The sequence below is a fragment of the Mchenga conophoros genome, linkage group LG14 (genome assembly GCF_057382185.1).
Source record: "Mchenga conophoros isolate Kocher_MC1m ecotype Shallow Benthic linkage group LG14, M_conophoros_male_GT1.1, whole genome shotgun sequence".
Lineage (NCBI taxonomy): Eukaryota > Metazoa > Chordata > Actinopteri > Cichliformes > Cichlidae > Mchenga > Mchenga conophoros.
In genome coordinates, this window is record NC_140539.1 from 23,761,088 (window position 1) to 23,833,176 (window position 72,089).

At 40.3% G+C, this 72,089-nt stretch overlaps 2 protein-coding genes across 2 annotated transcripts in view; both read right to left on the reverse strand.

The window, feature by feature from the left end:
* Positions 1 to 5,473: 5,473 nt before the first annotated feature.
* Positions 5,474 to 28,976, reverse strand: LOC146559756 (uncharacterized). The gene is made up of 14 exons (XM_085243486.1): positions 28,923 to 28,976; positions 28,709 to 28,741; positions 28,361 to 28,406; positions 23,869 to 24,023; positions 22,557 to 22,688; positions 22,076 to 22,276; positions 17,098 to 17,199; positions 16,722 to 16,922; positions 13,388 to 13,464; positions 12,663 to 12,889; positions 10,856 to 11,015; positions 8,795 to 8,957; positions 8,618 to 8,671; positions 5,474 to 8,507 (listed from the first exon to the last, which is right to left on the reverse strand). Exons 1-14 carry the CDS (start codon positions 28,948 to 28,950, stop codon positions 8,254 to 8,256), a joined length of 1,833 nt encoding a protein of 610 aa, XP_085099612.1. The 5' UTR covers positions 28,951 to 28,976; the 3' UTR covers positions 5,474 to 8,253.
* Positions 28,977 to 68,352: 39,376 nt separating this feature from the next.
* Positions 68,353 to 72,089, reverse strand: part of LOC146559757 (uncharacterized) — a 15,688-nt gene continuing 11,951 nt past the window's right edge. The window contains exons 14-17 of the mRNA XM_085244346.1: positions 71,999 to 72,089; positions 71,269 to 71,431; positions 71,091 to 71,144; positions 68,353 to 71,010 (exon numbers count right to left, since the gene is read on the reverse strand). The exon at positions 71,999 to 72,089 is cut by the window's right edge and continues 69 nt beyond it. Of these exons, the coding sequence (XP_085100472.1) occupies positions 70,757 to 71,010; positions 71,091 to 71,144; positions 71,269 to 71,431; positions 71,999 to 72,089 (562 nt within the window). The 3' untranslated portion in view covers positions 68,353 to 70,756. The remainder of the gene's footprint in view (positions 71,011 to 71,090; positions 71,145 to 71,268; positions 71,432 to 71,998) is intronic.

The following is a 72,089-nucleotide window of genomic DNA, read 5'->3' on the forward strand; positions in this document are numbered from 1 at the left end:
ACAAACAAACAAAATACAATTTCTTTTAGGGTACACTTTGTTTTGGCAATTGCAATTTTAGCAATCAGTGTTCATCCTCTGAATTTAAAGCATGTAAAGGGTAAAAAGATTCACACTTGAAAATGTAAATTGTGGTTTTGCATAGTATAAAGTCAATTTAGACCCGACTGTTATATATCATTTGTCATACAGTTTACTTATGACACATGACTTAGTAAATGAAATATGTCTTGGGCCATAGTCAGGTTAGGATTTTATGGTGGAAAGTTAAATATTGATTTTTACTGATTGGACACTTAAGCATTGTCTAATGCAAATGCCATGTAGGACCACATTTTTGTCTTTCATCTGTGAATAGTTGTAAACTCATGCTAGGGTTAGCATCTGAACTAGACCCCTGAGCCCACAATTCGCTTTATGGGGGTACTATATACACCCAATGCATGAAGTTATGTGTTACTTATGAGCCACTTGACCTTGCTCAAGTCACTTCAAAATAGTATTAGCTATGGGCCTCTGTGCCTTGCCAATGTGACAATGAGCTCCCTTAAATAAAGTAAAGATTAACAACATTTACAGAGTGGGACATATTACCCACTCTTAAAATGTTGAATCACATTTGCATCAGATCATTTAGCTGCCTTGATCAGTTAAGAGCCTGTCAGTTTCTTCTCATTACTATGTGTAAGTAATATGAGTTGATATTAAAATATGTAATATGCAATAGTGAAACAGTGGTATTGTTCATTTTTCTCTGAGTAGTTATACCTGTGATTTTAGAATATTTTTCCAAACATTTCTGCTTGCACGTAGATAAAAATCTTCAACACTATTAACCAGTGATGGGAATAATGGTGTTACAAGTAACGGTGTTGTTAACGGCGTTACTTTTTTCAGTAACGAGTAATCTAACTAATTACTATTTCTATTGTTTCAACGCCGTTACCGTTACTAACAAGAAAATGCAATGCGGTCATTTATATAAGTTTATAAATATGTAAACTTATACAAATATAACTTTTTCTACCCTAGAGGGCTAAACATTTTTTTCAAGGTAACTCAATAGTTACTTTTCAAATAATTAGTTACTTTTAGAATCTTGTAACTCAGTTACTTTTTTTGAAGAAGTAACTAGTAACTTTAATTAATTACTTTTTCAAAGTAACTTGCCTGCTAGTAACACTGCTATTAACAAAGAGTGTACTTTCTGTTTTTTCACATAATCATCTTACAGATAACAACATAGTAACATTATCTACAGCTACTTTCAGTATCATTGATATTTATTTTGAGTCTTTTTCTCCAGCTGACTTCAGTAATTATTTATTATATAATTGTATATAATATATAATTATAAGTAATTATATATTATTTTAGACCCCATTCCCACAAGACTCCTCGAGGAAGTCCTACCATTAATTACTGCTTCAGTCTTAAATATGATCAACCTGTCTCTAATAATTGGCTATGTACCACAGACCTTCAAGCTGGCAGTAGGTAAACTCTTGACCTAGCGGTCTTAGCTAATTATAGGCCAACCTTCCTTTCATCTCAAAAGTTTTTGAAAGAGTAGTTGTAAAACAGCTAACAGATCATCTACAGAGGAATGGCTTATATAATGTCACGGTTCTGGGTCAGTTTCCACCCAGTATTTTGAGTCTATTATGTTTTGGTTTAATTTTGCATCAGGGATTGTTTTCTTGTTCTCTTGTTGTGTTAATGATGATGATTATGATGGTTATTATTAGAGTTTCATGTTTCTGTTTGTGTTTAGGATTTGTTCTTCGGTTGTGTCTGCTTAGTATATGTCTAGTTCCATGTGTCATTTTCTGTCTGTCAATGTAGAGTCTGCATCTTAGTGTGATGGCTTCTTGTTCCTGTTTTATTGTGAAGGTCTGCGTCTCATGTGAGTGTGTTCAGTTTTACCTCTCGTCTCGTTAATGACTCCAAGCTGTGTCTCCCACCTGTGTGTAATCTCCCTGTGATTCTCTGAGTGTATTTAAGTCGTGTCTTCTGTGTTTGTAGTTGCTGGTCCGTCTGTGTATCCACCATGTCTCACCCGTGTGGTCTCCCTACTGTCCATCTCCTCTGCTCGTTCTCATTCTTGTCCAGGTTTGTGCTCTGTAGTTTAGTTGTTTCCAGTCTAGTTTAGTTCGTGCTCCATTTGCTGTTTGTCCATATTTATTTCGTGTTCAATAAACCACCTTCACTTCTCCACTACTGCCTGCGATTGGATCCTCATTTATTATTTTCACACGGCTCTCCTCACCCGCCGTGACATATAAGGAGTTTCTCTCAGGTTTTAGAGCTCATCACAGCACAGAAACAGCTTTAGTGAAGGTTACACATTATCTTCTTATGGCCTCTGACAGTGGACTCATCTCTGTGCTTGTCCTGCCAGATCTCAGTACAGCATTCAATAGCCTACTGTTGACCGTAATATTAGCGCGATGAGCACATGCTGTAGGTATTACAGGTACTGGAGTCATTTTTTCTTACCAGGATATGTTCTTCTAGGCTGGACTACTGTAATTCATTATTATCAGGGTGTCTTTCTTTTTCATTCACATTTCTCACTCACTATGTGTTAATAGACCTCTATGCATTGATTCTTACTTGTTATTAATCTCTGTCTCTCTTCCACAGCATGTGGTCATGGCAGATGACTGCCCCTCCCTGAGCCTGTTTCTGCTGGAGGTTTCTTCCTGTTAAAATGGAGTTTTAAGGGTCTATCTTATGATATAAGGTTTGAACAAGTAATAAAAGGCTTTTATGTAAGTGGGTTAGCGCCATTAAAAATACATCAATGCATCTATGACTCCTGAATAGTCAATGCAACACTTTAAAAATCAAGGCTACAAGTCCACTATTTAATCATACCTTGATAGCTCAATTTAAAATACATTATGGTAGTGGAAGACTGTTTGATTTACTTTTCTGTGGTTTTAAAATCTCCAGTTATTTTTTAGTTATTATTTATCAGGAGTTTAACTTCATAAGACCAAGACCTCGTCCGCTATACATTAATTGGTGGTGTGCTAGCCAAACATTACTCGTTTCCCCAACAAATTATATATAGATTTGTACAAAATCTGTGCATTTGTGGTAAATATTATTAGGCACCCAGTCAATGTTTTAGTTGCGTATTATCACTCATTGTACTCATGCTTCCTTGAATTATAACTCGACCTTGATTAAGAAATGCCACAGCATAGGCAGGCCTTCCTCTGTCCTTCCTTTTGTTTGCCTTTAATGACTTAATGATGAGACTGCATTGGAATTTCTGTACTCCCATAGGGAAAGAATACATGTTGATGTTGGAGTCCTTTTAACCTTTTGTCCCACTGACTAACAGCTCTACAGCATCAATCAATTATACAGTTGGTACATTTTTTTTTTTTAATGTAAGATGTGAAATGGATTTTGAACATATTGGTGCTGGTTTAACTCACTGGGCCTAAGGCTAATGCAGAGATCTGGGTTCAAATCCATCCTGAGGGCTTTTACTCTTTCTCATGAGTAATGTGGAGGAAATAAGAAGGAAGCAGGTCTCTTTGCCTAGTCTTCAGTGGAATGTTAAGTATTTAGTTGTGTCCCTAAAAGCTGCCAATTTTTTCTGTAATATGTTTGGTATTTTCCCTCTTGTATAAAATCCATCTCATGTAAATACTGTAACATTTTCCATTGGAAAATCTGGGACTAACTGGAATGTAACAAAATGAGCATGAGTGCCAAAATTAAACATAAAAGGCGCCAGGGTAGAGTCATACCATTGGCTTGGAGCCTTCCTGAATTCTCTTCTACACAGTCACTTACTTGCACCAATAACAATAACCAGAAAAACACCCCCAAACAAACAGAATACAACAAGAGAGAGCAATTTTCATCTTATTCTTTTTAAAAAAAAATTATTTTAGTAATTACTTCATGTCTGTTTGTTCTTGCAAGGCATGCTTTTTTTAAACCCAGCAACAACTATCTTTATATTTTGAATTCTAATTTAAAAACCTTTCCATAAGTGACCCTGAATGCACAAAAATGAAAATATTTAAACCGTTATGCTGTTGTAGCTACTGCACATTTTGTACATCTACTGAGGACTGTTGGCTTCCTCCGACAGTTAAAACATGTGCATGTTAGGTAATTGGTGATGCACATTTTGTACCTCGAGTCTTAATTATTATTGATAATTAATACTGATAACAGTAAAGTTTAGTGATGAGGATTTTTTTTATGATATATTAGTGAATAATTATTGAATAAGCGGAAGAACATGAGTGGATGGCTGTTTGTTTTTGTCAAGGTCCTGGGTCGGTGACCCAGTGTTTAATATTTTGAATTATTATATCTTTGAGTTCATTTATTATTTCTAGTCTCTCAGTTTGTTCCTGTGTTATGTGTTCCTGTTTATCCTGTTATCCTGTTTATCTTTGCCAACCTGTGTCCTACGTTAATCCATTTTGTTTTGCTTCCTCCCTGTCTCGTCAAGTCTATTATGTTCATCTGTGTCTCCCTCCTGTTGTGCATTTCCTTACCTTGTGTGTGTGTATATATAGTGTGTGCTTTCCTCTGCGCCTTGTCAGATTGTCCATTTGTCATCCCCGATGCTTCATCTGCGTACCTCTGCTCTTCATCACGTGCGTATCCTCTCTTGTTCATCATCCACTGCTGTACTTCTTGTGTTTCTCTGGGTTTCAGGTTTCTATAATGTGCTTTCTGTTTATCTCATATGCTTATGTTTAGCTGTCCCCAATTTAAGTTTTTGTTAGTTTTTTTTTCTCAATTCCCTTCAACTACACATTCCAAACATTGCCTGTGACAGTTTTCATGTCTTAGGTGAAATGGGAGATGGTCTTATTTGATAATAGATGTATTTGTTCACAAACAAGTATTGTAAAACCTAAAAAAATCCCCTTCTTTGCTCTCTGAAACACTAATGAAGGATTAATCCTCCATTAATGTCATTTGTTGTTAAGAAGTCAACGTAAACAACATGGACAACATGCAACACCTTAAATGAGAAATTTAGGAACAAAGTTTTGATGAAACACGTCCTCCCCATGAACTAAAAAATACAATAAACTTTGACTTGTCAGTATTATAATGACTCTAACTTAAACAATCCACTGAGTCCACTCAAGTACCTGAAACAAGGGGAATACAGCATGTTCTGTCAGACAGCTGTTACCTGGGGACAAGAGGCCAAAGATTTACAAGAGCATTAATACAGTTATAGCGGGTGAGCACATCTCTGTCATTCAGAGAGGCGACAAATCCAGTGTTAGATTTTTAAGCTCACATACTTTGAAATCTATATTTCAGGGGATTTTTGGCACAAGAGTCACAACTTTGAAAAAGTAGCATATTTCTGTATTCATTTCATCTCCAGCTGGAACTATCTTTTGATCCATGAATAATCGCAAGACCAACCTTAAGACCATCAATTCAATAAGATAAAACACAACATGCTGTTATATTTATTTATTCAAAGCTTTATCCTTAAAAGAACAGTACCTCCTACAATTTCACTCAAACATGCAAAATGTAAAATTGTGTGCCTTCAACGTTTCCAGGGTTTCTCTGGGTTAAAGGTGTGTCTTATATATTGTGAAGAAACATACAGTGAAATACATGCCAAACATATTCCAAATAAAATAAATGTAGCTTAAACCAAGGAGAACAAAAATTTGTAGTTACAAGTAAACAAACACAAGACATTTAAATGTGACCTCTGGGTGGTCTTTTGGGTCCTTAAAGCATATTTCATGATAAATGGCAAGTTGAGTACATCTAGTAGCTTAATCAATAAAAATAAAACAATGCCATTAATAGAACATGTATACATTCAGTTATATGGGTTAATGATGTGCAAACAGTCACCATTTATAATTTAGTTTAGTGCAAGAATCAGAAAATAAAAGCATAAAAATAATAATCCCCAATTTTTAAAAAGATAAACTATATTAGCTAATAGCTGCTTTGAGCACAGAGCTGCATGCTATTCTTGTGTGCTACCTGCTATAATGACTGCTAAGGTGTCAGCTACTGCTGATCACAGACTCGCACAAGCTTTGATATACTGTTTGCTTCTTTAGCTTCATGGGGTGGCTGTAGCTCAGGTGGCAGAGCAGGTCAGCCACTAATCAGAAGGTCGGTGGTTCGATCCCAGACTGCCTCCTGGCTGTATGCCAAATATCCTTGGGCAAGATACTAACCCCATGTTTGCCTACTGGTGGTGGTCAGAGGGCCCGGTGGCGCCGGACACTGGCGCCACCGGGCCCTCTGGCAGCCTCGCCTCTGTCAGTGCGCCCCAGGGCAGCTGTGGCTACAATGTAGCTTGCCATCGCCTGTGTGTGAATGGGTGGATGACTGAATGTAGTGTGAAGTGCTTTGGGGTCCTTAGGGACTAGAAAAGCGCTATACAAATACAGGCCATTTAGCTTTTTCTTTTTGTTTCAGACTTTGGCAGTTGGTGATCATATTTCATTATTGCATATATTACAGATTTAGATTTCAACAACACTGTGTACCAATTGGCTGTGTTACACTCAGTAATTACTTTAAGTTGTGTGACTGACTACAATATGAAGTTCAGTAAATATTACACTTTGAAGTACATTGTTCTTACTTAATGTACTCTAATACTGTAATGTTTTCGGAGATGCCTGTTACCAATTGGCTAATCCACCACCTTTTATTGTTTATACCGTTTTAAAAAAACAAACAAACATAAAAATGAAAAATCACCATCGGCCCACCAGGCAAATGCCCGGTATGCCCAATGGCCAGTCCAGCTATGCGGTCAGCTGGTGGCTATCAGGAATCTCCAAAAACATTAGAGCACTTTTGTAAATATGTGATGTCTTGATGAATCGAGCAGATATTTGAAGTTTACACAGCACCATTCTCGCATGAAAATATCTTAAAAGTTTATTTTGTGACCCAGAAAGAGTAATATTTCAAACTCCGCCACTCTGTGTTCCTCCGCCACAGCCTCGTTTGAGTTTTGGACGAAATGGATTCTGGGATATTGCATTTCGACATTTCAAGCTGATTGGAGACCAAAACAGCCAATCAGATTTCGTTGCATCCAAGTCTGTGATTGGCTGGTTTTGTGGCACAAATATAACGGTGTACAGAAAGAGTTGAATGTGCACGGGCAGAAATGTTGAGAGCACAAGCAACACATTGAGAGCAAGCGCAAATGCAAAAACTGAGCGAGAGGGGCTGCTATAATAGCAAACACTGAAATGCATTTTTTGCATGCAGCAATTAAATTTTTTCACTCAAGTTTAGCTTTTCTCCACTCAAAATAAATTTCTCCTCAAAATGCAACACTTGCACCTGCATTTTTTTTTAACGTGCGCTCAGAATAGTGGCACAAAAATAACCCCATATTTTTGGGTCATCTTACACCAAAGAGGAACATGGTTTGGCTGAATACAGGCAGAGTAAAGTAAAAAGTGAAGCAATATTTGAAAAACAATGTATAATATATTGATAACAATGTATAACTAATATCACTAATAACTGATACTGCTGTTTTGGAAACACAATGTGATTTTCTTAATGAAATAAGTATGCAGTGTGGGTGTGATATAAAAAGTAATGCATTGTATACTTACATCACATTTGTCTGTATTGCAGTAATATTGTGCATCATAGTCTCTAAATAAGGTAAATGGTTGCCTGCTACTGGAAAATTAGCTTTGTTTTTCTTTTTACTCAAGTTACATAATCTGTATAATAGAAAATTTTAAAAGAAACAAACAAAAAACCTCCAACTGTTATTTGTGCAACAATAACTTATCTCACCTTGTAGAAAAAAAAGTGACTGGCCTAAAATTTTTGGCAGTGCAACACTGCTGCAAATGCAAACTCAAACCTATTCAAAAATCTGAAAAGGTAAAATAAAGATCAGTAAAGCTCATGAAGATCCGTGGGATCCAGAGCAATGTTCAAGGTGAGTGCATGCTAATCCAAGCAAACAGGTCATATTTTGAGCCTGAATGAGTAAGAAAAGCAATGATGAACTGAAAAGATCTCTTTGGGTTGGTTTTCACCAACTTTGCTGCTGGTATTGCTGGTAAAACGTCAGGTTAAATTTTTTTATGATGATGAGTACCTTTACGGTTGATTGTTTTAGAGGTAACAGACCGTTATGTGACAACGCATCTCTGTAATAGCTGTTGTGAAAAAATGTAAATCAGTGTGTGAGTAAGAAGTAATATGTATCCATCAGTGACTGGTGATCTAAGCTGAACACTTAGAAAAAATGAAGTGGAGTGACTGAAGAACAGTGTCATGGTTGGAATCGGTGAAAACATTAACTTTGTTAAAGAAGTAGGTCTTCCCAGGAATCAGTTTGGGTGAGCTGCAGTGATCATCTGTTTTCAAGATATAAGGGAAAGGCAACGCTTTCACTTTGGCCTTCTTTCCACGGATCTTCAGCACGCTCTTGAACACAATGCTATGCAGAGAGACACTTTCCACTGTCCCGATGCGCACTAAACAGAGACGCACACAAATACATTGCATTACAAACCCCCATAAATTCCTAAACAGCATTTGCTACAATGTTTTGTTTTTTAAATTTACATATAGACTGATGTCCTACTTTTTTTGCAAAGATCAGTTTTGTTCATATTATTCACTGATTGAAGTCTGGATTCTGTAAAAGAACATTATAGACACAGAACAGGTGAAATACATGATCTAAGCTGTGCTATTAAGTTCAAATGACACAAAATTTAGTTCTACTTTGTGAGAGGACTTTTAAGTAGAGATGACAGACCATTATTCATCTTTCCCCGATCCTGTCCTGGTTCATGGATTGATCTCAGCCGCTCAGCACAGCATGACCACAGGGTGGTGTTGAAGTAGAGGTGACCACAGCATCTGAATCCCGTCTTAGCAGAGTATAGCACTTCTCTGTCCTCACTTGAGCAGCAAATGTCCTGGATTTAAAAAGACAGTGTTCTTTATATACATAATTATACAATTATACATAAACATAATTGTTTGGAGTTTTTGAGGAATGTGTTAGTTAATGTCAAGTTCACCCAGTAATGTTGCTACATAAGCTAAAATCAGCTTTGTTTGTCTGTGTAGATTCACAATTCAGTCCATGTTAGTCTTAAGTGACTTCAATAACAGCAAATATGTGCAAATCTAGCAGTGTCATTATGGTAATTAAAGCCAAAGTGTGAATCTCTTATGAGACACTACCCCACCATGCAATCATGTGAGTTATTAAGATCACATGGTTCAAGGTGTGCTTCAAGTGTGGTTTGAAACACCAGGGAAGGGATTTCAAGACTGTCTGATAGTTGGTGTCATAGACCACCACCTCTATTCAGTGATCGTCATTGGACTGCTTTGCTCCTCTCTTAAACCAACTGTTTTTCTGGTGGGATTTTCAAATGAGTGTCTGTTCTCCTTTAGTTATAAATGTACAGCTGAGTCTTATCCTGATGACTTGGCTCTCCTGTGTTGTACCATGCATCTGGGGGATTTTTAGGTTTCTCCTATGTAACAATCTGAGCACTGTAATGCACAGCACATTTTTTAGCTTTTGTTTGGATGTTTTATCCCTAAACTATGGAGGAAATTCTTGTGAGGGAAGGAAGTCTGGTTGGCATAAAGACTATCACTGGTTTAAAGCCAACCAACGGCAGTGGAGTTGAAAGCAGTTTGGAGTGGGCCAATGAGCGAAGTCAATTTTTTTTTTTTACGTGTGACTCAATAACTCCTTTTCCATTAGTACCTACTCGGATCAACTCTCTACGAATCGAAACAACTTGACTCGGATTGACTGGTTTTCCATTACAACCCACTAGTTCCTTATTTGTGTGCTTGTTGTCATAGCAACATATCTGTGCATTGCACATTGCAATTGATATGCGACACGAATGCTCCAACAGGTGGACTTAGGTGAACTTCGAAGCAGACTATGGATTTTCGCAAACGAGATACTCTCATGACTCATTAAGTGTTGCTACCTACCACCCAATTCGTGGCAACCAGTCTGACGACGTCATATTTTAGTACCTGTTTGGATTGCTTGGAATCTGGGCTGAGCAGCTACTAAAAAAGCACCTGGACCTAATGGAAAATCCTGGAAACTGTGACAAACCATGCCAAGTCAATTAAAGTAGGTACTAATGGTAAAGGGGCTTATGGGTCCAGCTCACTGACACCATGAAACTTCTTGTTTGAAAGCTTTGGTTTATTATGGTCCATGTGTACTAGGAACATCTGCAGACAATGTACTGACTCATCATATACCCAGATGGGAGACATCAAGCGGACTTCAAAGATGTGTAAGAGGAATGACCACTATTAGGTCTCCAGGTATCCATGTCCATCTTTGTAACATATTATAATCAAGGCTTAAACCTGCAACAGCAACCACCCTTTCATCTCTCCCTCTCCTTCCTCACAGCAGCCAAGCCTCCTGTGAAAGTATTTTGCACATTTCCTCCCCCAAAGTGTCCTTGGATCATTGTCCACATGTCACAACATAGGAAAGACAGTACATCAGAACAAGACTCAGCGGTGCATTGGCACGCGCCTTCAAGGATGTTAATAGTTACATTTTTAGCTAAGAAGATAGATGGGTTGAGGACTGCATGGGAGCACATTTGCACTGGTTGGAAGCCCCTCTCCATATTTTGCATACCTCCTCCCACAGAGTGTGCTTGGATCATTGCATGTTGTAGGAGAGACAATAAAGTTGAATTCTATTCTATTCCATTCTCTTCTACTCTAAGATCTTATGACCTAATAAGGTGTAAGACATGATTACATAAACAAAGAGTAGATCTTGAGATAGCATCAGTAATATTAACTCTACCTGTTGCTTTTGCAGAAGGGATCCGCAACACTGTGCGTCCTGTCCATGCTCATCTAACAGTGTCAGATTGTACAGTGTTCCTGCACAGCACTTCATCTGCGGGTCTTTAATGTTGTAGGCTTTAATCCCACAGCAGTGAATATTTTCCAATCTGGAATGTCTGGGTGGAAAACAGAGGTAACCGTTATGATTCAATAAGGACAGTGATAAAGATGTATGCCAAAAAGATTCTGAATTAGATGACTCTTGTCTTATGTATTAACTGGATCTCACTCTGGAAGATACCTTCTTAACTTCTTCAACAGAGTGTTGGCAGGAAAAAAAAGATTTTCATCTATACTTAACTCAGATGAAAATACTGAAAATTTATAATGAATTATAATTTTATCTCCAACAATATCGATACCAAAAGTGCTGTCTGTGCCTCCTCCAGTGAACGTGCAACTTCAGACAGCACTGCTAAAGATAGGCTTACATAGATGCTCCCCTCATTAGCAGCTGAACATAAACTGTTGATAATGTTCACATCATGGAACATCAATTTATTTTGTGACATCAGTAATGCTTCCGTTTCATAAACATTAACATGCTATGGAGTTATCATATTAATGTCAGCCATTTAACTCTTAGCAGTTACCCTGCAGCTACATTAGCTGCTTGCTTAGTTATAATTAAGGTAGTGGCTGCTGGCTATGGCTATGTGTAATGCTGCCGCTGTTAGTAAGTAAAAGTAAAATGTACTTATTAAGCAATTTTACAGATGAAAATCAATTTATAATAAAACACAAAAAACAGACATAACAATGTAACAATCTAATGGATAATAGAATAAAACATAAAACCAGAAAATAACATAAAGGTGTTGTCACTTTGACAGCTACTCCAACTGGAAATAAGCTTGATTAGAGCAGCCAAGACTCAACCAGTTCATCTTGTAAAGAGCAAACTATAAAAAGAAAAAAACTGAAATCTTAATGCTATTTGCTGCTGAGTAGGGCGATAATTTAAATAATAACCTCTAAAAAGAAAGCCAAAGAACATAATTATGAAAAGACATGCACACATGAACATAGCCCTTAACAATAAACTTTAACTAAAACAGGGCCAAACCCAGTCAGAGACTACACAGACTGAGACAGAAATTCTCTGGCACAGTAGCTCAGTGCATTTTAAAGTCACCACACTGAAAACAAAGTGGGGATAGGGTTTGTGCACAGCTGGAGCATTTGCGTATCGCAGACACATATACATTCCATGAAAAGTAATTTTCCCATGCCACTCCTGTCTGAGTTTTCCTCCACCCTCTCTCAGAAAACATTAAATTAAGTGGTTCCCTTTAGCACAGCTGTCCTGAGAGACAAAATGCAATCCAGCGATACATACCAACTAATTAAAAAAAAAGAAAGAAGTTTGTTTCACCAGATTTCATCAGCAATACAATACAACTCGAAACAGATTTCTTCTTTCAGCTGATCCCTTTAGAAGTTCCCACACTGGATATTCCTTACCATCCTCTTTTTTTTTTTTTTTGCACCAAATCATTGCATGTCCTCTTTAGTACATACATAAATCTTCATGTGAGAGTAATGTCTTTCTCTTGCCTGGCAGTTCCAGATTTAACATTCTTTGTCCAGTATATCGACAATCCCTCCTATGCACATGCCTAAACAGCCTCACCTCTCTAACTTTGTCTCAAAAATGCTTGACTTGAGTTGAGCTGTCCCTCAGGATACACACACACACACACACACACACACACACACACACACACACACACACACACACACACACACACACACACAATCACCTGTGTCCGTTACAGCAGATCTCAGCATCAGGCTGGTAAATTTCTGTCCCACAGCAGTGTTGTCCCGGGCTGCCATGAAACTGAGAGCAACATATGGTCCCTTTAGTTGGGTCATAAGGAATACCCGTCTCTGAACATTCCTCTCCATCATTTCTGTTCTCGTACAAGGTGTTATTACAACAGAGAACTCCACGTTGTGCTGAGCCAAACGGTGTGTCCCCACAGCACTTGAAGAATCAGAAATAAAACAGTAATGTGTGCAGCAATGCAGAAACATCCTATATATCAGATAGAAAACACCCTGAGTAACCATGTAAAAGGAGCGGGGTGGAGCTCCGAGCTTTCTCATCAAAGTGGTACAAAAACAGCTCTTTTTTTTCACTGGGATCACTGGGTTCGACTGCCGTTAACTCTACATTGTATTGTTCTTTGCAGCAATTGAATCCTGCTCAAATTTACCTTTAATTCTGGACCTGTGCTATCCAGAATGCTTTCTAATCAATTATCTCATTAAAAATCTTGCCAGAATGGACTTATTATATTCTTCCTTTTTCTGTAAGCAAAAGAAAAAGAGCTGAAAGCTGAAAACAGTGCTTATAGCTCATAGCCTTCACTGGAAACAATTAGATTTTTCTAGAGATTAAGCATTTTGACTTGCATTAATAGAAAAAAGTCAGCCAGCTGGGCAGGCCTGGGAAAAGCAAACAATGTATTGAGTGCATTACTTGATTGATCCAAGGCTTCTGCACAGATGAACAGCCATCACAGCAGACTTGGTTTCCCACCTTGGAATTGCTTTGACCTAAGGAGGGGTGTGAGGGTGGAAAGGGTAGATGGGAACATTTGGGGATGAATTATCTATGGAAAAGATGACTCAGAGGATTTGCGGTCTTTTGTTCTGTTTTTAAATTTGTTTTTGCCAAAATAACATAATAAACACATCCATCTTTGCCATTCTTGTGCACTGCATGTAGGAATTCAGTATAAATGAATCTGAAACCAAACCCAGCAAGAAACCACTGTGACTTCCCATCCCTAGTTTACACTATACACCCTTTGGATGGGTACCAGAAATTTTGACTGGGCCTTGTAAGTTAATGTTGGAATGCTACTGCTTCTATTTAAGTGGCTACATGCACATTTATAAATTAAGAAAACAGTATATGCCATATTATTGTTTTTACTGTGGTTTGTGAGGCCCAGTAAAGCCTATAGTAATAAAGACTATAAAACAATCAAATAAATCACATAAATGCTGTTATTTGGATGATTACTGTCACATAGATGACAAGGAAAGAGAAAGACTCTTGGATGAGGAATAATGACTCTCATAAACAGAAAAAGAAAGAGGTGCACTACACAGTAAATTCATTAACTTATCTCGATATAAAAAAAAAAAACACCTGTGCTATCAAGAAGAAAACAAATAAAGCTGAATTTTTCAGCTCTAACTCCCATCTTGACTATTGATCTATAAGATTTTCTGAGATAATGTATTTGGACCATTAAGTGACTTCAGCCTTATTCACTCTGGTGGTACGAATGTATTTTTTTTTTTAAAAAACAGTTTTTTCAAACATTACATTTGCTACTAAAAAGTTGAGTAAGCACAATTTTTTGACAGAACTAATTTTTAAGTTTTTAAAATGCAAGACCCATTTAGCTTTAGGTCTAAAACAGATTTCAAAGATTTAACTTTGTAAAATGCCTTCTCATCTGGTTTGTAACATTTTTTTTTCTTTTCTCCTGAATGCAACTTTTGTTTTAAATGAAGTGAGGAATGTCTTTCATTGACATGACACCCACTCCATCCTGCCTAACATCTGTTTTCCAGGACATAACTCCAAGTCTCCAGCCTCTTTTCCTCACTCTCTCACTACAGAGCACATATTTCACAGCACTGCCTGAACTCAGGCTGACCTGTTGTCCTGTCTATAACCATGGCCAGCAAGAAGGAGCTAAGAGCGGATCCCTGCTTTTTTTGGCACGAAGCAATAACTGCAGCTCACTGATCATCACCTCTCCTCTTAACCTCTTTTCCACAGCTAGATGATATAGCTCATCAACTTTATCCTTCTGTAGTTGCTATTTAATGGTTGTGGTTTACCTTTGTTCTTGAAAATTAGTGCCTATCCACTTCTTATCCTTTCCTCAGGCCTCCAATCACTCTCTAGGATCATACTGTCAGTCTGTTTAAAAAAACAAAACGCTGCCCTCTACCCTAGACACCTCCATACATCTAAAGGAGTTATGGCTCTGGGATGGTGGCCCAGTGTTCTGTGTTTTGTATTATTCTTGTTAATCTTTGATTTCCTCATGATTTATCATTGCTAGTCTCTCAGTTTCTGTGTTTCTAGTTCCTTAAGTCTCCCTGTCTCACCACGTCTAATTAGGTTCAGCTGTGTCTCCTATCTGTTGTGCATTTCCCTCATTACCTTGTGTGTATATTTAGGGTGTGCTTCCTTCAGTTCCTTTTCAGACTATCTGCTTGTCATCCTTTGTTTTACCTGAGCTCCCCTTCTTCATCCTCTTCATAGCTATCTTCACTTCCTCCTTACCAGTCTGCATTCCCTGGTTCACTAACTGCCCTCCATTCATCTTTATCTCTCATTTTCCATTTTAATCCTTAATACACTACTACCATTTAATCATTAGTAATTATTAAACTCTGGCTTTCTCTCTTCTCTATCCCCTCACCCCAACCAGTTGTGGCGGATGGGTGCCTCCCATGAGTCTGGCTCTGCTACAGAGCTCTTCCTGGTAAAAGTACCACTGTTGCCAAGTGCTTGCTTATAGGATAATGTGTAATTGTTTGGGGTTCTTTCTAATATTATAGGTTCTTTACCTTGCAATATAGCAACCTGATAACCCCAACCGATTGGACAGGCAAACCGCGAGTGGACATGGTGGACCCAATGTCACATTTTGCCATGATGGTGGGTTAAACATAACATGCCTTGAAACAAAGGTTGATATGAATTGATGCTATATAGAACACTGAACTGAATTGATGACCAAACCATTTTTCTGGTCATTGTAGACTGGTGGCAGTGACCACATCAAGAACCTGGAAAGACTCATCCTTGATCAGCTCCATATATGAACCTCTTTCAATTCGCTTACCAGCCCCGTCTTGGAGCTGATAACGCCGTCATCTACCTGCTCAACCATGTCTATGCCCATCTGAATCAGCCAGCAAGGACTGTGAAGGTCATGTTTTTTTTTTTACTTCCTCAGTGCATTCAGTACCATCAGGCTGACCATCCTGTGTGAGAAGCTGACAGCAATGCAGGTAGATGCCTCTCTTGTGTCCTGGATTGCTGATTACCTGGCTGAAGGTTCATGTGTGTCTTCAAAACTGTGTCTGACGAGATGATCAACAACACTGGGGCTATTCACCCTCTACACCACTGATGGGAGACACTGCACAGAGACCTTTAGAAGTTTTCTGATGAGTCTCCGGTGGTTGAATGCATCAGTGAAGGTGATACATTGACGTAGAGTACCAGGTACTCGACCACACATGGACTCCTTTGTTATGTGGTGCAAGCAGAATTATCTGGAGCTCAACATTACAAAGACCAATGAATTGATTGTGGACTTTAGGAGGATTATGAAACCTGTGACCCCTGTTTCAATCCAGGGACTCCATGTGGACATAGTATGTATAAATACGTTAGAGTACACATTGACAATAAACTAGACTGGGCTAAACACCACTGCACTCTTCAGGAAGAGACAGAGGTGGCTGAAGTCTGTTAATAATTGCTGAACAATGCTCAGGATTTTTTATTGTTCTGGTTACTAGTTAATGACTTGGATCAACTGTGACCACATCATTTCCTCGAGCCGTCATAAAGTATTGTGATTCTGATTATTGGATTTAGCAGTCCATGCTGCCATCCCAAAATCACAACAACAGCTCCATATCATGGAGTAAATGTAGCCTTTTTCCACCAACTAGAATTTTGCAAAGATACAAAATGCCAACTGAAATTCAGTTGAATATCAAATGTAATTTCTAAGATGTGCATGAAATTGTATTAGACAAGTTCTGACCTTCAAGCACAGCTGACTCCTCTGAACAGCAAGATGAATTCTTCAATTGTACTTCAGCACTTTCCTTTTTCCAACAGCAGCACTCGGTCTTTGTGTTGAACTGGTCATGATAACAGCACTGGTGATCTGTAGAGTTCCTTTCAAGGATCTTCTTATCATTAATTGGACCACAACACAGCTGCTTTTCCACATCATATGTCTCTGTGGAAAAAGAACCAGATACTAGAAAATGAAATGCATATAGTGTACTTTATGCATAATTAAGTTAATGTTAAACTTTTTTAAGGAAACGGGTTTTATATGTTCCTCATACAACAGATCATTTAAATACTTTTTTTTATAGTGAAATACTTGTATTTTGATTAGCTCTGCTTACCTTTATCACAACATCTGTGTTGTGGTGAAGATTTGGCAACAACAGTTGACTGACAACATAAATGCTTATGTATGTTGAAGGTTGTATTTCCACATAAAGGAGCTGTAGAGTCAAAGACCAGGTCAAAATACACACATCATTCATAGTAACCAGTATAAATTTCCTTTAGAAGAAGAACAATAGGAGGCAGAGCCTTCAGCTTTCAGGACCCTCATATGTGGGGGACAGATTTGGGAGACAGACACCCTCCCTGCTTTCAAAGATTAGGTTGAAAACTTCGTTTTTGATAAAGCATATAGTTAGGGCTGGATCAGTTGACCTTGAATCTTGCCTTGAGTAGTTCTTCTTCAGTCACATTTTCCACTACAGGGAGTGCAGAATTATTAGGCAAATGAGTATTTTGTCCACATCATCCTCTTCATGCATGTTGTCTTACTCCAAGCTGTATAGGCTCGAAAGCCTACTACCAATTAAGCATATTAGGTGATGTGCATCTCTGTAATGAGAAGGGGTGTGGTCTAATGACATCAACACCCTATATCAGGTGTGCATAATTATTAGGCAACGTCCTTTCCTTTGGCAAAATGGGTCAAAAGAAGGACTTGACAGGCTCAGAAAAGTCAAAAATAGTGAGATATCTTGGGGATGCAGCAGTCTCAACATTGCAAAGCTTCTGAAGCGTGATCATCGAACAATCAAGCGTTTCATTCAAAATAGTCAACAGGGTCGCAAGAAGCGTGTGGAAAAACCAAGGCGCAAAATAACTGCCCATGAACTGAGAAAAGTCAAGCGTGCAGCTGCCAAGATGCCACTTGCCACCAGTTTGGCCATATTTCAGAGCTGCAACATCACTGGAGTGCCCAAAAGCACAAGGTGTGCAATACTCAGAGACATGGCCAAGGTAAGAAAGGCTGAAAGACGACCACCACTGAACAAGACACACAAGCTGAAACGTCAAGACTGGGCCAAGAAATATCTCAAGACTGATTTTCTAAGGTTTTATGGACTGATGAAATGAGAGTGAGTCTTGATGGGCCAGATGGATGGGCCCGTGGCTGGATCGGTAAAGGGCAGAGAGCTCCAGTCCGACTCAGACGCCAGCAAGGTGGAGGTGGAGTACTGGTTTGGGCTGGTATCATCAAAGATGAGCTTGTGGGGCCTTTTCAGGTTGAGGATGGAGTCAAGCTCAACTCCCAGTCCTACTGCCAGTTTCTGGAAGACACCTTCTTCAAGCAGTGGTACAGGAAGAAGTCTGCATCCTTCAAGAAAAACATGATTTTCATGCAGGACAATGCTCCGTCACACGCGTCCAAGTACTCCACAGCGTGGCTGGCAAGAAAGGGTATAAAAGAAGAAAAACTAATGACATGGCCTCCTTGTTCACCTGATCTGAACCCCATTGAGAACCTGTGGTCCATCATCAAATGTGAGATTTACAAGGAAGGAAAACAGTACACCTCTCTGAACAGTGTCTGGGAGGCTGTGGTTGCTGCTGCACGCAATGTTGATGGTGAACAGATCAAAATACTGACAGAATCCATGGATGGCAGGCTTTTGAGTGTCCTTGCAAAGAAAGGTGGCTATATTGGTTGCTGATTTGTTTTTGTTTTGTTTTTGAATGTCAGAAATGTATATTTGTGAATGTGGAGATGTTATATTGGTGTCACTGGTAAAAATAAATAATTGAAATGGGTATATATTTGTTTTTTGTTAAGTTGCCTAATAATTATGCACAGTAATAGTCACCTGCACACACAGATATCCCCCTAAAATAGCTAAAACTAAAAACAAACTGAAAACTACTTCCAAAAACATTCAGCTTTGATATTAATGAGTTTTTTGGGTTCATTGAGAACATGGTTGTTGTTCAATAATAAAATTATTCCTCAAAAATACAACTTGCCTAATAATTCTGCACTCCCTGTAATGTATTTATATTCTACTCTGCTTTCGTTATTATTAACGGCTCTTTTCCACATCATGTTGTTACGATTCGGTGTTGTCAGTGTTTTGTTTTAGACGTGACGGTTGTGTTTCCTGCTTTACTTTGAAAGTCTGTCTTATCTCAGTGTGTTCAGTTTATGCTTCCTTGTCTCGTCAGTTCTGATTTGCCCCAGCTGTGTTTCCCTCCTGTTGTCCATTCCCTGATTGCTCCCTCTATGTATTTAAGCCCTGTGTTTCAGTTTGTCATGTTTGCGATCTCCCCCCCCCCCCCGGTTGTAAATAGTTTGGTGGTTTGATGTAAATAAATGTCTTATTTTGCTTTGATGTAAGTAGTTGTTGATACTTTCGTTTTGGGACTTTTTTTGTGGAGACCCGTAGTAGTTTGTTTGTTTTGTTTTTTTTCCTTATTTTTATTTTTCGTGTGTTGCACGCCGGTTGCCTAGGCCGGGGTGTAACAATGTGTTTTGTCCTGTCTTTCTCTCCTCACCCCATATGGTCACGCCAGATGGCCACCCTTCCCTGAACCTGGCTCTTATGGACGTTTCTTCCTGTTAAAGCAAAGTTTTTAATTCCCAGTGTTGCCAAAGCACTTGCTCATAGGGGGTTATATGACTGTTAGGGTTCTCTCTGTTTTCTTTTAATTATTTTAGGGTTTCACCTAACAATTTAAGCACCTTGAGGAAACTGTTGTTGTGATTTAGTGCTAAATAAATAAAACCTAATTTAAAATTAAATCGAATGAGTCCGAATAGAATAAAACACAGACCCTCTAAAAATTTGGTTAAAAACTTTTCTTTTTAAATGAAGCATATAATTAGGGCTGGATCAGGTGACCTGAATTCTTTTGTTGTGCTGTTATCTGCCTCTTAAGTCTGATGTCATTAGCCATTTCCTTGTCCATCCATCCATCCATTTTCATCCGCTTTGTCCGGGGCCGGGTCGCGGGGGCAGCAGCCTAAGCAAAGAGGCCCAGACCTCCCTCTCCCCAGCCACCTCCTCCAGCTTATCCGGGGGAATACCAAGGCGTTCCCAGGCCAGCCGAGAGATATAATCTCTCCAGCGTGTCCTGGGTCTGCCCCGGGGCCTCCTCCCGGTGGGACATGCCTGGAACACCTCACCCAGGAGGCGCCCAGGGGGCATCCTTGTCAGATGCCCGAACCACCTCAGCTGGCTCCTTTCGATGTGGAGCAGCAGCTGCTCTACTCTGAGCCCCTCCCGGATGGCCGAACTTCTCACCCTATCTCTAAGGGAGAGGCCAGCCACCCTTCGGAGGAAGCTCATTTCTGCCGCTTGTATCCGCGATCTCGTTCTTTCGGTCACTACCCACAGCTCGTGGCCATAGGTGAGGGTAGGGACGTAGATCGACCGGTAAATTGAGAGCTTCGCTTTTACACTCAGCTCCCTCTTCACCACGACGGACCGGTGCAGCATCCGCATTACTGCAGCTGCAGCCCCAATCCGTCTGTCGATCTCCGGCTCCCTTCTCCCATCACTCGCGAACAAGACCCCGAGATACTTGAACTCCTCCACTTGGGGCAGGAACTCATCCCCGACCCGGAGTGGGCACTCCACCCTTTTCCGGCTGAGAACCATGGCCTCAGATTTGGAGGTGCTGATCCTCATTCCCGCTGCTTCACACTCGGCTGCGAACCGCTCCAGTGCGAGCTGGAGGCCCTCACCCGATGAAGCCAACAGAACCACATCATCTGCAAAAATCAGAGATGAGATTCTGAGGCCACCAAAGCGAAAGCCCTCCGCCACTTTGCTGCGCCTAGAAATCCTGTCCATAAAAATTATGAACAGAACCGGAGACAAAGGGCAGCCCTGGCGGAGCCCATCACCCACCGGGCCACTTTTTAAACCGTGTGAAACACTGCTAAAATCACAGCGAATGTCACAGTCTGACGAGGGCAGACTGTAGGGGTTGACAAAAGGACCCAAAACGCAGACTCCAAGGAACAGGGAACAGAACTTGAAATGTTAACAAAAAGCGAGCCGTTTAATATGGCTGGTAAAAAAGGTACAAACAAAGGGCAAGGCAAACTGAAGCAAAATTAACACAAACCTAAACTGGGAAATCTAAACAAACAATAAGAAAAACCTAGAGAAGAAACTTGGAAGCGAAGCATGGCATAGGAAACATGGCGTGGACAACAGACGACCTGACAATGACACACTGAAAACGGAGGACTTAAATACACACAGGAGGATAATGAGGGAAGTGGGAACACATGAAGAAACAGCTGACACATATGAACATAACGACGTCACAAGGAGAGAGTAACACTAAAAACATTGAATATAGGAACACAGGACCCCTTCAAAATAAAACAGGAAATATAATGAGACGCAGACATGACAACATAAGACACACAGACATGAAACACACGAAGGGCAAGGGAGACTTCACAGGGGTTGAAAACACAAGGGGGAACTAATAAGCAAATGAACATAGGAAACCTAATAAGCATAAACATACTATAAACATCAAAAGAACTAAAACTCAAAACACTGGGTCATAAGACCCAGGATCGTGACAGCGAACTTTTACACTTTGTATTTTAGTCATAGTTTACTACAATCTCGTGATGTTTAGTTGACTAAAAATAGGCTTCCAAATTCTTTTACTTTTAGTCTAACTTATAACTAAATGTAAATGACAAGACAACAGACTGATTAAAACAAAGTCAAGATTTGCTGTCAAAATTAACACTGGACTTCCAGTGTTAATGACCCATAGAGCTTTTGGTTTAACATAACTACTGTATAATAACTTGCATGAGGGAAAACAGAAAATAACACATTGCTCAGGAAACGGTTCTGTTTGTTTGTTTGTTCTTGAATTGCAAGTTAGGTTGGGGCAGGTTTACTAATTTGTCTTTGCTTGCATACTTTCTAGTCAATCATCCCCCCCCCCCCCCCCCCCCCCCAAGACTGCCCCCCTTAAGATTGATTTGTACAGTGACTCAAACTGCATCAACTTTCATTAGACTGGTCCCACACAGTGTTACATGCAGTTAAGTCCTGAACTGACCTGCAGATACACCAAAGTCCTTGAAACAACAGGATGAATCCTTCGATTGTATCTCCACGCTTTCCTCATTTGAACAGCAGCACTGAGTCTCTGTGTCATACTGGTTGTGACCACAGCACTGGTGGTGACTGGAATTCCTCATCAGAATCATCTTGCTCTCATTCGGACCACAGCACAACTGCTTGTCCTTATCATAAGCCTCTGTGGAAAAGACCATGGTGATTCATTATATTTCTACCTCCTACAAATGTTGTACTACTGAATTATTCTACTGAATAAGCAATTGCACTACATTAAAAGAAAATTTTTCTGCTGTTTTCCAGAAAATTCTGTGATAAAACCACATTTATTATATATTATATTTAAGCTTCTCCAAAACAATTTGTATATTTTCATAGGTTTCTTTTAACTGGACAGTTAACTTTCCTTGGTATAGGGTTATAATGTGATGTTTTTCATCAATGTGTTCAGTTCTGCTCACCTTTACCACAGCATTCAGCCATTGGTCCAGGTTTTGTTACGATGGTTGATTGACAGCATATTTCATTGACTGGGTTGTACGCCTTCAGGTCACAGCACTTGGACACCTTTTCACTTAGACCCTGTGTAACAGCTGGAAGTGTGTCATGGTAAGTGCATTAACTCAGTACTAGAAGGTTCACAAGTTCCATGAGTCACAAAGCTCAATCTAAAAATAGCTAGGGGGTGTTTCACTTTTACGTAAACCAACCACAACAAACACAACCACAACTCTTGAGGGTTTAAAATATGTTTTTGATGAAGACTGTGGTGGTTTTGCACCAGTGTTTTTCGCAGTGTTTAGTCATGCACTGGAGCCATTAACTCTTGGGAGAAGTGAATGACTCAGAGAAAATTTACTCACTGACATTTTTTAAAAGCCCTTCATCTGCTTACTGCGCAGAATGTCAGTGTGAGTGACGTACACAGAGCAGTAAAAAAGGACTGTTGCAGCAGCTTTGAATAAATGAAAATACCTAACTTAGTTTAAGTGCTAACAGATGAATCCATGGACGAATCATATTTATTAGCATGGTCTTTTTAAAAGCTCTTTTTTAAAGTTTTGTTTTAATCTTTTGTATGTGGCTGTTTCTAATCTCCATGAGGCACTTTGTAACCCCAAGGAAATTCAAAGCATGATCATTGCACATGGTTTATTTATGTTAGAAGGAGAGTAGCTGCAATAATTTTTAAGTTTCCAGTTTATTCGGTTAAGTATTAAGTTTTCTAGTCCAATACAGTTCAAATGTTCCACAAACTGCAGTTCCAACATTGGAGTAATATCTTGTTCCATAAATGGTAAATGGCCTGTATTTGTATAGCGCTTTACTAGTCCCTAAGGACCCCAGTCATCCATCCATTCACACACTGGTGATGGCAAGCTACATTGTAGCCATAGCTGCCCGGGGGTGCACTGACAGAGGCGAGGCTGCCAAACACTGGCGCCACCGGGCCCTCTGACCACCACCAGTAGGCAACGGGTGAAGTGTCTTGCTCAAGGACACAATGACCAAGACAGAGACTGTCGAAGCCGGGGTTCCAACCGGCAACCTTCCGATTACAAGGCGAACTCCCAACTCTTGAGCCACATCGCCCCATAAGTGAAGCTGCTGCTTTAAACCTTTTTATGCTCATCACACCATTAACTAATACTTACATTATTAAATTCTCATTTTCACCTTGTTAAGGTGCCCAATTTCTTGCAAGATCACAAAGTCAAATTTCCACTTTGAATTTTAATTATTCTTTTGTTAGTTGTTTTACAAGTTGATTACCTGTGGTGCTGTGTCCATGTTGTATTTTACAACAAGTGGCTGTTCCAGGATTGTAAGGCTCCTTTCCACAGCAAAATAGACTTACACCAGGGTGAAGCTTATTTTCACAGCAAACAGCCTCTTGGATGTCATACTGTATTCCATTGCAGTCTCTTCTGAAAAGCATAGAAGACAAAATCCAGGACATTATCCCTGACACTCATTTGTATTCATCTGACATAAAAGTACATAAATTACGTATAAATATGAAAAACATTTTACAGCTAGACCTATGCGTTCCTTCATAGTCCCATGCAATACTGATCGCTGATGGACTGATATGAAAACACTGTAGTTGGACAGAACAGTTGGGTCCAGGTTTTGTTTTTTAAGAAGAGGCTGAACTACAGCTTGTTTAAAACATGATGGGACGCAGCCTGTAGCAAGGGACGTATTAATTAATCTCAGGATAAAAGGCCCAACAGTATTAAAAGTGCTTTTAAGCAAGCTCGGGGGGAGTGTGATGATCTTAGGTTACTAACTACCGCGGTCAAGTCCTTAAGGGAGACGGGATCAAACTGCTCTAAGACAGCTGAGCACACAGGAGAAGGACTCTGATCTGAGGCAGCAGACAACGAGACAAGGGCCCTAATCTATAGGATCTTGTCATTAAAAAATGCTAAAAAATCATCGCACATACTTGGTGAAGAAGTGACTCCAGAATTATCACATAAACTAAGAAAGCGATTAAGAACATTAAAAAGTACCTGAGGCCTGTGACTGTTTACTGACACTAAGTTTGAGACAAACTGTGTCTTTGCAGTTTTTACAGCTTCTTGGTAAGCAGAAAGACGAGTCCTTAAAATCTGTAGGGAAACATGCAATCTGTCCTTTTTCCATCTCCTTTCAGCGCGTCTGTAGTCACGTCTGAGGGAGCGTGTATGTTCATTCAACCACGGCTCTGATAAATGCTTAGCGCGCACAGTCCTGAGCGGAGCAATAGAGTCTAAGATATCAGTGCAGGTAGAATGAAGAATGTCCGAAAGGTCCTCAACACTTTTACAGTTGGAGTTCATTATTCCAGAGTCCATAAAGGCAGCAGAAAAAGCGGGCGCTGTTAGTGCATTAAGCGCTCGCTTTTTGCGCGCTGGGACGTATGGCTTATCCACCGAGCAGCGCAGGATTAGAGTGAACAACACAGGAAGATGATGAGATGCGCAACTCGGATATTTCCGTGATGCACACCTCCAACCCGTGGGAGCGCACCAAGTCCAGTGTGTGACCTTTTTCATGCGTGGGACCAGTAACCCACTGGGTCAAGTTAAAAGAGTCAATAATATTTAAAAAGTCCTTAACCAAAGGTTTAGAGTCACAGCAGACATGGATGTTAAAATCACCAAGGATTAAAAAACTGTCAAATTTAAGAACGATTCCAGCCATAAAACCTGAAAACTCTTTGATAAAATCCTTGTTAAACTTGGGAGGGCGATATATGAGGGCACACAGCAAAGGCGCAGCAGAATTCAGGTGTAACTCAAACAGCTGGAGTTCAAAACTAGAAAATGAGTCGTGCTGTAATGTTTGATGGCAATGAAATCGAATGTTGAACACGGTGGCTAAGCCCCCCCCCCCCACCAGAGGACCGAGGGAGGCTGAAGAATGAGAAATTAGGAGGGACCAGTTCCGAAAAAGCTACAGACTCACCGGGTTGAAGCCATGTTTCTGTCAGAAACAGAAAGTCCAACTGTTGTGACTTTAGGAAGTCGTTTAATACAAACGTCTTGTTTGCTAATGATCTTACATTTAGTAAAGCCATTTGGAGTGTGTAGATCCTAACATCAGATGTTCCAGCTCGGTTAAGTGTGCGAAGATTTCCGTGGTCCACACCACATCCACGGTCCGAGGCCGCTTAGGGAAATAAAATGCTGAGAGCGGGGGATCAAGTGTCGTGGGAGCTCCAGGGACAACAGGCAGGATCCATCTAAAGATGCACTCTGCTGGTCCAGTAGTTCCACGAGAAGCACGGAGAAGAGATCGGACTTTGATGAGTGTACCAGCCCGCTTTCCTCGTTTCCTCGGGCGCTTCTTCCAGGAAGTGGTGTAGGAGTGTTGGCACAGATAAACCAGGATACAGGGCTCAAAAAGTGGTGGAGGAGGCCCATAATCATCTCCTGTCTCAGTTTGCTTAAGAGCCAGGTCATACGATGCTTTGATTTCTAAGAGTAACTGGCGATTGTACACACGCATGTTAAGATGTTGTTAAAATGAACGTCTTACCAAAATGTTTCTTTTTATTTCAGTCAATTCCCTTATTTTTGCCAAAACATTTTTTGTTATATTTTTTGTTACAAACATTATTTGTTCTTTCATTTGGGGAGGGAAGCCACCTAGGGTTTCTAAAACTTTGCTGCAGCGATGCAGATTTAGTGGAGGACTTGCATTACCTAATTTTCTAGCCTACTACTGGGCCGCTCACATCCATAAACTTTGCTACTGGCTAAAATCTTCTGGTTCCTCGTGGTGTAAATTGGAGCTATCATCATGTAAGGGCTCTTCTTTACCAGCTTTGCTCTATTCCTCTTTACCCGTAAAACCCTCTCTGTATACTGATAATCAGGTGGTTCTTAACACACTCAAAATCTGGTTTCAGTTTAGACGTCACTTTAAATTTGTAATGCCATCTTCCTCGGGTCCTATAAGCGACAACCATTTGTTTCCCCCATCACTTTTTGACTCAACATTCTCAGTGTGGTGTGACAAGGGTATAAAACAGTTCAAACATTTATATGTGGATGGTGTTTTCGATAGTTTTCCCAATTTGTCTTCTCATCTCTTACCCATTTGTTTCGCTATTTTCAAATTCGAAATTTTGTTGCCAAGTGTTTCCCAAATTTCCCCTCTTTACCTCCAGAACAGCAGTGGGAAACTACATTATCATTTGGTCCTCATCACAGAGGAACCATTTCGAAACTCTATGATACTATCCTGTCTTTTAGTAACCACTCTAATGTTAAGCTTAAGTGTACATGGGAAGGAGAACTAGGAATTCAAATACATGAGGAGTCTTGGGAACAGGCTATAGCGAGGGTACGATCTTCCACCTCCTGTGCTCGTCTTGGATTTATTCAATTTAAGGTCATACACAGGGTGCATTTCTCTAAGTCTAGACTTTCTGAATTGTATCCAGAAAATAAATGTGATAAATGCCACGGTTCTCCTTGTCACCTTAGCCACATGTTCTTTCTGTGTCCTGAGCTAGAAGGTTTCTGGACAGGGTATTTTGCTATTATGTCAACTGTTCTTGGGGTAACTCTTCATCCTTGTCTTCTGATTGCTGTATTCGGGATTCCTGATTGCTCACTTACACTTGATTCTACACAAAAGGATATTATAGCCGTCTAATATTGTTGCATTGGAAGTCTGTTAAGTATCCTACTATTTCCCGGTGGCTTAAAGATGTCATGTTTTTTTTAAACTTGAAAAAATTAAATACACGTTGAGAGGTTGCACAGCCAAGGAAAGGTCAATTGTATTTCAGTAACTGCAAGTACTGTGTTGTTTTCATTTTTCAATAAAAATATTTGCAAAAAAATAAAAAATTTGTTTCAATGTCCAAATATATATGGACCTATTTGTATCATTGGAAATGTGCACTGTAGCAGCAAACAGTTTGCAACCACGTGACATTGCGATATGATAGCTTTGTTGTATGTACAAGTCAGAAATAAACCAGGACAGATCACATTAACAAGTGGAAGAAATATTTTTTTCAAATCTTGGGAGACAAATTTGCCACTACAGGTTTATTTGGAGCAGCGGTTTTGTCTTTGGAGCTCCACCATGGATGCCACTTTTTCACCCAATTTCTTTTTTATTGTTGGATCATGAGCACCAAACTTAAGCGAGTCAAGTGAATCCTGTGGGTCTTTAAATGTTGTCTTTTATTTGTTGTGACCACCAGATATGCTCTAGGAATCATTTTGGTAGGCCAGCCACTCCTGGGAAGGTACACCACTGTTTTGTCCTTTTGTTCATAATGGCTCTCACCATAGTTTGGCGGAGTCCCAAAACCTGAGAAATTGCTTTTTAACCCTCTCCAGACTGATAGACTACTCAGTTGCTTTATTTTGCCTCTGTTCTTGAGTTTCTTTAAGTCTGACATTAAACAGGTTGTGTGTGGCTAGTGAAACTGAATTGAGCATTCTAAAAAAGAAAAAAATATCTTACTGAGAACCAGCCTAATTTATGTCCTATGTAATGGACATTTGTTTTTAGTCAATGTCTTTTGATTTATTTGAGCTACCCTACTAAGTCCTGTTGTACTAAATAGAGGACATCCTGGGCTTTCCATTGATATACTGTGTGTCTGGGTGGATTTCCAAAAAGGCAGGAAATCCCAAAACACTTTCAATGGGAAGTTCCTTTTTTCCTCGGGGCTCAGGCATTTTTTCCCCATTATAAAAGGAGAACACCTCTGCACATGCACACAGTGAGTGAAGAGGGAGTGACCTACCGATTACAGTCCCTTCTGGAGGTTGCATTAGCTCCCACTGCAGGCTCTGTCAGCAAGCACAAGATCAAAAGTGTGAGTCACTGGAAATTTAATTAGAGTAAACTCTGTTCACATTTCAACAATCATATTTCATATTTCAACAATCATCTAGATTGATAGTAATTTTGTTAATCTGAAAGTAACACTGGGATTGCTTAAATATTGTATAGTTCATTGGTTACAGATGATTCACTCTCTCTCTCTCTCTCTCTCACTCACACACACACACACACACACACACACACACACACACACACACACACACACACACACACACGAAAAACAAGAGAAAAAGAAAGAAAAACTCACCAGAATTAGTGGTTAAGCCAAAAATCAGCCAGGCTGAAATGGACATATAAGCATTATTAAAAGTATATATATATATATATATATATATATATATATATATATATATATATATATATATATATATATATATATATATATGTAAGTAGAGAATCAAATAAATTAAGAATTTATCTCAAATAATCCTAAAGTCATTTTGTAAACGATTTCAACCTACCAAATCCTAGACCCCAAAGAGGAAACATTTGGAAGCCTTTTAGTAGAATCTGAATGCCTGAATATGAGAATGAAATTCAAGCAGGGAAAAAACGGAAGAATTTAAGCTGTTTTAAAGCCACACCCCCACGTGATATAGTCTAAAAATATGACATGTATAAAGACACAATCAGCGTGCTTGCCCAACACGTTTAGACCCAACAAGCGCTTCGTCAGCAAGAGGTGTACGATAGACACGCCATCGTGACTTTAATATTTTTGCTCAGGTGAAACTTAAAAAGAATTTAAAACTGGATCACCAGATTTCAAAACTGGTTCCAGCACTGACTTTTCCCTTACCTGAAATAGTTGACGATGTTTTTCACCGACTCTGATTAGTGGCTGACCTGCTCTGCCACCTGAGCTACAGCCACCCCGATATATGTTATTTATTTATATATTATTCTTGATGTTGCCCTTAAGTGGGAGTTAGCTTGACATTTTTTGGAAAGTGTTTGTGAAGGACATCTCTTATAGTTAACATGCCATACAAATATGGTCCATATTTTGCCGACAAGAGCTTGTTCCCACCTGCAGTCCTCCGACCGCTCTGCCTCTCCTAAGAGAATATATTAAATAGCTTAAAAACAAACGAACAGCATAAACACATCGTTAAAAGAAACAGAATCTCCATTCCACATTGTCCAGTTTCAGTTAATATCTTTGTCGACAGATTTGTGCTTTTCTCGTTTTGCTCGTCCTCAGGGCACAATTGAAAATTAGTTTGTTAAAAATTTTAGTGAAGCAAATTTTCTAGTACTTATGGGACTTTGAAGTGGTTTTCTGGTGAAGATATCGTCATCGTTAACACCATTTAGAAATCAAACTACCATATCTTATTTCGTGGGTGCTTAGTTAAAGAGCCTCAAAAACCTCTATAGCAAATTGCAAACAAGTGGAAGTACACATAAAAAGTGCAAGAAACGCAGTCTATCTATCTATCTATCTATCTATCTATCTATCTATCTATCTATCTATCTATCTATCTATCTATCTATCTATCTATCTATCTATCTATCTATCCATCCAACCTGTGAAGACACAATGAAGAACGAGGCTTCAAAACGCCCAATATCATTATCAATAGCGTAAAATAAATTTTAAAGAGTTACAACGATTTTTCATGATGATTATCCGAGCTGGATAAGCAGAAATGATGTCTGCAGAGATAAACTGGGCATGGGGGGTACGCCGAAATTTCCCGGTGGCTTGCGGGTCGTTTTGGCGTGTTATGATCTGTCACATTGACCAGCAAACACATTCAGAACCACGGAGAATTCAAGCTGCAGGTACGGCTCTCACAGCCAGATTTACCAAGTGGTAGTAAGTTAGATACATTTGCATGAGGCAGCAATCACAAAAATGCTAAATGGGAGGGTAAAGTTATTCAGTTGATCTACAAACAATGCGCTACTTTATGTGTTACAGCCAGGGTATAACTTGTTTTAATGCTTTATGCTGTCTTTCATTGGTTTGGTTTTATGGATCTTTGTATATAGTTTGCATGCTTTTATTTTGAAGTTATTGTTTTTTTTTACTTCCTTCCCACACCTTGATCAAAGCAACTCTCCACAATTGCTCACACACTCACACATAAAAGATGGGAGGTGAGGGCAGTCAGAGGGAGAAGAGTCACAGAGCATGTACAGAAGTGAAGCATGCATTAAGACTGCATAGTGCATAGAGCAACAGGATAGAAAAGCCACACAGATTCCAAGGACACTGGCCCTTGAACAGGCAGACATGAGCAACCATCAACCTACCAAAAAAAAACCAACCCCACTCTGGTTTTACCCATGTATTTTCCTCCCAAAGCAGCTATATATATGGTAATATTAGCAATTAGTAATTATGAATTACTCTGGGCTTTTTGGCTTTGAAGAACACACAACACTCTTTATTCCATATCCTGAAGAGTTCTCGTGTTACTAAAGATGATTGGGTACCAACCGAAAATAATAACATCATCACATTAATATGTGCATTTTTAAAAAAGAGATAAGAAGATAAGATAAGATAGAACTTTATTAATCCCTCGGGTGGGTTCCTCTGGGAAATTCGGTTTCCAAACAGCACAGCACCAATAGAAGTTACAGAATGTGAGCAGAATACCATATATACACATATAAAAATACAGAGACATATATAAATAAAGCGTATACAAAAGGGATAAATAGAATAAATAGGAATAAGAATACAAGGGAATTGCACATTTCAAGTATTGAAGTCTATTGCACCGTTGGTTATTAACAAAAAGTATTGCACAGTGAAAAGGCACTACAGCTTAGTTGTTCCCCCCTCCTTTGTCCTCCTGTTTCTCCTCCCTCTCTCCTCCAGAGAGGAGTTAAACAGTTTGATGGCGTGTGGGACAAAGGAGTTTTTAAGTCTGTTAGTTCTTGTCTTTGGGAGAAGCAACCTGTCACTGAACAGACTCCTCTGGTTGTTTATGGCCGTGTGCAGAGGATGCCCAGCATTGTCCATAAAAGTATATATCAGCCAACATGACATGTGGCAGCACAGTAGAAAAAAACAAGCCCTCCATACAAAGCCCTACATTAAATTCAGTCAAGGACATTCCATGGCTGGCCTCTAGCGAGGTTGGCTGCTTGGTCCTCTGGGACTCTACCCTCTGGGCAGATGTCACCAAGATGTGTGGTTATGTGCACCCTTAGGAGTTGCAGATGGTCCGGTTCTCCTGGATCCTTTTCTGTCTTCATACAAGAATGTTTCAACATTTCTCTCCCAAAAGAAATCAAAATGATCTTTTTTTTTTGTTTTAAAATATTTTCTATGTTGTATTGTGGAGAAAATATGAGCTTATAACATTTGGAAATAACTGAATTCTGTTTTTCTTCTGTCTGCACCTTATGTGTGTACTTTGTGTCTGCATGGGAATCTTTGTACCACAGATATTGCAGGTATTCATTTTGCTGCTACTACAGCTGTGATGAAAAGTTGATTTTAAGTCCTGCACAGGAGTAACTGCCGTTTGTGTTGGACTTGGTTGCACCACATTGACAGCCATTTAAGTGACGGGTTCCTTGGACAAGAGGACCATTCAATTCAGTTCAATTCAATTTTGTTTATACAGCACCTAATCACAACAACAGTTACCTCAAGGTGCTGTATATTGTAAGGTGGACCTTACAATAATACATACAGAGAAAAACCAAGCAATCATATGATGTGATCATATGATGTTCCAGTTTGTAAAGCCCATTATAAATGAGGACTGTTTGGAGGAGAGCCTGTTTGAGCCAGGTGACAGGTAGCTCAAAAGACTGACAGAAACATTTTTCCTCCTGTGTACCCAGCAGTGCAATTAGCTGATGCGATCAGCACTATTTTAATCAATAAAATAATCTTTCCCTTCACAAGCACATTCAGACAACATAACAGCCCACTCCATGCACATCACACCACAAACGGAACTAAGTTTCTTACTGAAGCACGCTCAGGAATACCATCAGGAAGTCTGCAGGAAGAAGAGTGTAGGGTTTTTTAAGAGAGACAAGACAAATATGCTCAAATTATAAGTTTTCCCAATTTATTATCAAAATAGTTCGAATTTCAGATGAGTTTTACATGGCACCATGGACCTCCTCTCTGCCTCAGACAAAAAGGCTGCTGCACCCAGCCAGTAAACGCTTTTTATTATATGTGATAATAAACAGGATACTAAGGTGATTGGTCAAAAGTTGGAGAAAAGCCACTCCTTATTTGACTGGAATCCAATACTTGCATTTCTTCTTCTGATGCTTTCTGGGCATCTCCTTATTTGGCGACACCACTTCACACATCACCATGGCAACGACCGCATCTCTGCCCTCAGGCATGTCAGACCTGCTTAAAGAGATAGGGATGTGATCTGCTTGTAGTAACCTGTGATGCTGTAAACGTTTTAGTTGTGTTTGGGAAATGAGAGAACATTTTATTACATAAAATAGTGCTGATCGCATCTTGCCAACATCTGCTTTGCCTGCTGATGGCACATTTTCACCTCACCCTGGCCTGGTGAGGAAAAGCTGGAAACCAGCTTATCTGTCTGGTGACTCAAACTGGTTCTCCTCCCTAAGGTGCTATACAAACCTGAACACTATGGCTAACAGCTGGATTTTGAATGCAGTTAGCCAATCGGTGAACAGCCACTTGCTACTAAAGAGACAGACAGTGAAAGTGAAGTATATCCTCAGTTTCTTAACATAAAACTCATTGTTGCAGCCAGGGGCAGCAGAGACGTTATCCCCTTACATTTTTAGTTTTAGTGTTGTTATTTTCCTCTGAGTTATCAAGTATGCGACTACTTAGCTAACATAAATTAATATAAGTCTTTCATATCAATAAGGCAACCAAATCTTGAAACTGATAAGCTTCTACACGCCGCTTGACATATGCTGATAATGAAAGTACTTTGATTTTTCCATGTTCTCTATGCAAATAGTTTTTGGGTTGCAAGGGCATGTGTAAAAGCCCCATGCTAGGTACATCCCTTGACAGTGTATACAGTGAACAAACTGTTTACTGCTTTTAGTCTTCTGTTTTTTTTCTTTACTTCCATCCTATCCAAAACTTAAACACTATTTCTGAAATTTCTCAATTTTCTTTCTTTATTTGTGAAGCTCAATTTCAATTTTGATGAGCCTGTTATGGAATTTGTTGACTGGTTTTGCTTGGCACAATGGGGCTTGTGTCCAACCAATAAGATGATCCAAGATCAGGTACTAGTGGTTTTAAGACTGTCCACTTTCTAACTGACTACACCCAAAGGTTATGCTTGCATCTGAATCTTGATAATCCTTGTGGGACTCTGGCATGTAGTTCTCCCCTGTGATCATCTTTTCATCCAATATTTGAGTTCTGAATGTGATAAACCGTTCTTCTTAAAACATTACATTTACATAGTGATCAATACTTTAGGCTGGTTAAAAGGAAAGGTCTATTCGAGCCCTGCAGTAGTTTTCAATACTCAAACACAACTTTCCACACTTTAGATTGGAGATAATTTATCTGAATTTCTGGAGCCACTGCCACTCCAATTTGAGGCCTTCTCCAGAATGCAGCCTAAATTCATGCTCATGCTCTCCACTATTTTCTAGTAGAAACCTTGTTGAATCTAAATGAGGATGTGGTCCTAGCTGGTGCAATGTCTTTAACTTACTGCTCAAGTGTTACTGAATTGAGAAAAATCCTAAGCATATTTTTGCAAGTTTCTTTAGCATCAATGAGGGGAAAAATAAAAGACTAAGCAATATGGCGCGATCTCTCACTGAACGAAATAAGCAGTGTTAAACTTTATTTGGTCATCTTTTTTACTGTACTGAGACATTAGATGTCTCACCTTTGCATTCATGGCCAAGCCACTTGAGGGAGGATATAGGTCCCACACACTGCACTTATCCAAACAGTACATTGTTGTGCACACCAGATGATTATTTTTCCACCATCAGCAAAATGTTGTAATATTTATTTGTGTTGAAAAGGCTACTTATAATCCCCTTAATTCCAGGATCAAAGTTGAATGCAATTTATCTTTTAATGTTTTCAGCTGGGCTCATCTTAAGTGGGACTTTAAAAGAGCTTTTTGTGGTTATGTAGTTGTCTTTCAGCATTTCTTGAAACTATTAAAACAATAATAAATAAACAACTTTTAAAATTCTTTAATGAATATCCATGTACACTTGGTGTATTTAAGCTCTGTTTGCTTGGATTTTTGGGCTTCCCTGTATTTTCTATTTGTTCAATGAAGTTTGTTTTATTTGTTTATTCTACTCAGTATCCCTATCTCAAATTATTCCCGAAAACTTTTAATTGACAAAATACAAATGCAGAGCAGCAGAACTGATCATTTTAAAAAATTTAAATGAACTCACTATCAGTGGACCAAGAATACGAAGGAAGTGAATTATTTCATCTTGGCAGTGGGAAACAACTTCCCACACTGTCATTTAAGCATATTTTCTGAACGGCTGACCATGCTCTTTCCCCTCAAGGATGCCTGAGGATGTGTTATCATTTGCTTGGAAATGGAAAAGGCATCCGACTGGTTGTGGTCTGTGAGATATCTTCAAGAGTATGTCACGATCCGCAGTGGCTAATGTTAAGGTTCAAAATATTGGGGATGGAGACAAGAGAAAAAACCACAATAACAACACTGGTCCGGCCGGGTTGAGTCAAACGATGATTTAATGATCACACACGTGGGAGATGGACACTGATGCAGACAGCCTCAAAATCTCAAAATGGTGGAGCATTGCTCAAACTTTTATAACCTCTGGTGCCTCCACCTTATCATAAAAAGCCTAAACATTCACATGCTTTCTCTCACACAGCGCCTAAGCTACGACCTTGGCTCCCTGTTTATCTGCTCCTGCTGAAATGGGGCAGAAAACTCCAGCACACTCTGTCCTCTTCTACTCAGACAAATTAGACAATAACCTTCTGCGAACAGTATTTCTTATAACTCAGCAATATAATGCATCATAAAACAATATCATTCATTCACAACAAGTCAGCAATTTAATGTAATGCAAATCAGTTTAACTAATGCAATAGTTATCAGCTTCTTCTAATTCAGGAGAATAATGCAAACTAAAACTACATAATAATTCACAATCTTTAATTAGGGGTATAACATGGCATAAAATAATATCATAATTTTACAATTCCCCCTGATGAGGTCATTAGAATAATGACCTCACAAACACCCTGTAGCCCAGTGTGGCCGGGTTCATCTCTTCTCACTCCTGAGGTCCTTTGTCCCCCTGAGGGGCAAACCATATGTAAGATGACCTCTCTGTTTACGCAAGTCAGGTGCAAGAAAAACTAGGATTCCAACAGTAGCAGGTCCAGATGACAATGTCCTTGTCTCCCACTGCTTTATTTGGTGTTCCCTTATACCATTCAGACGTAGACTAGAACCTCTGTCCGAAGAGCTCTTAACCTTTATTTTATTGCTGCAGCTACCAGTGTCGTCCAGTTGGGTGATCCTCTGCTCTTAATTCTCCAACCTTAGGGGTTAGACAACCCTTCAGTCGTAACACAGATCAGGGGATTATTCTGCTCCGATTTCAAACAACGATCTGTGTATTCTCCAGAAAAAGGAACAGGAAGGTGTCCCCTTTTTGCCCAAAAGCCTCTCGAACTTCGTTGGTCTGGTGTTCCCGGATTTCCGCCAACCCCTTCATGGTTATTGCTGTGTTTATGGGATCCATCCTTTTGTGGTGACTAGCTGGAGCCCAAACGCCATGACCCTTGGACCCAGTTGATGTCTCGGCAGTCACTGTGTCTGACTCTGCTACGGAGGATCCTCGCATCTCTGTGACCTCGTCTGGTGTCTGTTCCTTGCTCTGTAAGAGACAGAAAACCAAAACACCTCTCTTCCTAACCCTAATAATCTAATGTTGTCATCTACTGACCTTCTAGTGATTCAGAATTGGTCTAAAACATTCAGAATGTCCCAGGGACTTATTCTAATCATATCTTATGTGTGTGTAAGCAGTGTTTGCATTTAGCCCTCCGCACTCAAGGCATTTCTTACACTTTATCAGTCCGGACAGTCACGCCGAACGAAGCTTCTGACCTTCAAAAGGCCGAGTGCCAACTCGTTATAAGCACATTTGCAAGGTGTGTCTGAAAATTATTGAAACCCCTCTTTTTAACAAAAGACAAAAAATTAACAAATCTTCTAAACGCTATTCAGTTCATTTCAATGAGTAATGATTAAACATGAAAGTGATAGTTTATGCTTTTTCACTGATTCTCTAAAAGGTCCGTCTTCTCGGACCGCTATTAGCTTAAGCTTTACCATTCCTAAATTATTAAAGACACAAATGAAGTTATAAAATGTTCAAATAATCCTTGTTTGATGTTAAAGCTCAACCTTCCCCCCCCTTTTTTGACACATTCCAATGTGTCAAATCAACGGAGCTAGAACATTCAAAAAAGTTAGGCAGCTACAAAGTTTCCCAGACTCTTAAGGTGATCCGCGTGTAACGTTCTGACTCAGGTATTTAATATTTTAATAAATCTCGTTTAATTAACTGCCACTATTTAAACTAACCTTAAAGACATAATTTAAGAAAAGATCACAAAGAATAACATGATATCAGTGTTTTGTAAGCGCGTGCGGCCTTCTATGCTCGAAGCCTTTCCCCTCAATAGATCAGTCAGACATTCGCGCTGACTGTAGCTTTTAACCCTTATTAACTTGAGCACAACTCTACAATGAGCAACAAGTTGCAATATGTATAAAAATGATCATGGTTACACCTGCAATGAAAAATTATATCATTATCCTAACACCTGTAAATGGAAGATTCATCAGAAGTTATAACAATCACAGGAACACAGATGTTAGTATAAGGTCAAAAGCTTCAATAAATGATCATCGATGCAATGCTTGTTGCATGATTCTCATACAATAATAATGCTGACATTAAAATAACAGTAAAACACCCCCTTTTGTCCCGTTGCACTTGACACCTAAACGATTATAAATGGCTCTTTAATTCTTGATTTTATTTCCCCGTTTTCTCCCCTTACTGACCACAGCAGGGGGATCTTAGTTTTGAATCAGCCATGAATCCAGCTCACCTGATTCATCAGTGAGCTCCACCATCACTGGCGTCTGACAGGGTGGCGCTGCATACTCTTCCTTTAATATCACTATTTTCAACCTGTTAATGAGAGTGTTTAAACCTGAAGTCGACTACGTCCACAACAAGTCAATACAGCTGTAAATTAGGCCAATTATCAATCTATTACCAATCAATAACAACAGATAACTTCTATTTTATGCATGCTTTTAATCAACCACTCACCCAGAGGATCTCCAATCCCAGGAAATGCCTTCTCCTCCTTTAATGAGTCTGTCCTCCTTCCATGCCCTGGTAACTGGTCCATCCAGAGCCATATGATCTCAAATATACATACAACAAGCCAAACCACACCTTGGTCACACCAACCCCTTTCCACCCCCAAGATGTCCAATGCCATCCTAGTATGGACTGTCAAAAGTGGCTTTAACGCTGACTGTTCTGACAATCCATTTTATAACGTTCCTGGTCAGATTTGCCAATCTCTGCACCAGAGTTTTAAACGTTTCGCCATTTTCATTAAGTTTTATCTTTTATTTAGTTTCGACTCCAGATTTTCAATTTTTTGCCAGTTGTAATTAGTTTTTACCAATTCTTTGCTAGTTTAGTCTAGTTTATATTTTCTGAAAATCCTTAGTTTCAATTTAGTTTTATTTGTGTTTTGCAAAAGTTAAGTGTAACAAAATCTCAGTTGCATCATATCAGTCATGCTCTTCTAATTATCCTTGGGTGTTGAGACTAATAACTATTAACTCTTACCGCACCGAGTGTTCCTAATTTTGGTTAAAGTTAATTGATAACCTTTTGAAGGCGATTGTTTCACACCTTTATTTAAATGTCCCTCAAGACCCCCTGATGACCCAGTAATTCATTTTTGCGCACTGTAGTACACATTTAGTTTTGCTTGTAGCTCTCATACTCTACTTGCCACTCCTCTAAGTCCTGATGTTTCTTAGAGAGGACAACAGAACCTTTAAAATTATATCCCATATGTGGGGGTGTGGCCTTGCCAATTGTTTTTCCCACCTTTTCAAAATGGCTGGCGTGCCCACAAGCACATTTTATGGAAGAAAGAAAGGTAAGCTTGATATTTACAATTAAAATGTTTTGTTAAACTCAGATTTTTATTTTATTCAAAAAATAAACATCTGGTAAATAATTTCAGGGGTCTTTAAGAATTAGGCTCATTTACTTTCACAGGGAACATGACTAATTTATTAATGTGTGCTCTACACATTGGGACTTTATATTTATATTTATTTCACTTTTTCCTAATACCCAACTTTTGACAAAGGCGGAGAGAATTCTTAACACAATTATTAAGGGAGATTCAAACATAGATTTTTCAAAATATGAGAGGGTCAGGACCCACTAAAAGCCACACAAAGATTATCGAGATGCAGTGGCAGATGTAATAGAGAAAGACACAGGGCCACCTGAAATCTGTCGTCCTATCTTTTGAGTTAAAAATAAAATATGGGTAAAATGCAGAAATGTTTTCCAGTAAAGTAAAAAATAAGAGTCGCAATTATAGTTGAATCCATAACACCTAATTGTTTCTACGAGATCACGTCGTTGCTGAGAGTTATCAGTGATCTCAACGTGTGAAAAGAACTCACAGTATCTGGGGTTTAAGCTCCTCTTGGCTGAGAAACCTGGGACAAACATGTGAACAAGACCTGAATAATATCAGTAATGAAGACTTCTCTCCAAAGATCAATAAAAGGAAGCCCCAATCTGATGAGAGTCTAGCAAAATATGGTTCACTCCACTTGCCTGAAATGGTTAGCAGTCCAAGGCATTTCAGTTGTAGAATGATTGGGTACAACAATGAAACAGATGTGAGATGAGGGAAGTGCCAAATGTTCCTTTGTGTCTCCAAATAAATCAGTACTTACTCAGATATCCTAAATAAATTGACTTTTGTGAAATAGAAAGGTCAGTGCCATCACTTATTCCTAAACCAATAGTTTACAGTTAGTGAAGTGTCAGTGACTTCTGGGTTGGTCCCTGATCTTCATCTTATGAGATTGTTATTTTAATAACACTTGATTCATTTAAAAAAAAAAGAAAAAAAAGAAAAAAGAAAAAACGAAAATATTTTCTCCCTGTTTTTTCTTATTCTCTGGGTCTCAGGAGGACATTACGTCCCTCTCCACTACAAGACTCTTGTTATGTCTACAAAACAATCATATTAAAATCATCCTCAATTCTATTCTGGCGCTGTCTCCCGACTTTTCCTGACCAGATTCTGCGGGTGAACGGAGCAGCAACCCAGACGACTCGACTAACGTACTCCCTTAATTTCACTATAGCAGGGCACGCACACATCAATGCAACCAAACACATTTTGCTATAAATCTAGTTAATTTTAGTTAGTTTTGTGAACATTCAGTACAGTTTTAGTTAGTATTTCTTTTTTTTTTGATTTTATTACCGTTAACGCAAATTCTTTCCACTTCTACTTTTCGTTATTTCATTTGTTGTCTTTAATAATAATAATCTCCTCTGCACCCTTGAATAAACACCATTAACATGATCAACCTTTTGCTGCTTGTTACTTCACCATCTTATTGAATCAAATACTTCATGCTTATGTGGTTTACGACATTATATTTATCTAAATCTCCACTTTGTGTCTAAATGTTTGAAGAATTTTTGAGGGTCAAATTTTGAGAATTTGACCATAGTGAAAGTTATGGCATTATCACCCCCTTTGGGGATTACCTGTTTCCAGTTTTGATGATATTCCTCCCCGTTCTTTATTTTTTTTTCAAGTACCCCTCTTCAGTGGCGAGAAACTGTTGGTGTGATCAAGCGGGTGCTGTAAAAACAAAAGCTCAGGACAGAACAGTCACCAGTCATGTACTTCATTCAAAATTAACAAATATTAAGCTTCATATTGATCCTCTGAGTGTAATGGTACATTTTAATTTGCACTTCTAAAAACAATATTTTCTTTATTTTACTCTTGTTCTTGTGCAGCACCACCCCTCAGCACATGCCCCTGTTATTTTATCTTACTTTTAAAATGTTGACTACTTCAAGAGAGCGCCCAAAAGACGGGGACCAGTGTTTATCATTACATATCTCCATTTTGAGTGTGGCTGTCTATCATTCCCCTCTTATTCATAGACCTCGGTGGAGGGTTTTTTGTTTGTTTGTTTTTTTTTTTCTAAAATTAATTGACTCTCTATAGTGACCCACTATGGTTAATAATAACATGCTCAGTCATGAGTGGGATCAAACCTTTTCTTCACTTTAGCATTTAATATTCCCAACAATATAATGTAATACCTTAATTAAAACACAGCTACTAAAACACAATTTCCTTAATGCAAACCTCAGTAGCTCAAAATTAGCAACCAAAGGGTTCAGTCTGCAGTTCACACTGCTGTGAAGCTACAGCTCTTTAGTCTCTGTCATTCTTCTGTTCTTGCAGACAAAACAAAGCAAAACAAAACATCCACCCTTCTTTTACAGGCTGGGTGAATTGTCTGTGGACATTCAATAATCCTAAAGTCAGCACCGTTTTTGTCTCAGTATCAAGTCAGTTAAACTTTTAGTCGTCAGTCCATGACTTTTAGTCGTCAGTCATATGCATACATCCACACACATTCATACCAAAAGTTGCTGATAATGGAGTCTCACGCGCAGCCTATTCGAGGCTCCATCACCAGCAAGATGACGTCATCATTTTAAAGGAAACAGCTCCTTGTTTGTTTTTCCTTCTTTGGACTGGATTGACTCGCTGCAATCCTTTTAGGCTTCAGGATCAGTGTCCCATATAAGTCAATTTTCTCCCAAGCCCATTATAATCATGGAGAAAAAATACTTTGCGACTGTTTTCAATAAGAATATTTTATAGCGCTTTAAAGTTCAATCTCTCAGGCCTGGATTAAAGAGCTGATTTGTTAAATCAGGAACTCACAAAATACCAAAATATCACCACCGGTGGATCACACCTCTCAGATGTTCTTATCTCAGTGCACTGTAACAAAAGCAAACACAGACGTAACCAATTAAACACTCATATAATAACAGATACTGGGGCCCATTGCAAACATGTCCAAAATTCAAACCATCTTTCTCTCTCTTAGAGAAAGAGAACAATCCAAACCTCACTGATAGAATCAACCTAGTGTCAAACAAAACCCAAAGATCAACCAAAACTCCTTTTTGCACCAACAAAACATGTTGGATTTACTTGACTCAATAGTGGACACTAGTTACACACCAACTCTTTACCTTGGCAAAAACGTAAACAACTAAGTTGAATCAACACAACCTTTTCATAATCTCTTCGAAATAAAACTCACACCATTCATTCATCATTTTCGCTCTGTACCACTGCTCCTTGTTAGACTGTGTGAAGCACAGTAAACAATTCAGTGGAGGCTTTGAGCCATAAACAGACATCACGCACAGACATTGTTTTCATTATCAAAGTGCTTCAGACCATGTCCTCTAAATCTACACAAATGCCCTCTGCGTGGCATGAAATACATTTAAGCAATAAATGATCAATCAGTTCTTGCTGTTGTAACCAACTCCGTATTTGGATGTTTGTGTGCAGCATTTGTTAGTAAAGCATTCTTCATTGCATCAGCGTGTGTGTGTGTGTGTGGATCACTTCTCAGTTCATTGAATCAACATTTTAATTTGTGTGTGTGTGTGTGTCATTTCTCCCTCAATCAACGAGTGCATATGTTCATATGTATGTTTCTTTTCACTCTGAGTCGGTGCATGTAGATGTGTGTGTTTGTGTGGGTGTTTGTGTTCATCACTTTCCTGTTGTAGTGTTCTGGGTAAACCACGGCCTGAAGCGTGCCCTGGGTCCTGCCCTCCTCCTTTTCAGTCTGTTTGCATCCATTGGTGCTGCTGCTCAGAGTTCTGTCCATACTGGTTCTGGCCCCAATTGAGGCAGTCCTTTTCTCCAGTGTCCAGCATCTTCTCCTTATTTCGCTCCTCCTTAACTTGACCCTTTTGCTTCGGTCTTCCTTCAGGGTTTTGATACGCAGCTCAATTGTCTGGATGTCCGTTTGTTGCTTGCAGAAGTACGACTGCTGTCCGTTTGTTTGCAGGTGGAACGGCTGACATCCAGAAGGTGTATAGGAGAGTCTGCAGCTTCCACCTCCCCAGTGGAAGACCTCAATCTTTGTTCTGTTAGTTTTACACAGGCCTCAAGGCTCTCTGGGATCCCTTCTTGCACTCTCAAGCCCACGGCTGAGGTCGTAGTCGTGGTCCCATTCCAGGGGAATGGAGTCCATGGTTGTTTGGGTGTCTCGGCCCGAGCGTTCAGTCCAGAGCTGGGCAGCCCAGGACGCTGAGCGATCGGAGGACGGCAGAGGCGACAGGAAGCCATCCCCCTAACGTTCGCTCCATAGCAGACCGGACAAATCACACTGCTCATCTAGCTCCAGGATGCTCCGGCCTGATTTCAAGTCCGGTGTCTAGGACTCCAAGCCTGATGGGTTCGATTTTCAGCTAGCTCCTCCTGGGCCATGCTCAGTTTCTGCTCTGATGCCTCGAGGTCTTATTGAGGGCAGAAACCTCAGAGTCTTTTCCGTAGAAATCAGATTTAAGTCCATTGATGTTTTCCTTGCTTTGCTCCACGGCCTTTTGCGGCTCTGCTGTTCGGCTCTTCTCAGAGGTCAGCTCCTGGCCGAGCCCCGACACCTGTGCCTTCAGCTTATTTTCTCCTGGTGTTTTGTCCATTCTGAGGTGACCTCAGTTACTCCTCCTGTCCCTGGCACGCCCTTTTTGCTGCCCGATGGTCATTGTTGGTCCGTCACTGTCCTGCACAGTTTTAATGCAGAGTGGTTAAGGTCAGCATGGTTTTGCTCGGCCTCACTTTTCATCTGGGCTTGATGGGCGTCTCGTCACAGCTCTGTCAGCTGAAGCTGTCTTTTTCCATATGGCAAGAATGTAAAGAGTGTGTGAGAGGGGTGTGTCCAATCAGGCACAATGCTGGTGGCTTTGCGAGTGCCTCGTTTTCCAAATCCAGATGTTTATTTGTCACGTACACAGCAACAGAGAGAACAGTCTGTTGTTGGGATGGCTGAGGTCCTTCACTATCTTCCTGGTCTTGGTCCAGCACCGCCTGCTGTAGGTTGAGTGCAGGTCAGGGTGCACCGAGCGGATGGTGCGCTCAGCTGATTGCACAACCCTCTGTAGTGCTTGTCTGTCCGGCATGGTGCTGTTCCCGAACCAGACAGTGATATAGCTGCTCAGGATGCTCTCAATAGTTCCTTTATATAAGGTGGTCAGAATCGGTGGTGGGAGCCGGGCCTTTCTCAATCTTCTCATAAAGAAAACACGCTGACAGAAATCTCCCCGTGTAGTGAAACGGGCCTTGGATTACCGCTCTCCGTCTCTGCTGCATGAGATCATTTTCCTGCAGCACTGTTGACATTTTCAAGTTGTTGTTGCGGGTTCAGCTGCTTTAGCATTTAGTCAGGGTCACATCAAAGATGGTGGAGGAGAGAGCAAAGATGGTAGAGGGGAGAGCAGGAGTCCAGGGTCAGCCTCGGCTTTTCCGGGCCGACAAAGCAGCCTGTAATCAAGCATAAAGAGAAAAAACAAAACAAAACAAAAACAAAAACAAACGAACAGGAAAATCATGTTGTATTGGCTGTGTTACTCAGAGAGGGGAAAAACAACGGGACCAGGCCCTGTGTCAGCCTTCTCTCCCCCTTTTTTTTTTTTTTTTTTTTCACCATATAATCCTCTCATAACCCACCAAGCTGACAGGACAACACAGGTACATGTTAAAATTCTTAAGATCATGTTTAAAGCACAAAAATGGAATTTTCTTTCATTCAGTAATCACTTGTATTAATCAATCAGAAGAAAACATGTCACAATTTGACTTTTATTAACCACTAAATTTGTCGTGTAATCACTGGTTGTGATTTTTTTTTTTTTTTTTTTTGAAGTTAAGTTGTTGTCCTGCAACCCAGAGGGTTTATTTGTTAGTAGTGGATAAACTTTATTGTGTAACGGCGGGTGTATGTTAAGTTTCACTGCTTTAAACTTGCTGGAAAATCTTCACGTGTTCATGGGTGTAAGCTGTTTCTTCATTGCGTGTATGTGCGTTTGTACATGGGCTAATTTAACGTTTTTTCTCAAACGAGGCATTTCTCTAGCACGTGCCTCTCTCTCACATTTCTCTGCTTGTGTGTGTTTTTGTTTCACCTTCTTGTTGTGATGCTCCAGGCGCCTTCCCAACCTCCACAAGTGTGTTGGCCGCAATTTTATGTGTAAAACTTCTCTTAATTTCTCCTTTAATTCTCTGCTAGCTGCTGTCTTTTCCACAGCTGCTGATTCTTGCTGATTTTGTGTCCATTACTATAATTTTGCTTCGGCCGCCGTGCTTGTGGGGGCAGTTGGTCCAGCCCCATAGCCACCTGTATCAACACACTGAGAGATTTATTTAATATCATTTTCATTACTGTTAAATAGACTAGCAGGCAAGACGCCCACCTTTGCACTGCAGACTACATGCCAGTCTCCCAACACACTCCTCTCTGAGTTTCAGCTTTAAACTCCAACATCATTCACACCCCAGTCATTCAACACCTTATTTGTAGTATCATAATCAGCAAAATCAGCGTTTTACTTACAGGCATGTATCATTGTTTGCAAATCAAAATTATAAAACTCAAAAACACGCTAAACAGGAAGCAAAGTCCTCTGTGCGCGTCACAGCTCATTTGCATGTTCACACACCGTCTAAAAATAGCTCGCAGCGCTGCAGTGCGCTGTCGTCACACACAGGGTCACACAAAGCTCAGACAAAACTCTTTTATTTTATATTACAAAGACGTCTTATATTTACAATTACTGACAGGCCTGACAGATTCAGCACCTAACAAATTTCGACAAATTTAAGTTAACGGGTCCAACCGAAGAAAGCTTCACTTTTTTGTAATCAATTAACCAGTATCTGTTTCCTCCAGAACAGCCTATGGCCTGATTTCTAAAGAACCTAAACAATTTCGACAAATTTATCATAACGGGTCCAACCGAAGAAAGCTTCACTTTTTTGTAATCAATTAAACAGTATCTGTTACTTCTGGGAACAGTTTCTGACCTAACTTCTAAATCCCTAACTCAATTTAACTTTGTCCAAACAAGCACATGACACCGTTTCAAACGATGAGGAGTCTCGGTAACTCCTAGCTTATTTCGGGATGCCCTGTACCCCACAGTTAAACCAAAACTGAACTACCCCTGTTCGCCGACAGGTCAAGACCGCGCGTCCACGGCCAGGAGGGAGCGTAACCTCCGGGCTATGTGCTTCTTAGCATCTTCCAGTGCCGTCCTATAATAATTTTAACCTAACCGATTTTGAAAAATTTTACCATAACGGGTCCCACCGAAGAAAGATAACTTTTTTACGACCAATTAAACAGTCTCTGTTACTTCTGGGAACAGTTTCTGTCCTAATTTGTAAAACTATTAAACAGTATCTGTTACTTCTGGAACAGTTTCTGTCCTAATTTCCCTACCAAACTACCTGAGCCTTCAGCTCAATATCCAGGGACTCAAACCCAACATTATTACTTTCATATCTCTTCAACTTCATTAAACATTCTTAAGCAACTTTAACTGCATACCACACGGTGATTCTCATCAAAATCAAAACAGACACTCTACCAGTAATTTCAGTGAGTAGACTTTAATTTAGTCATATCCAATTTGGCACATTTTGGAAATAATTCAACAGGTAGTGCCTTACCTTTAGATAAGCCGGCTTTTGTCCACTCACATCAGACCACTGGCTCGTGCCTGTCCGTTCGACAACCTCGGACCGTCCAAACTTTTAAATTCCACCCCAATACCACAGGACGAGCCCCCAAGCTGTTAAGGTTCAAAATATTGGGGATGGAGACAAGAGAAAAAACCACAATAACAACACTGGTCCGGCCGGGTTGAGTCAAACGATGATTTAATGATCACACACGTGGGAGATGGACACTGATGCAGACAGCCTCAAAATCTCAAAATGGTGGAGCATTGCTCAAACTTTTATAACCTCTGGTGCCTCCACCTTATCATAAAAAGCCTAAACATTCACATGCTTTCTCTCACACAGCGCCTAAGCTACGACCTTGGCTCCCTGTTTATCTGCTCCTGCTGAAATGGGGCAGAAAACTCCAGCACACTCTGTCCTCTTCTACTCAGACAAATTAGACAATAACCTTCTGCGAACAGTATTTCTTATAACTCAGCAATATAATGCATCATAAAACAATATCATTCATTCACAACAAGTCAGCAATTTAATGTAATGCAAATCAGTTTAACTAATGCAATAGTTATCAGCTTCTTCTAATTCAGGAGAATAATGCAAACTAAAACTACATAATAATTCACAATCTTTAATTAGGGGTATAACATGGCATAAAATAATATCATAATTTTACACTAACCATGGTTATTATGGCTGAGAACATTGAGTTCAAACAAGGCAGAAGCACAGTGTCAAACACTAAACTCTAACTAAACCGGGAAACTAATACTATGATAAACTATGAAGACACAGAAAGCTATGACTACACTGTCATGGTGCTGGTCTGTGACCCAGTGTTTTGAGTTTTGCTCTGATTTGATGTTTAAATTCTTCTTGGTTATCTTTATTAATCAGTAATTTTCATTCTCAGGGTTTCCAGTTCTTAGGTTTTCTTCCTGTGCCTCCTTTGTTTAAGGCCTAGTTATCCCTGTCTGTGTGCTCTCTCTGTGCCCTGTTTTGTGTCCCTGAGTTTGTGTTGGTAAGTTCAGTCTGTGGGTTTCCTGTTTTACTTTGAAGGTCTTGTCTCATGTTAGTGTATTTTGTTTTACTTCCTTGTCTTGTCTTGCCTAATTAGTTCCACCTGTTCCTCATTCCCTCATGTTTCTGCCTGTGTCGAAGGCTGTCCCAATTCGAAGGCTGCTCGAAATGCGGCCCTCAAATGCGTCCTTCATTTCCCTGAATTTTAAGGACGTGGCGGTGTAGACTTCGTGGCCCAACATATCCCAGAATGCATAGTGCGGAGGTGGGTGTGGATAATTTTGCCGAAAAAAACGGCGGATGAGGGGCGCCCGAAGAGTAAACTTTAAGTACTGAATATTATGTCACTTATTTATGTGCAAATGTTTAATAACGAAGAACATTAAAACATTACTGTTGGCCACATGTCGGCAAAATTATGTAACATTAGTGACGTTTGGACTAACTTGGTTTTAAAGCCTTTACTTTAAAATATACACCGTTCAATAGCTGAGCTTAATCTTACAGAGAATGATCAAAGCTCATGTAGAAACAAACAAACAAATGAACAAAAGATTTTCTCCTTCATTTCTGTCAAACAAAGCTGTATGAAACGTTTCCAGCTGTTAGTATCATGGTTGCTAGGCAACCTGGGCAGCGCAACGGAGGCTAGACCGTCCCATTTCACAAGTTTCGCACTTCTGGCCTTAGCGGTCTTTAAGTACGCGGCCCTTGAGGATCATTGAGGCTGCGTACTTTAAGGCTGCAGACCCTGAATTGGGATACAGCCATAGTGATTCATGTTCAGGGCCTAAAAACACATTTACATCTACGGATTACTTCCAAACAGCTCTCATGCCTCCAAGCACGTAAAATGCTAACAATTTGTCACATAGCGTCGGTATGTGATTAGTTGGGTTGAGAATGTGTTGTGATAGTTAGGTGATGAGCTATATGAAGAATTCCTGAAATCAATTCTTTATATGTCTTTTGTTTTTGGCACATTGAATGAAAGGAAGGACTCATCACATCAAACCACAAAATCTTATACACCCTGCCCATAGCCTGTCCCGTCACCCAGAAGAAGACTAACGATCACTGTGTCACCAGCAAACTTCAGGATGTATCATTGAAATTACTGCGACACTCATTCGTATACAGAATGAACAGAAGGGGTGAGAGGCAGCAACCCTGAGGAGATCAAGTAGAAAAGGAGAGCATTTCAGAAAGTACACCGTTCACCTTTACACATATGACCTACTAGTCAAAAAGTCTAGCACCCATCTGATCAGACTAGGATCATTCTTAAAGTGATTATAACGCCTACGAGGAAGTAAGGAGGGCTATATTGTATTGCAGATGAACAGTCAAGAAATAATAATAAGTGTTAGGGCCCTCAAGATGCTTATACAGCATCCTCCACACCTATTCCTGCCCTATAGGCAAACTGGAAGGGGTCAAGATGATGTTCAACATGCATTAAAATCGCCTTTTTAATTAGCTTCTCAAAGGACTTCATCACTAAAGAAGTCAGAGCCACAGGTCTAAAATCATTCAGTATGTTAGGGGAACTGCCCTTGGCAGCTGGAACAGTGACAACAAGTTTCCAAATATTAGGTACTGTCAATATTAGGCACTGTCAATGGAAACCTCAAGGCCACTGGATATTTGAAATTGCTACATGATGATGTGTTTTGCTCTTTATGCACTGAAGCTGGCACGTTCCCTGAGTTTTTCCAGTAAGATGGTGCACCACCACATTATGGGTGCCAGGCCCGAGCATTCCTAGATGAACAGGTTCCTGGAAAGTGGATTGGTCGTCGTGGGCTAGTTGAATGGCCCCCAAGGTCTCCTGATCTGACCATCTTAGACTTTTATCTTTGGGGTCATCTGAAGGCAATTGTCTATGGTGTGAAGATACGAGATGTGCAGCACCTGAAACTACGGATACTGGATGCCTGTGCTGGCATTTCTCCTGCGGTGTTGCTATCAGTGTGTGAAGAGTGGGAGAAGAGGGTTGCATTGACAATCCAACACAATGGGCAGCACATTGAACACATTTTATAAGTGGTCAGTAACTTGTAAATAACTCATGAAAGAATAAAGTAACGTTGAAACCAAGCACACCATTGTTTTTCTTGTGACATTAAGTTTGATGTGTCACATGGCCCTCTTCCTATTGAAAAAAACAAAAGTTGTATCCAAGATGGCCGACTTCTAAATCGCCACCATGGTCACCACCCATCTTGAGGAGTTTGCCCCCTCACATATACTAATGTGCCACAAACAGGACTTTAATATCACCAACCATTCCCATGTTATTACGGTGTATCCATATAAATGGCCCACCCTGTAGGATGGGAGGGAGAGCCTTCAGTTTTCAGGCCCCTCTTCTATGGAACCAGCTTCCAGTTTGGATTTGGGAGACAGACACTATCTCTATTTTCAAGATTAGGCTTAAAACGTTCCTTCTGCTAAAGCATATAGTTAGGGCTGGACCGGATGATCCTGGATCCTCCCTTAGTTATGCTGCAATAGACGTAGGCTGCCGGGGGTTCCCATGACACATTGAGTTTTTCCTTTCCAGTCACCTTTCTCACTCACTATGTGTTAATAGACCTCTCTGCATTGAATCATATGTTATTAATCTCTGTCTCTCTTCCACAGCATGTCTTTCATCCTGTTTTCCTTCTCTAACCCCAACCGGTCGCAGCAGATGGCCGCCCCTCCCTGAGCCAGGTTCTGCCGGAGATTTCTTCCTGTTAAAAGGGAGTTTTTCCTTCCCACTGTCGCCAAAGTGCTTGTTCTACAGGAACCAGGTTTTTCCTAGTATCTACTGTACAATATAAAGCGCCTTGAGGCGACTTTGTTGTGATTTGGCACTATATAAAAAAAAATTTGAATTGAATTGAACAGTACTATGAACCAAAAAATGAAAAAACAACAACAAAAAAAAAAGGTAAAAAAAGAATAGTGCCCATTAGAGTGAGGAACAGGAAAAAAGAAGCTCTAAATTTAAGAATAAAATATTATAAGAAACACCTCGGCAGAAAATGATATGGTCAGTAAACTGGTTGTCAGGTAAATTAAAATAAATATAACAAAGTACTGGGGAAGTAGGACAGAAGTGAATGAGAGAAAGGCATAAGACATAACAGTAGAGAAGTAGTGGAAAGAATTGAGAATAATATAATTCAGTGAGTAAACAAAAAGCTTAAATATAATAATAACTGATTAGAGTGTAATGTTAATAAATAATAAAACAGTAATTAGAAGGATGTAATAAATAATGCCATTAAGTGTAATAGTAAAGTAACAGGAAGAGTGGGAATGAATGCAAAGTGATTACACCTGAGCACTTAAGAGGAAAAATAAGAAGTTTAAATCTAAAGAAAAAGAATATCTGTCTGGGAAAAGAAATAACAGAAACAAAAGTTGTAGGATGCATGGCTGGTTAACCTGCAGCTGTGGATCATTAGAAATGCTGATCAAAAAAGAAAAAGCATGATTAGATATTGTATGAAGGGAAAGGATTAATAAAGGGATCTTTGGTATCTAAAACACTTGCCTTGATGCTGGTCAGACTCTGTGTAATCCTTCTTCTATAGCTATAAGAGAAATAACATTCACTTCAGAGGCACGTGACATAAGAGGGCCTTAACCCTTTAATGCCTCGAGTGTCAGACTCGAATCAGGAAGTATTTATGTTTTAAGAGACCCAAAACATCAGAGTGATTTTTACTGACCAAGAAAGTAAATCAATAAATAAATTGCACTTTATAAGTTTAAGGAATAACTTGCAAAATGCTGTCTTTAGCAAATGCAATATGGTAACTCTTACATATGCAAAATTACTATTGCTTTTGATTTGTCAAGTTTAATAGGTATTGTGGCAATCTGGGGGCAATTATTTCAGGAATCAGGGTTTTGAGTATGGACAGGGTTGATCCCACAGCTGCATCTTGTCACTTTACAGGAAAGTTGAGGAGATCCCACAGCTGCATCTTGTCACTTTACAGGAAAGTTGAGGAGAAAAACATCTTATAATCATAAATAGAAGTATGATAATAAAACCCCTATGATCTTGTTTTAATCTTACAAGAAAAATAAAAAAAGCAAATATAGATAAATCTGTGCTGCCAGTAAGAAACACAACGCTCCCTGTATAAGCAGTGTGCATCGTGCAGGGGGTTGATGCATGAGAGCAGGGTCTGGAGGTGATGACATAGCCTTTGTTCCAGCAAAAGCTGGTAATTAGAAAGAAAACACACTGATCTAAAATGCAATAAGGAAAAAATCAAAAGTTGGGCCTTTGTATTTAAAAAATAATAGAAAAGTGATTATGGCTTGGAGGAGGAGAAGTAAACATGAGAAAGTCTGAGATGTAGGAAGTCGGGTAAAGGAGCTGAAGAGTGTGGAGGTGATTAGACAGGTGGGACAAAGAAAGCTGTGAGTGAGACGGAAAGAAGCTCAATAGGAGAATTCAAAGAACGGGAGTAAGATGAGGTCGAGCTCAAAGGTAATCAAAGCCAAATCACAACAACAGTTGCCTCAAGGGGCTTTATATTTTACAGTATATAAAAAAGTGGAGCAAATGAAAACACTTACTCACTAACTGATGTATGCACATACTCAAAACAACAACTCTCCTGCTATGAAAAAAAAAGAGAAATAACTCCTTACACATGAAGGAGCTCACCAGCTGAAGGGGAGAAACACAGATCACTACTGAAAGACACTAGGCCAAGAGCCTGTGGAGGTCCAAGGGAAGATCCACAACTCATGAAACTGTGATGGAGGCTACTCTATCTCCACAAGTCTAATGAAAGACTATATCTACAGAGGGCTGGAAACGTGTATTAAAACACACTTTTTAGTCAGCTGACATGTTCATCAATCTGCTGAGGACCGACAATCGGTGGCCTCGAAGAGCCAATATTGTTTGCATCTGGGAATGCGTTCTGTGTGGATGTTCCTGGAGAACTCTGAGAGGAATGTGGGCAGCACCATAACAACAAGGAATTTACCGCCAAGTGAAATCTTCAGTACATGGACTGTGACGGATACCAGAGTACCTAACTATCCATGATATCTGCAGTGAACATGAAGCCGCTGCATCAGTAATGCTCCCAACAAACTGATAAGTTTAAAGCCCTGGGCTCCACCCCTTGTGTTACTCTCCCAGTAGAAAAAGATCACAAATAATAAGAACTAGGCGACATGAAAGCATTAGGTAGGAGATTATTAAACCTCAAAGGTGAACTAAAGCAAAGCTAGAATAGCACAAAACAGAACATTTGTTGTTTGGGGTTTTTTTTACTGTACAAACTGAAAAGATATAATATTATTTTACTCTGTGTTTTTGGCTTGAAATGTTCACATCTAAATGGTAATTGCAGCTAAAAACAAGTAAGAAGAACGAACAAGGCCAATTGTTTAGACAAGACAAATAACTTCAGAAATATGACTGACAAAAACAGAGCTCAGGATCGTGGCATCACCAATGCAATGCATTTGAGGACTGTTGTACACCCAAGTCCAAGCTGATATTGAATTATTCAATTCAGTTCAGTTCCTTCAATATGGTAAAATGGTAAATGGCCTGCATTTGTATAGCACTTTACTAGTCCCTAAGGACCCCAAAGCGCTTTACACTACATTCAGTCATTAATACAAAGAAAACAGAAAACCCTAGTAGTCATATGACCCCTATAAGCAAGCGCTTTGGTGAGAGTGGGAAGGAAAAACTCCCTTTCAACAGGAAGAAACTTCTAGCAGAACCAGGCTCAGGGAGGGGCGGCCATCTGCTGTGACTAGTTGGGCGAGAGAGCCGGAGATGAATAAGTAATGATTAAATGCAGAGAGGTGTAGAATAAACACTCAATGCATCGTGGCAATCCCCCTGCAGCCTAAACTTATTGCAGCATAATTAAGGGAGGATTCAGGGTGACCTGATACAGATCCAGTCCTAACTATCCAGTCGTTAAGTGATCCAGTCGGAATCCTACTTCCGGGCTGTGATATTATTCTGTTATCATATGTTACCTTATATATGTAATCAAAGTAGTTGGAGTATGATACTGCTGTAGATCATATTATACCCTTTAATATAGAGTGTGTGATCTGTATGTAGTTTAGTTCTCGTTATACTTTTGAGTTAAAAGAACATATTCACTTATTAGTTTATTAGATAAGTGTGCATCACTCTGTATCCTTGATCTGCTGGGAATGTATTACATGCTTAATTGTTGAATCATGAAGAGAAGGTTGCAAGCAGGAGACTCTGTGTCTAAGACAGGGGAGATAGACAGACCACATTCCACACCCCCGCCTTACAGAAAGCAGAGAAACAACTGCCGAGGTCATAACTTAGGCGCTGTAACAGAGAAAAAATGTTAATGTTTGGTCTTTTACGACTAGGTGGGGGCCGCTAGGAGCTATAAAAGGCTGAGAAACCCGTCACCATTTTGAGACTTGCTGTGACCCTCTTCAGGCATGTCTCCCCATCATGATGGTTCAAATGCTCTTTGTGTTGAATTGTATGGAAATAAATGATTGTTGATTGAGCATTTATACACCGAGTATTGTCCTTCCTTCAGCCCAAAGATTCAAAGAATTGGGAGATTTCAACAGGGCCTAAAGTAGTCTGCGTTTAATATGGCTTTTGTGTTGTTAACATGTTTAATGTTTTGTATTTTCTTCTATTTAATCTCAAAAAGCTCCTAAAACAGTCAGTGATCACTGTTGACCTCCCTCGGCTTTTATTACCGCTAATCATTTATTTAAGCTCAGTTTTTAAAACCTTAGGATGTAACTACAGCCCAGCCCATGCAGCAGTGTATGAATGACTAACCTTGTATTGTGGATGGATTATGTCAGTTGTTCTCCTGGCTGAAGTTTGGTCCTTTTACAGCATCCTGCCATGCGACATTACATTTGTTCCTGACCACCGAGAAAACTCATGTTAACCTTTATCGAGTGGAAAAAAAGTTAGCTTGTTTATATTATGCTAACATAGCTGTGTCGCTAGCGGTCACGTAGTACATCATTACATACCAGTTAGCCAAACTTCAGTAACCCTACAAATGTAAGTAAGTAAGTAAGTAAGTAAAATTTTATTTATATAGCACATTTCTATGCTCTATGATCATTTTATTAAAGATGAAAGACTTTAGCTCCTCCTTGAATCGCTACCTTATCGTGGTGGAGGGGTTTGTGTGTCCCAGGGATCCCAGGGGCTATGTTGTCTGGGGGCTTTTGCCCCCTGGTAGGGTCTCCCATGGCAAATTGGTCCTGGGTGAGGGACCAGACAAAGAGCGATTCAGAAGACCCTTATGAAAAGAACATCGAGGGAACAGTTTACCCTGCCCGGGATAGGGTTACCGGGGCCCCGCCCTGGAGCCAGGCCCGGGGAGGGTGCCCGAGGGCGAGCGTCTGGTGGCCGGGCCTTAGTCCACGGGGCCCGGCCGGGCACAGTCCGAAGAGGAGACATGGGCTCATCCTCCCGCAGGCCCACCACCCGCAGGAGGCGCCATAGGGGTCGGGTGCATTGTGTGCCGGGTGGCGGCCAGGAGCGGAGGCCCTGACGGACTGACCCCTGGCTGCCAAGACTGGCAATAGGGACATGGAATGTCACCACTCTGGTGGGGAAGGAGCCTGAGTTAGTGCGTGAGGTTGACAGGTACCGGCTAGATATAGTCGGGCTCACCTCTACGCATGGCTTGGGCTCTGGAACCAGTCTCCTGGAGAGGGGCTGGACTCTGTCTCAGTCTGGAGTTGCCCCTGGTGAGAGGCGGCGGGCTGGGGTGGGTATTCTAATATCCCCTCGGCTTGCTGCCAGTACGTTGGGGTTTTTCCGGGTGGATTGGATGAGAGGGTTTGTTCCCCGACTGTCATCTGCGCTTATGCGCCGAGTGGCAGTTTGGAGTACCCAGCCTTCTTAGAGTCCCTGGGGGGGGGGGGGGGGGGGGGGGTGCTCCACCTGGAGGCTCTGTTGTCCTGCTGGGAAACTTCAATGCTCACGTGGGTAACGACAGCGAGACCTGGAGGAGCGTGATTGGGAGGAACGGCCTCCCTGATCTGAACCCGAGCGGTGCTTTGTTATTGGCCATAACAAACACCTTGTTCGAACATAAGAGTGTCCATAAGTGCACGTGGCACCAGGACGCTCTAGGCCGTAGGTCGATGATCGATTTTGTAATCGTATCACCAGACCTGCAACCATATGTTCTGGACACTCAGGTAAAGAGAGGGGCTGAGCTGTCAACTGATCGATCAAGGTGGCGGGGGAGGACGCTGGACAGACCTGGTGCACCTAAACGCGTAGTGAGGGTGTGCTGGGAACGTCTAGCAGAGGCCCCAGTCCGCGAGATCTTCAACGCACACCTCCGGCAGAGCTTCAACAGCATTCCGAGGGAGACTGGGGACATTGAGTCCAAATGGACCATGTTCAGCGTCTCCATTGCCGAAGCTGCTGCATTGAGCTGCGGCCGCAAGGTGGTTGGTGCCTGCCGTGGTGGTAATCCCCGAACCAAATGGTGGACACCAGAGGTGAAGGGAGCCACCAGGCTGAAGAAGGAGTCCTATCGGGCTTGGTTAGCCTGTGGGACTCCGGAGGCAGCCGACATATCGACAGGCCAAGCGGAATGCGGCTCGGGCAGTGGCTGAAGCAAAAACTCGGGTGTGGGAGGAGTTCGGAGAGGCCATGGAAAAAGACTTTCGGACTGCCTCGAAGAGATTCTGGCAAACCGTCAGGCGTCTCAGGAGGGGAAAGCGGTGCTCTACCTGCACTGTGTATAGTGCTGGCGGAGCGCTGCTGACGTTGACTGAGAAAATTGTCAGACGGTGGAAGGAATACTTCGAGGACCTCCTTAATCCCACTGACACGTCTTCCGAGGAGGAAGCAGAGTCTGGGGATGAGGGGAATGACCCGCCAATTTCCGGGGGCGAGGTCACTGAGGCAGTTAAACAACTCCTTGGTGGCAGAGCCCCTGGTGTTGATGAGGTCCGCCCCGAGTTCCTGAAGGCTCTGGACGTTGTAGGGCTGTCCTGGTTGACACGCCTCTGCAATGTTGCGTGGAGATCAGGGGCAGTACCCGTGGACTGGCAGACCGGGGTGGTGGTCCCCATCTTTAAGAAGGGGGACCGGAGGGTGTGTTCCAACTACAGGGGGATCACACTCCTCAGCCTCCCTGGGAAAGTCTATGCCAGGGTGCTGGAAAGGAGAGTTCGTCCGTTAGTCGAACCTCGGATACAGGAGGAACAATGCGGTTTTCGTCCTGGTCGCGGAACACTGGACCAGCTCTTTATCCTCTCGAGGATACTTGAGGGTGCATGGGAGTTTGCTCAACCAGTCTACATGTGTTTTGTGGACTTGGAGAAGGCATTCGACCGTGTCCCTCGGGGTGTCTTGTGGGAGGTGTTGCGGGAGTATGGGGTGTCTGGCCCATTGCTAAGGGCCATTCGATCCCTATACAACCGTTGCAAGAGCTTGGTTCGCATTGCCGGCAATAAGTCGGACTCATTCCCAGTGGGTGATGGGCTCCGCAAGGGCTGCCCTTTGTCACCGGTTCTGTTCATAATTTTTATGGACAGGATTTCTAGGCGCAGCCAAGTGGCGGAGGGCTTTCTCTTTGGTGGCCTCAGAATCTCATCTCTGATTTTTGCTGATGATGTGGTTCTGTTGGCTTCATCGGGTGAGGGCCTCCAGCTCGCACTGGAACGGTTCGCAGCCGAGTGTGAAGCAGCGGGAATGAGGATCAGCACCTCCAAATCTGAGGCCATGGTTCTCAGCCGGAAAAGGGTGGAGTGCCCACTCCGGGTCGGGGATGAGTTCCTGCCCCAAGTGGAGGAGTTCAAGTATCTCGGGGTCTTGTTCGCGAGTGATGGGAGAAGGGAGCCGGAGATCGACAGACGGATTGGGGCTGCAGCTGCAGTAATGCGGACGCTGCACCGGTCCGTCGTGGTGAAGAGGGAGCTGAGTGTAAAAGCAAAGCTCTCAATTTACCGGTCGATCTACGTCCCTACCCTCACCTATGGCCACGAGCTGTGGGTAGTGACCGAAAGAACGAGATCGCGGATACAAGCGGCAGAAATGAGCTTCCTCCGAAGGGTGGCTGGCCTCTCCCTTAGAGATAGGGTGAGAAGTTCGGCCATCCGGGAGGGGCTCAGAGTAGAGCAGCTGCTGCTCCACATCGAAAGGAGCCAGCTGAGGTGGTTCGGGCATCTGACAAGGATGCCCCCTGGGCGCCTCCTGGGTGAGGTGTTCCAGGCATGTCCCACCAGGAGGAGGCCCCGGGGCAGACACAGGACACGCTGGAGAGATTATATCTCTCGGCTAGCCTGGGAACGCCTTGGTGTTCCCCCGGATAAGCTGGAGGAGGTGGCTGGGGAGAGGGAGGTCTGGGCCTCTTTGCTTAGGCTGCTGCCCCCGCGACCCGGCCTCGGATAAAGCAGATGAGGATGGATGGATGGATGGATGGATGGATGGATGGACTTTAGACAGTTTTTCAACTCTCGGTAATGCCATAGTGATCGTTTGATATATGGACCTACAGCGGAGTTTAGGCCCAGACACGGCTAGTGACGCCAGACTTAATGACCGGATATGCACATGTCAACCACACACTTCAGGAATGGAAGCTGTGTTTTTGCTAGGCTGGAAACAGCAGCAATGAGCTGAGGTTACAGAACCACTAACACATGGTTTGGGTTGCAGTTGGAAGAAGAAAAAATATCACCTTAAACAACCCTTTGGAAATTGTTTGTTTGATTATGACATTGTCATACTGGTAAGTTGTAAACATAACACATGTAACTGCTTTAGTTACATCTGCCCATTCAGTGCAAGAAGGTAAGTCACCAAACAAATGACAGTACCTGAATGGAATTACTGCTTGAAAAATGGGATGCACCATGAAATTCTTTTCATGGGGCACCTACTCAGTCATTAAAATATCATCGTACAGAAAATGGTCAATAACAACCCTCCTCTCACTTACTCAGTTAGCAGCACGCTTAAACAGCCATTCCAGTAATGAGTGAGCTATCTATTCATTTTTTAACTCATTTTGGGACATGGGCAAAAGAAAATAGGATAAACTATCAGTTCTATTGAACTCACTGCATTACTCTTTAACTAGTGTAACAGCACAGACTGATCCTGGAGCTGGTGACATATTTGCTGAAACACGACTGCCAGCCAAATTGTTGACAAGACGCCTCTGAGGTAACTAAAATATACTATACATCTTAAATATTTGAAACCAAACAGATAAATCAAATAAAATAAATTTCAACATCCAACAAGGTAAGAATTGTGAGCTTTTGAAATGAGGTTGTTGAACTTTGAAATGACATCCGATTGTACCCAGTAGACATGGCAACTTGGCCTCACAAGAGTACTCGTATGAAAAAAAGCCACTACTCCCTTTTTTTATTACTCTTGTTTTGCTTCTTACTTCTATAAACAGTTACATCAGTGCATTTCTAATGAGTTTTACTTATTTATATTCTATATTATATAAATATTTACTTAAACAGAATCATGGACCCTTGGATTGTAAAATTTTTACTACATTATGATAGTGCCACTCTAAATGATGGCTTGATATTTTAGTCATATTTGAACATATGATATAGGCTACTTCAATACAGTTTGAACAGGTGCCTTTGGTTTCCCAGGTCCAAAAGTATTTGAAGAATGACACTTTTTTCCCCCAAACAGCTGCTATGATGATTGAACTTCATGGTGACCTTTTAAGAATAATTAGTCTAACGAGAAAAACATCTGAGATATTTCTATTTTTAGTGAACCTTCCCACAAGATCACTTGCTTGAGGGAAACCACAAGGAAGTTACAGAGAATGGGTGTTGTATTATGAGAAAACGAAAAGAAGCAGTTCCCTTCCATCATGAAGACGACATTACACTGATTTGAATGGATTTTTTTAAGAATTGTATTGCCTCTTTAGGAATTACAGCCTTAAGAATTGTAATACAGTGGTATGAAAAAATGTTTTCCCCATTCTTAATTTCCTATTTATTTGTATGTTTGTCAATATGGTAAACATACAAACACAAGTAAACACAAAATGCAGTTTCTAAATGAAGTGAAGGGAAAAAAATCCAAACCTTTATGGCTCTCTGTAAAAAGGCGATTGCCCCTAAACCTAATAACTGGTTGGGCCACTCTTAGCAGCAACAACTGCAATCAAGCATTTGCAATAAATGGCAATGAGTCTTTTACAGCTCAGTGAATGACTTTTGGCCCACTCATCTTGAATCTTAGAGTTGTTGTAATTCGGCCACATTCAAGGGTTTTCGATCACCGCCTTTTTAAGGTCATGCCACAGCATCTCAATAGATTTAGGTCAGGACTTTGACTAGGGCACGCCAAAGATCCTCAGAGAATGGCTAGAGGTGAGTAGGTATTTCAGTGGGGTGTGCTTACTTGCAGGTAGAGGTTTAGCACAGGAGAGGGTGACTGTAAAAGTGGCCACGTGAGAGGAGATGGTCCAATTCCAGGAGGTCCAGAGGGGGGAAGGTCCAAGGGAGACATTACAGGGCAGGAGGACAGGCCACGGAACGAAAAAAAAAAAGTTTAATATTTCCTACAACAACCTTTGTGTCAGAAATTGACGTGTTTGCCTCCACTCAGCAGTAAAGGCGGTCCTTCCTATTTCCTTTCCTTTATTTGTTTTTGAAGTTAGTTGTTGAAGGTAATGACCGGATTGTTTTGAAATTAAATAAGTACTCTCATATAAACACCATTGTTAAAAAGGTTTTCTGTAAAATGATTTAGTAATGTAGGTATCCTTAGCAGATAACCATTTGTTCAATGTATTTCTGTCTGACTGGGGTACAGCAGGGCATCAGTTGTCCACACTTTGCTCACCTCTCTTTTTTTGCACAGTAATCATGAAACAGTGGTATATATGCTTTCTGTGGAAATTTTTTAACATTTCTATCTGAAAATCTGCAAACCTGTACAAAATTACACTATATTAAAAAAAAACATATAATAATAATCAAATATATAGTTCCACTACTAACTTGGCAACTATTAGAATTTTTTTGAATTGGTTCCAGTACAGGAACCAGCATGATGGAAGGGAACTGCTTCTATTCCTTTTCTCATTATACAACACCCATTCTCTGTAACTTCCTTGTGATTTTCCTCAGGCAAGTGATATTGTGGGAAGGTTCACTAAAAATAGAAATATCTCAGATGTTTTTCTCATTAGACTAATTATTCTTAAAAGGTCACCATGATGTCCTAGTAGATGTTGGTAAATTGTACGTGATACCCACATGTTACACAATGCTCTTGTGTGCTATGTCTGTCTAAAGATAACAGGGGCATTAGCAGCCTCAGATCAACTTCTGTCGGTGCTGTGCTTTTTGGAAATCGAATTTCCCAGAGGAACCCACCCGAGGGATTAATAAAGTTCTATCTTATCTTATCAACAACACATTATGCCATTTCACTTTTCATTTAACAGAATCCAGAAGCCAAAATGCAGACGTAAATAGACCCTAGACTCAAAGTGGAGATGAGCCAACCACAAACTAATATATTAACTAATATAAACTAACCAATATATTCTACCACAGTGGATTTTAAATTGAAAACCAAGAAGTGAACTTTCAATAAGAGAGTAAGATGTCAATGCAACTTAGGGAGCCATCGTTAGGCTGAAAAACAAAAACAAAATAAACTCTACAGTGCATCCAAAAAGTATTCACAGCACTTCAGTAGTTACTGAAGTAGTAAGTAATTTTTCACCTGAGAATTTGACACACAATACTTCATAATTTCAATTTCAATTCAATTTCAATTTTATTTCTATAGCACATTTAAAAGTCACAAGTACAACAAAGTGCTTCACAAACGAACCATACTTGCAATTTACAACAGGAGAAAACAGTTAACAAAGAATAAAATTATAAAATAATAATATAAGAACAGACATGAATCAGGGAAAATTAAGCTAAGTAGTTTGAAAAGCGAGCTTAAACAGATGGGTTTTTAACCGAGATTTAAAAGATTGGATAGTTTCCGACACAAGGACATCAACCGGTAGGCTGTTCCAGAGTTTTGGTGCAGCGAAAGCAAAGGCCCGATCCCCCTTCGTCTTTAATCGAGACATTGGTTGTATTAGAAGCCCCTGATTAGAGGATCTGAGTGCCCTTGTAGGGATATATAGATTAAGAAGGTCAATCAAATAACTGGGTGCCAAGTTATTTAAGATTTTAAAAGTATATAAAAGAATTTTAAAAACAATACGGTATTTGACAGGAAGCCAGTGGAGGTCAGCTAGAATGGGAGTAATATGATCCTGTCTTCTAGCGCCGCTTAAAAGGCGTGCTGCGGCATTCTGGACTAATTGTAGGCGTTGAATAAGAGAGAGTTGGAGGCCTAAGTAAAGAGAATTGCAGTAGTCCAGTCTAGAGGTTATAAAAGCATGAATGAGCCTTTCAAGGTCTTTATGTCGTAGGTAAGGCATTGCCTTCGAAATTTGGCGTAGTTGGTAGAAGCTGGTTTTTAACCACTGCAGCCACTTGCTTATCTAATTTGAGGGAGCTGTCCAGCATTACTCCGAGATTTCTGACAGTGGGCGATACGTGGCTGGCATAGGAACCTAAAGTCTCCGAAAGCTGTTTCAACGGCATGTGGCTACCAAAGACGATAATTTCTGTTTTGTTTTCATTGAGGGTGAGCGAATTATGCAGTAGCCAGTCTCTGACGTCACACAGGCAATTAAGCAACGGCATTAGCGGGGATTGAAGATCCAAATCCAAAGGGAAATAGATTTGGATATCATCCGCATAGCAGTGAAAAGAGATATTATGATTTCTAAAGATTTTTCCCAGGGGTAACAGATAGAGAGAGAACAACGTGGGACTTAACACAGACCCCTGGGGAACACCGCAACGAAGGGGTGCGGGGGAAGAGGAGTGATTTCCCATAGAGACAGAGAAAAACCGCTCGGATAGGTATGATTTAAACCATGAGAGTACTTTGCCTTTAAGGCCAACTACATGTTCAAGTCTTGAAAGGAGACAAAGTGAACAGAGTTTGCTTGAAATTGTTACAAAGGTGTTTAAAACTATAATAATTAATAAATAAATAGATTCCCCACTTGTGCTGAGGGTGGTCTATATCCTTCAAGCTTGGGTCCTCTAGCAGCTCAGTATCGTTGCTCGTCCTGCATTAGAACTGCACTCTTCTGGATAGATGTTGATCCTGGGATTTGCTGGAGCTACTCACCCAGTTAAGAGGTCACTGCCACAAGTGCTCCGATTACAGTACAGTAATGCCACTGCTGTACAGTAATGCCACTGTTTTGCACATGTCTCAACTCTGTATATTTTTATATATTTTATTTTATTGTTTACTCTATTTAATTTGTAAAATATGTGTGTATACACACACACACACGTAGAAAAATATTTAGTATACACATCCAGAAATGCATATACTATTATATATTGTAAAGTAGTAGTAGTATTTATTTATTGTCATTGTCAAGAACAATGAAATTGCGTTTGGGGCTTCCATACAACCCCAAAAAAGAAGAAAATAATAAATACCCCTTAAAACCCAAGTGTACATATTTAACCCAGTGTGACTCCAATGCAATAAGACAATCCTTAGCAATAATGTTCGTAGAAATTCAGACAAAGACCTGAGAAACATGACAAAATACAACAATGCACCCATTCAATATTATTGTACTGTGAGATATGATATCAGATATGATAGTTATCTATTTAAGAAAGAGGGGGGGGGCAGGAGGGGGAAGAGAATAAAGATATGATGCACCAATGCAGACCAGTTCATTGCTATTAAGAAGTTGGATATGGTTATTGTCCGTGAGAGGGGGGCAGAGAGTTCAGGAGCCTCACAGCCTGTGGATACAGGCTGTTGGCCAGTCTGGATGTTCTGGCCTGTATAGACCTGTACCTTCTCCCTGAGGGCAGCAGATGGAAAAGGTGGCGCGCAGGGTGATGTTGGTCCCGCAGGATACTGTGCACCCTCCTCAGACAGCGAGTGGGGAAGATATTACTGATCTCTGGCAGACTTGTTCCAATAATTCTGCCAGCTTCTTTCACCACCCGCTGGAGTGCTTGCTGATCGGCCTTGGTGCAGCTGGGGAACCACACTAGAAATCCATACGTCAGAACGCTGCTGATGGCACAGTTGTAGAAGTTCAACATCAGAGATCAACATCAGAGATCTGGGAATGTGTGCGCTCCGTAGAGTAGAGGCGCTGTTGGGCCTTGTACATATATTTATTAGTTTCAGATTTAGCCAGTCTTGTATTTTGCTTGTTTACATTATTGTATTTTGCACAACTCTGTTGCTTGTGAAGCTCGCACACAAGAATTTCACTCACATGTACTGTACCAATGTACCTGCACATGTGATGTGACAATAAAAGTGATTTGATTTGATTACTATACTCAAAATAACTACTGACATTAAATAACCTACCACAAAATAACTATTTAAAATAACTATTTAAATAAATTTACATGATTAAATTGCTTTATTTTACCATCATGCAATTCTGTTATTCCAACTTAATGTACTTGAATTGGACCAACTTAATCAATTAATGATGAATCAATTTATTTACTGCAGTTGAGTCCAACTTAATTTAATCCTGCTGATCCAACCCACGCAAATTATGTTAGTCGAACAGAATTATTGCATCTAATAGAAAGCCATTTATTAACGTGGAAATCCTTTTCATGATTATTTTAAATTCATTTAAAGCGTTATTTTTTGGAGTGTTCAACAAAGTCTAGAGTCTGCTTAACATTAAAAAAAATCTTTTTTTTCCCTGCACTTTGATCAGTTTTAAACAAAATTCACGTAGCTGTCGCTCCATCCATCCTCTTCCACTTGTCCTTTTCAGGGTTTCAGGGAGGCAGGAGCATATGTCATGGGGCATTGGAGGAGAGGTGGAGTATACCCTGGATAGATCACCAGTCTATTGCAGGTCTAACACAGAGAAACAGACAACCATTCACCCTCACACCTATGGGCAATTTAGAATGATCAATTAACCTAGCCCCACTAACTGCATGTCTGCGGTCTGTGGGAGGAAGCAGGGGTATCTGGAGAACACCCATGCAAACACGTGAAGAACATGCAAACTCTATGAGGGCAACAGTGCTATGCACTTCATGTTTTTGTCCTTGACAGGTTAAACTGCAATGAATAGCAATAGCATACTTGTCCTATGTGTGCATGCTTTTCTGCTTCTTATAACCCAGTGATTTTCCTGTGGTTTGAAATCTTGAAATCAGAGGACAGAGGAGGATACTACGGATAGGGCGAGATCGAGGCAGATGAGTTACTTTGGTGATTTCTAAAAGAGGCAGCTAAAAGAAGAATGTTCTGGAAAATATTTATAACTTTCATACTGACCCTGACTTAAGCATTCAGCTGGGTCTTAAGGGACTATACTTTCTACTTTCTCAATGCATCAGTTGGAATTAGAGTACAGTGGTCCCTCGCTATAACGCGGTTCACTTTTCGCAGGCTCGCTGATGCACAGATTTTTTTGTGCAATTTTGAATGCTTTTTGGGTTTTTTTACAGTGCATTATGTTCTGTGTCCTGATTGGCTGTGCCATGTCTCCTGTACAGTACAGAATGTGTTCAGTTTGTCAAATTTACATAAATCTTTGATCGCTAGCAGTGTGACTCTGAACTGCTGTACTGTATGTTTATAAGTTTTCTCCCCAACAAACACAACAATGTCGATGAAATGTTTTCCACCCTCATAGGCACCTGCAGTAGCACCCAAAGGGCAGAGGAAGATGCTAACCACCGCACAAAAAGTTGGACTTCTGGACATGCTAAAGGGGGAAGTTACCTATTTTTCAGACCATAAGGCACACGCATTGTGAGGTGCAAATCATCCTTCTTGCTTCCTCCACTTATGTACCATTGATTCATTAGTGTTAAATTCTCTTACAGCTGCACTATTCCCATGTTCTGGAACTGAAAACAGGGTTTGGATTCATTCTATAATATTGGACTTATTTTTCTACAAAGGTTTGAACTTTGAGAGAGTTTAAACAAGAGAGAAAAGTGTGAAAATGTTCATGCCTGTCTGAGAAAAGTGTATAAAGTGTGTAGTGAGGGGTTATACGGCCTTAAAACAACTATAATAATTGTAAAAAATAAAGCTAGCTACTTTGCGGATTCCACCTATCGCGCGTTATTTTTAGAACCTAACTCCCGCAATAAACGAGGAACCACTGTATACATAATATACTTTCTGTATAAAAGATTGTACATGGGAACAAGAGGTCAAAGACAAGAGAGTGATCACAGTTGAACAGGGCGAATTAATCTTTCATGTGTAACCCAGGTCCCACGTAGCTATGGTAAAGCTAGAGTATATAGTACAATGAGACTGGGCCTGGGTTCGTAGTGCTACTAGTAATGATACCTGATACTAGGGCTGGGCGATATGACCCAAAATTCATATCTCGATATTTTTTAGCTGGATGGCGATATAAGATATATATCTCGATATATTTTTTTAAAGTCATAAAGTAAGAACAAAAAGAGAGTTCTTAGTCAAAGCTGTGTCCCAGATGTCACACAGGCACTTTTATTAACATAGAGCAGATGTACATAAAATTTACTCAAAAATAAATTATGAGCATTTATTAAATAATAATGATCCATAAATAAAAGAAAATAATGTTGTTTTTGTGCATAACAAAAAGCTCACAATTGTGCAGTCAAAATGTAAACTAAAAGACGCTAAGCATAGTAACAAAGACAGATTTCACAGCTGCTCTGTTCCCAACTTGTACTGCGTGACTGACAGCCTGGAGTTTGAAATCCGCTTCGCAACCACGTCTCTTAACAGGTGCCATTTATGGTCCTTATACACAGTAGGGTAATATTACGTTGAAGCACAGTACGTATCACTCCGCGAGGCTCAGCCGTAATCCTCCGACAATCTATCAAGCGGTGCAGCTCCGTAGCTTATCAAAGTCGTACTAAAGCATTTTTTGACAGATTGCTGAGCGCCGTGTTCCACATAAAATCGGTTCGCGGCCATCAAGCACAACCAGAATTCATACATAAGGCGCGCTGTCAACTTTTGAGAAAATGAAAGGATTTTAGTCCGTGCAGCCCCTGGGCTGCATGGCGTTAGCGTCGTTAGCTCGTTAGCGCGGTTAGCTAGCTAACACGTTGTCGTCGTCCAGCCCCACACACGGGGCGATGCGCAGTAACTCGTTAACGGAGATTTGCCGTGTCCATCTTGTCGCTTCCTGCAGGTGAAGCGATGGGGGAGGAGGGGGAGTTGTGTTCAGTGAAGGAGAGGCGAGGCCGAGTAACGTTGCGTAAAGACGAAAGTGGACGAAAGAGAGGCAAACTTGCGGCTCCACAAGTATAATTATAACGTAACATAGACTATATCGATATAAAGGATATTGTCACATCTTATATCTCGTATAAAAATATATCGATATTTTTTAAAAACTCGATATATCGCCCAGCTCTACCTGATACCCTCTAATTTAACTAATAAGGACCACCACAACTGTATTTTACACAAATTTATCCCTCACCGGGTATTTATTTAGACAAAAAGAAATGAATAAAAAAAAACAGTTACTTTTATAAAATGAATTGAATTCAAATAAACAAACAAAAATACTGTAAATGTGACTACATGGATTATAAATAAAAGATTATCAACACAAAATACCTCTTTCTTAGGTGCCAACTGTTATTTCAGTTACAACAGCTCACACCTTTAAAATGGATGAATTTCAACCTTTGATAATAACTTTGATTAAAACTACACACTTACTCAATTTAAACCAAATTTGTAACAGTGGGCCCACACACACACACACACACACACACACTTTAACCTGTCCACACTACACCTGTAGCACGGTGCTTGTTGCAGGCCTGATTCGAAGTTCGGGTGCGGTGAGGCCTAAAACTGATGGCCGCTTCACTCAAACTGAGCCATAAAACAAAATACGTGCACTTTAGTTCCAGTTAGTACTCACGAGTCCAATGAGTTTGTTAGTGGGGCAATCAGAAATGGGCAGTTAGTTCACCAGTAGTGAAGACAGTCAGGGGTGAGAAAACAGCCAGGGGTGAGAAAACAGCCAGGGGTGAGAAAACAGCCAGGGGTGAGAAAACAGCCAGGGGTGAGAAAACAGCCAGGGGTGAGAAAACAGCAGGGTCCATCTGGGTAGACACCTCTCTCTCCCTCTCCTTTCAGAGCGTCCCTTGGCTTCTAAACATATTAAAACACGTGAGCTACAATACCAAATGCTATCACATAACGATTTAGCATTAGCATGCTTTGACTGAAAATCACAGAGCTAAACATACAGCATGGCATCACAGCACATAACGCGGTAAGCTGCACTAATTAGCAAGCCGCTAGTTAGCATCACATATCACGCTATTTTATCACTATAACGAATAGTTACAGTACAAATGTCAAGGCACACAGTCTCATTTACCTCTTGCAGATCACAAATAAGTAATATCAGGACCACGGGTAGTCGACCTCAATGATACACTTAGATGCAAAATCCACACCACGTTTGCCTTACGACATCTCTCTCTTCGGACTTAGCTTCTGTGTCCGCTCCCACAGATTCACACAAACTTTACCACCCGTCCCGCCCCCATAACATAGAAGAGTGACATTGACTGGCTCGTCAGCACAACAACCAATGACAATACAACATTGAGGTAACTGACATTAGATGGGTAAATAAACTTAGGTTACACCCCAACATATTGATTCTGCACAGAAAATGAACTCTAAATCATGAAACCCTTTTATTTATTGGACTCTTAACTGTAAATGAAATACATTTGTACCAAAGCATATGATTTTAAACCTTTTATCAACTATTTATATTTTAACCATTTTTTATAACAGTAGACTTTTTTTTCTTTACCCTGTAAGCCTGAATAATTTCAGACAGGGCTACACATGTATAGAATAATTTTGACATTTAATACCGTTTGATCACTCTGCCTTCGAGATTATAGTTCAATGCATTAGAAAGTGGTTTAAATAAACTTAAATATATACAAAATTTAGTACAACAGTCAAACCTTCTTTGGAAAATCTATGTTGTGTTCCTCTTTGTGGTTCCGCCAATTACTAGTAGATTGCCTTCAACTTAATTCTGCTTTCTTACTTCTCCTAATTCAAGTCTTAAACTTTGTCTCCATAGTATGCAAATGTCAGTGAGTTCTGTTGTCCACATGTGACCAGTACATAGCCACATACATAAATCGTAGTTAGATGGATTGGCAATATTCATCTTGGCTACTGTATTTAAGATGGTGGTGCAAAAAACTGGCCCCAGTCTTATGTATTTTAATGGATTCATTTTAAGCCCTTGAACTACATCGGTTTGTTGGAAGACAGAATTAGACAATAATAAATGTGCATTTATGAGTACAATATTGTTTTCTTTAATAAATCAACTCAAAAAATGACAGATGTCAGCAACTTCTAATAAAGCAATATACAGTACAAAAATGGCAAACCTTTACCCTGGGTCAATTGCAGACCATATGAACTGGAAGAACAACCAACTTTGACAGGAGTCATTCAACACAAGTCACATTACTATTCTATAGAAAAATTAAATATAAATACATGCATAGCACCAAACATTCACAGAGAAATATTTAAAAAAAAATGCATCTGTCTTATATTGCAGAGGAAAAGAGACAGAAGTGCAGAAGTGGCTCAATAAACCTAAGTAAATATCTTGAACAGATTTCCATTTATTTCGAAACCTTTGAATAGGGTCATGATTTAAAACTAGCTTCACAACCTGACGAATCTTTCTTTTTTTTTTTTTTTTTGTTTCAAAGAGAAAGGCACTTCCCAAAGTTTGACCTGGATGGGTCCAAGGTTTGTTTGGCGTTTTTTTTAATCACCAAATTGTGTGAATTAGTGTAACTTAGTTACAGTATAGCATACAATTCAGCTCAGGAGGCACTATAACTTTATTGGGTGAGCCTGGACCCCTGGGGCTCATCCATAGTACCCACTCTGCATCTGCCAGTTACAGTACTCTATCTTTAATCACATTACATAAATCACATTCTCGTTAAAAAGTAACTACAGCTTACACAAAGGTGAACACAGTTGGGTAGTTAAGAAGAAATAGCAATTCTTATAACATCTATGGCATTCAGAAGTAAGTGCTTATTGTTCTCTAGCTTTAGCTAGTAAAATAAAACATATGATTTATAATACATGCATACATTCAATAGTGTGGGTTTGACTTAAAAAAACAGTTTTAGCTTTTTCATGTATGCAACAATGCAACAATTAAGTGGGCTCACCTTGCAGAAACACAAAAAATACAGTGGTGTACAACATTGAGCAATTGAGATTAGTGCAATACATTGATTTCACTGTGAGAAGCATCTATCCATTGCTGCAAACAGGATTCAATTCTTGTCAAGAACCTGAAAAAGGACCCTAAGACCCTGAGCAGTGCTTAAGATCAGTGGTCCCCAACCCCCGGGCCTCGGACCGGTACCGGTCCGTGAGTCGTTTGGTACCAGGCTGCGAGAGTAGAGGCTCAGGTATGAAATGTATGGTTTTCAGGGTTTTTATCAGTTTTCAGCGTTATTTTGTTATCGTTTTGCTCGTTAACTCGGTTTTCCTGGGTCTTTTCACGTGTGTTAAAGGTCCGTCCATGAAAATATTGTCGGGCATAAAAAGGTTGGGGACCGCTGCTTAAGATGACTGTGTCAATTCCAGAGAACTCTACTGAACTGGCTATTTGAAAATGTTGAGCTGTTTTTCCACTAACTTTGCTGGTAATTGTGGCTATACCTAAAGATGATCATGTTTATATCTTCTTTTTTTGTTGTGTGGGTCTGTAAGGTTGAATGTTGTACTGTTACATAAAGATGGGATGGTTCCCATAAACAGTAAGAAATTACACATTACTCATTGTTTTTTTTAAAAGTAACACAAGTAAAGACATAATTGTAACTAAAGTAATTAAAGTTTGACATTTCTTGGTGATTTTGAAGTAGTTATTACTTCCTTAATTACTTTACATTTTAAATAGTTTTATAAATAAATAATTTTTATTCATCTTATCTTTTTTTGCATTACTCTAACATGACCTTAGGTGTACCATCACACTAGTTAGACTACAGTCCCAAATAAACAGAATGAGGACTCTAGCTGCTTGGCTGGGATCAATGTGCATGTTACTTTCAAGCTCGAAGTAGTTTGTACTTGCACGTTCTTGTCCTTCAATGCACTAAAATGAAAGAAATGCCCATATGGCACTTTTAATGATTTTCTCTTCTTCTAATCTGTCTTCAAGGAGATGACCTTTGTAACACAAGTAAGAATACAGTTGTAACTAGAATGTGATTACTGGTCTAAGGTGAACACTTGGAAAAAATGAAATGCAGTGATTGAAGAACAGATTGATGATTGAAATCAGTGAAAATATTAACGTTGTTAAAGATATAGATCTTCCCAGGAATCAGTTTAGGGGAGCTGCAGTGATCAACTATTTTCAGGGTGTACGGCAAAGACAAAGCTTTGACTTTGGCCTTCTTCCCATGGACTTTTAGCATGCTCTTGAAAACAATGCTATGCAGAGACACACTTTCCACAATCCCAATGCGCACTAAACAGAGATGCAGAACATTGCATTACAAATACACATTATTTTTCAATGGCATTCCAATATGTGTATATATTTCATACCTTTATTGCAAAGAGAAGTTTTGTTCAGATTATTCACAGAGAAATGTCGGTATTCTGAAAAAAAAAGTGTATAGACATATTATTGGTAAAATGCAGAATCTGGGCTGTGCCATCATGTTAAAATGACACAAAATGAAGTTCTACTTTGTGAGAGGACATCTAAATGTATGCGACTGACCATTAATCATCTTTCTCTGATCCTGTTCTGATTCATTGATTAATGTAAGCCTCCCAGCGCAGCACGACCACAAAGTGGTGTTGTAATAGAGGTGACCACAGCATCCAAATCCTGTCTTGACAGTGTAAAGCACCTCTTTGTCCTCACCTGAGCAGCAAATCTCCTGGTTTTGAAAAGATATTATGTGTTATTGTTAATAAAAACATAATTGTTTGCAGTCACTGAGGCATTGTGTTAATTCAGTCAGGCCACATTACATGTTAAGCCAATAATCTTGCTACATCCTCAGTTATCAGCTCTTTGTTACAAAAACATTGTAATATTTTATCAGCTCTTTGTTACAAAAACATTGTAACATTAGCAGAGAAAATTTGGCAAGCTTTTTATGGGTGCAACCCCGATATTCAACTTTGCTATTTAGAAGATTTCCAGTTGTATAACATTCATTACTAAACAGTACTTTCAATGGCGTAGTGGGAGGGAGCTGCTGCTTTCTTAAGTTTTTCCCCAGACCTATATCAATTAATTTTCTTCAAAAAATACGCTTCATGTTCCTTCACAAAAAAATCTAGCATTAAAAGTTAGCATCAGTTATGCTAACCACTGTAGCCAAAAGTAACTTTAAATCATGTTTCGTGCCTACAACAGGCAGAAGCCTGTTTAAAGGGGGTGAAGCAGTGGTAGGAAATACAAAATACTTTGTTGACGCCATCAATATCATTGACTCTACCTGTGGCTTTTGCAGAATGGATCCACAGCACTGCGCATCCCCCCCATGCTCATCTAATGATGTCAGATTGTACAGTGTTCCTGCACAGCAC

Bases quoted from the DNA above. Each gene is read 5' to 3' on its own strand.
- LOC146559756 (XM_085243486.1), bottom strand. From the start codon at position 28,950: ATGTTTCCTCTTTGGGGTCTAGGATTTG. The intron at 22,277-22,556 runs GTGAGCAGAACT...TCTTTTCCACAG, and splicing joins GGCTGAATGCTGTGGTAAAG to AGGCTTATGATAAGGACAAG. The intron at 16,923-17,097 runs GTAAGCAGAGCT...CTTTTTCCACAG, and splicing joins ACACAGATGTTGTGATAAAG to AGACATATGATGTGGAAAAG.